The sequence below is a fragment of the Nilaparvata lugens genome, chromosome 6 (assembly GCF_014356525.2).
Source record: "Nilaparvata lugens isolate BPH chromosome 6, ASM1435652v1, whole genome shotgun sequence".
Taxonomy (NCBI): domain Eukaryota; kingdom Metazoa; phylum Arthropoda; class Insecta; order Hemiptera; family Delphacidae; genus Nilaparvata; species Nilaparvata lugens.
In genome coordinates, this window is record NC_052509.1 from 62,467,949 (window position 1) to 62,526,998 (window position 59,050).

The 59,050-nt window shown below is 34.1% G+C and overlaps 4 protein-coding genes and 1 long non-coding RNA gene across 8 annotated transcripts; 3 read left to right on the forward strand and 2 right to left on the reverse strand.

Annotated features, from left to right (window-relative positions):
* Positions 1-2,852: 2,852 nt before the first annotated feature.
* Positions 2,853-8,683, forward strand: LOC120352077. The gene is made up of 5 exons (XM_039431652.1): positions 2,853-3,125; positions 4,752-4,848; positions 5,694-5,795; positions 7,163-7,318; positions 8,490-8,683. The coding sequence occupies exons 1-5, from the start codon at positions 2,992-2,994 to the stop codon at positions 8,541-8,543; spliced, it is 543 nt and encodes a 180-aa protein (XP_039287586.1). The 5' UTR covers positions 2,853-2,991; the 3' UTR covers positions 8,544-8,683.
* A 741-nt stretch (positions 8,684-9,424) lies between these two features.
* On the forward strand, positions 9,425-10,492 carry LOC120352080. The gene is made up of 2 exons (XR_005571687.1): positions 9,425-9,596; positions 10,224-10,492. It is a non-coding gene; the product is annotated as an uncharacterized LOC120352080 (long non-coding RNA).
* A 3,793-nt stretch (positions 10,493-14,285) lies between these two features.
* Positions 14,286-26,034, reverse strand: LOC111057419 (mitochondrial carrier homolog 2). The gene is made up of 7 exons (XM_039431644.1): positions 25,540-26,034; positions 24,191-24,272; positions 20,548-20,752; positions 18,934-19,062; positions 16,700-16,886; positions 16,042-16,109; positions 14,286-14,938 (listed from the first exon to the last, which is right to left on the reverse strand). Exons 1-7 carry the CDS (start codon positions 25,627-25,629, stop codon positions 14,767-14,769), a joined length of 933 nt encoding a protein of 310 aa, XP_039287578.1. The 5' UTR covers positions 25,630-26,034; the 3' UTR covers positions 14,286-14,766.
* An 819-nt stretch (positions 26,035-26,853) lies between these two features.
* LOC111057421 (CLIP-associating protein 2) lies at positions 26,854-49,582 on the reverse strand. 3 transcript variants are annotated; one of them, XM_039431632.1, is made up of 5 exons: positions 49,138-49,582; positions 41,503-41,615; positions 38,946-39,142; positions 32,463-35,761; positions 26,854-32,293 (listed from the first exon to the last, which is right to left on the reverse strand). In XM_039431632.1, coding segments are annotated over exons 2-5 (3,594 nt in total). In that variant the 5' UTR covers positions 41,600-41,615; positions 49,138-49,582; the 3' UTR covers positions 26,854-32,292. The 3 variants fall into 3 exon arrangements, with proteins under 3 accessions (XP_039287566.1, XP_039287565.1, XP_039287567.1); XM_039431631.1 differs by having other exon boundaries at positions 32,450-35,761; XM_039431633.1 differs by lacking the exon at positions 26,854-32,293 and having other exon boundaries at positions 32,314-35,761; positions 41,503-41,591; positions 49,138-49,576.
* Positions 49,583-49,932: 350 nt separating this feature from the next.
* LOC111057418 (protein SREK1IP1-like) lies at positions 49,933-58,624 on the forward strand. 2 transcript variants are annotated; one of them, XM_039431653.1, is made up of 2 exons: positions 49,933-50,136; positions 56,546-58,624. In XM_039431653.1, exon 2 carries the CDS (start codon positions 56,551-56,553, stop codon positions 57,043-57,045), a length of 495 nt encoding a protein of 164 aa, XP_039287587.1. In that variant the 5' UTR covers positions 49,933-50,136; positions 56,546-56,550; the 3' UTR covers positions 57,046-58,624. The 2 variants fall into 2 exon arrangements, with proteins under 2 accessions (XP_039287587.1, XP_039287588.1); XM_039431654.1 differs by having other exon boundaries at positions 49,955-50,136; positions 56,549-58,624.
* The last annotated feature ends 426 nt before the right edge of the window (positions 58,625-59,050 follow it).

The following is a 59,050-nucleotide window of genomic DNA, read 5'->3' on the forward strand; positions in this document are numbered from 1 at the left end:
AGTCAATATACGTCATATAATCTTGTACTTTCAGTAGCCCTGTAAAGAAATGTAACTACAATATTGCACTAAGGAGAAGGACCTTCGCATTACCTGGTTTATTGTCACAATGAGGTAGAAAAAGAAGCACAGTTCACCCTTTCAAGTTTTCACTGATTATGCTGATAATCACACTCTGGTCTGTCATACTAAAAATCTAAAAATAATAACTAATCTGCCACAGAAAAAAATCACCCCACAATCTGTATAATTATTACAATCCAATCTCAATAAACACAGTAATTTCCCCCTGAGACTTATAATTATTGTGATTCTCCTACAAACTGATGGTTTTCAATCTTTTTCTTGTCTATTTAGGGGTGAAATTAGCTTGTCCTTCCTTCGAAATTAGCTGGTTTTCTCCAAAAATCGGTGGTTCTTTAAATTAACCTGTAGAACTATAAATGAGGTGTAATTAGGAGAAATAATTCTTATAATCTGCTGCTGCCAAATTGCATTGTAATCTTGTTTCTCGCCTATATTTATCAGTGTTTTGTTAACATGGTTGGAGAATCCTCTTTTATAAAAGTTAAGGGATTTGATAAGGTATGACACTTTTGATTTAGCTGTGTTCTAGTCTTGATTAGTGGAAGATATTCTGAGGCAACACATCGATCTGGAAGATCTTCTATTTTTTAAAGAATATCGTATTTGAGACTATATTTGAAGGTTCAGACAAAACGTTGATAGGATGCTGCTTTGAAAGCTTCTCATCTTGATATTTTTATAAACTTTTTGATGTAGCTTTAGATATAATCTTACAATCTGAAATATTCAGATGGAATAAATTGTTGACAAATATTTGGAAAAAACTTTTTTCATTCATTAGTACGTACAGGAAAGAATCATAATCATAAAATTGATTGGAGACTTGTTTCTTTGTGGTTGATCAATGGAAGGTGAGACAGAGGTAAGATTTAATATTCCAATAAAAATTTAATTAGTTTTATTGTCGAATAGTTTGAATAAGTATATAATACTACAATTCGACTAATGGCCAAATATTGACAATAAGATACGACGATCTAAAATCAGTCCTATCATTGTTTGATAATTTGAAAACAATGTTACAATTTTACAGTTGAACAAATTATAACACCCTCTATCATTTAAATATACTATAATATTCCTTGTCAACCAGAAATTCATACAAATTTTAAGAGAGATTTGTATGCATTTCTGGTTGACAAGCAGTATTATAGTGGTGTTGAAGAGTTTTTAAATGATAGGGTGCTATAATATTTGTTCAACTGTAAAATTACAGTTATTTGTATGTAGAGTGTAGAAGAATGTTATAATTTATGTGACGTGCTATATTTTTGTAAGCTTCTGTTACTCTATTTATTTATTTTATGTACTTTTCAATACCTGTTGACATGGCCAGTTGTAAAGTGTTGTGGCTTGATAAAATTGACAAAATTTGAATGAGTAAAATATTCTATTATTTTATATCCTTTTCAAAGAGTCAACAATCATTTGCTGAAACACCGCCGGTTTATGTATAAATCCATTATATCTTTTCATTTCTTTCAGGATAACAAACACCCTAATCACAATATAGTCACGACAATTTTCAAACATCTGGTTTTCCTACAACACTACCCCCCCGAATCAGCATCCACTAGAGGCAACTTCATCTATGCAACAATGCTTTTCATCGCTCTACAGCCTGCCATAGCCGTCTGCACAAACTGGCAACACTGGACTTTCAACTCTAGAGTTTCGGCAATTGATAATCTACTATTTTCATTAGGACTTCTATGTGTGTCAACTGATGTCTACATTCTGTCTGAAAAATTGCGTACACTCGTGAATTTGACGAACTCCAAGTACAAATTGTACAGTATAGGTTCGAGAAGGGGAGATTTTTGTGAAAAAATGCAGTCTAAAGACAATATTTGTGCTGGAATTTGTGTAAAAAAATTGTCTAGAGACAATTTCGGTGCAAAAAAGTTGTCTGGAGACAGTATTTGTGGAGACACAGTTGCAGAAAATAAGTTGAAAACCCCCCAAAAGTTTGAAATAGATGGTACAGAAGATATAGTTCAAGAAAAAGTACAAATTTTGGGAAAAACTACATCAGAAGAAACTAAAAATATTATAGAAATCTGTACTGATATGTATGAAGGAGACAATGAAATTGATTCAAAAACAGGAGAAAATGCTTTTGGGAGAGAAGATATTGTTCAAAAGAAAGTGGAGGGTTCTAAAAAGCACTACAGGAAAGAACTCTTTGTAAAAGAAAATCTTCAAAAGAAAGTGGAAGGTTTTTATGGTGAAAAACAATTTGGTCAGGTTAAATATGGTGATGAAGATGTGAGGATTTATGGAGAAGAAAAATTTGAAGATAGTCATGGAAGTGATGGGAAGGATCAGAATACTAATTATTTTGAAACAGGGAGGAATTTCAATGAAAATGGGGAAGAATCTGTATTTTTCAACAGTTTAAATAGAATAAAAACTACTGAAATGTACGGGAATATTAGCAGCAGTACTAATAATTCTAAGATGAGAGGTATTTTTGAAGAAAACCATTTAAATCTGGGGGAAGAAAACTTGAATGGTGTAGAATCTGGGGTAACCACAATCATGAATCATCATTTGAGCAGTAATTATTTTTTGAAGAAGAAACAAAAACTTGTAAGTGAAGCCTCCCTGGAAGGTCTCAAACAAGCTAGAACGTTTGCAAACATCATCACATATTTTTTCATGAGCTTCACTTTGATTCCCTTATCAGGTATTGTCTCCTACCTCCTTCGTCTCAAATCTATTGAGGACCTACCTCTCCCCTTCCTCATCTATTCTCCATTCTCTCTCACTCTAAACATCGCAAGTTTTTATGAGTATTTATTCCTGAATCTGGTGGAATTGTTCTATATATACTATACAGCTATACTTGTTGAGTGCGTTCATGTATTGCAATTGTTGTCAATTAATAATTTATTGGTGGAGATGAGATTGTTTCACCTGAATGCTCAGGAAATGGGAAGGAAATTTGAGAGTGTGCTAGATAGAGTACAGAATGATGACTTTGGTCTGCGTTTAGCCGTCAGAGAATTGGTGATACACCATCAAACTATATTCAGGTGAGTGTCTCCAATCATTATAGTGAGGTCCACGTTATAATGGCAATGTTTGATTAGAGATGGTATTGCTATCCTTGTCTATTAATCCACAAACCGGATAGCACTATCTCTTTCTCGCTTTGCTCTGTTGCTCGATCGTCTTTTAACAATGTAGAATTATAAACTAACAAAATATTTCAACTTAATTATGAAAATTCATTATGAAATTATTGGAAAATATAATTTCTTTTTAATAAAATATAATTGATTATTTTAAACTGGAATGAACAGTTGATATTACATCAATAAAACTGTATCAGCTAACGTCTTTTGAGGCATTGACAACACAACAGAGGTTCGACAACGTTTTTCTCCTATCTTTCTCAACTGCCATTATGACGTGGACCTCACTATAGTTACATGAACATTTTCACTAAATGAATAACTAAAGAAATATGCAGTTTTATACATTCTGAAACAAATGTTTCAATGAGTTTTCTCAATTATTTTTTTATTGAAATACAAATTCAATAGACTAAAATAAATGTATAAATTTTGAAACAACTGGATTTTTTTTATGGAAAACTGGAAGAGAGAGATAGAAAGGAAGCAAATCATAGGAGGAAGAATGATTGAGTTATGAAGGAAATGTGGAAAACTACATTATAGAAATACATATAATATTGAAACTTTAGTTTTATACACTTGTGTAGTAAAAAAAGCAGACTCATAGTCTGATGACACCAGGTAGAAAGGATCGACTAATAATGAGTGTATTTTTCACTACATGAGTGTTTTAAATTTAAGTTTGAGATTTATAGTGGAAAAGAATGAATATACGGTACAACACAAATAATATTATAATTTATTATTATTAATCGAAAATCACAATTAAATGCTGTAAATCACCCCGAAGACTTCTGCTAGCTACTGCAAATATTAACTACAGGGTAAATATTTGCAGTAGCAGAAGTCTTCGGGGTAATTTACAGCATTCAATTGGGATTTTCGTTTAATAATAATTATTTATTAATTAGCATTTGAACAAATGCAACTTCCAATTTATATCCATCAAAAATATTATATTAAATATGATGGTTTCTTGATCCGTTCAAAACTGTGATGTGTTAGCACACTATTTTGATGTTTTAAACAACGACATGCAGTAGCCTATTAAATACTGCATATTCTCCTAGTTAATTAAAATATTATAAATGACTGTTTGGCGTTGTTTAGAACATTAAATTAGTTTGTAGTAACATATTTTTTCTACAACAGTAGACTACACTTTCTACTGATGAGTTTATGACTCTTCTTCAAGTCTTAATTGAAAAATTGAAGGTTTATTGAATTTTCTATTTGGAACAGATTGTTTTTCCTATGCGTGGCTTCAGAAGATCATAAATACAGTAGTATAATTTCAATTTCCATGTATTTATATTCAATAAAGACTCCTCAATAAATCCCAATGATTTTCATCCCTTCCTCTAGAAAAATGCATACAAATTTTGAGGAATAGTGTGCAATATTTCTGTTTTCATTCAATTGATACGATATTCATGAATATAGATAAATTATCTGATTGATATCAATGAATAGGCCTAAATATTGTGACGTTCTTAATTTTATTCTTTATTTCTCTAACAGGAAAGTACGAGAATTGAACAATGGCTCCAATTTTCGAATATTCTATGTCAACTCTTACATATGCTTGCAAATTGTGTTTGGCATTTTCATCTCCATTGTAAGTTCATTGGAACTTTATATTATTTATGGAAGGTTTGCTCCTATCCACTGATATATTACTAATATTGTTCAATAATATATGAGTTATAGGTAGTGTTTAATGATATATAAAGTTATTGTTTAGCTTCAACAAAGTGAAGAAATCATTACAGTAATAAGTACTTGCAATACAACAGTACCTACAACAGTACCTACAACAGTACCTACAACAGTACCTACAACAGTACCTACAACAGTACCTACAACAGTACCTACAACAGTACCTACAACAGTACCTACAACAGTACCTACAACAGTACCTACAACAGTACCTACAACAGTACCTACAACAGTACCTACAACAGTAGCCTACATGCAATAAAACATAACCATCAAGGAAAGATATCGTTTATTAAATTTATTCATTTATTTATTTATTTACAAAGGCAACTCCCCTTTATGATGATATGATAATACAGTACAAACGTTTCTATTTTTGATGATTTCAGCTGAAATCAAGGTTAGAATACATTTTATTTTACCTATATCATACATTGTATTCTAGGTACATTGACTGAAATGAAGCTTGAGTAGCTTAATATAAAATGTATAAAATGAGAGAGAAATGAAACCTGAATTACCTGTTAAATCTATACTAAAAACCTACTTGATACTTATTATTGTCTTGTCAAAATGTATTTTTATCAGTTATAGATAGGCTACTTGTATTATTATTTGTCTCTGATATAACTTTATTGAACAAAATCTGACTCATTTTGTACTTTCTATTGTGTTTACATGCTACTGTATCGCTATCACTTACTTTATTGAATTTATTGTTCAATTATATTTTTTATCTTACAGAAAGGTGAATTAATATTAAAAATCAAATATGGTCTAATGGTGATCACAATTGCACTGTGCGAATTTATTTTTAGCGAGAACGGCCAGAGGCTACAGGATGAGGTGAGTAGTTGATGATCTATACTATAATAAAGGAAAGAATTGGCTTATACACGTACGGGATAGGAAATTCACGAATAACGCATCATCACGTCTCAACTACTCAACTGATCAACTAGAAATTTTGAATATTGATTCTTAATTTACCGATGATGGTTATATAGGCCCAACGTTAGTAGACAGTCTACTAACTTTGATATAGGCCTACTAACTCTAAATTCTTCTAGATTTCAGTTGGTCATGTTTTTAATAAGACCCTTGCAGAGCACGGGTTACCCGCTAGTAAGAGAATGAACCAATTATTAACTGTTGATAATTCGTTCTAAGTTCACAAATAAATTTAGAACTTATTCTCAATTTTTTAATCACTTTCCATTGATGTAAGACTTTCAGTTTTAAGGATGAACAATATTGATCATTATTTCAACACTGTTGATTACTGTTGATGATACTGTTGTCTGTTGATGAATCATCTTGAAAATGTATTGCTATTATCTGTTGAAATATCTCTAGTTGAAATTTGATTGAACAATATTGATGTGACGACTTTATGTAATTTTTGCTGTAGTTACAAGGTTTTTAATTCAAAGACTAAGAAATTGTCTTTCAGAGTGCCGGTTGCACAGCAGCCGGTTATATTTTAACCGTGATTAATTCCTCGAGAACCAATCAGAGAAGCCGTCTTATCAGAAAGGCCTTCTATGATTGGTTCTCGTGGAATTAATCACGGTTAAAATTTAACCGGCTGCTGTGCAACCGGGCCTTAGTCTTTTTCATTCAATTCAATTAACTGATATTTTTTGTTCTTGAATAAGAATGTTTTTCTTTCGAATTCTATTCTTTAATTCGAATGTAACATTTCAAATAAAGATGAATATGATGTTCACATATTACAAATATTTCAGTATTGAACACTAGGCTATTTTCAGAGATGTTCTATAATTTATCTATTTATCCATAAGTAAAAAATGAGAATCATGAAAAATGTATTGGAAGAGAAAGGAGAAAACCCTTCAATATGTTTCTCCCAAATTCAGATTATCATCACTTGAGTCACCTTCTCCTTTCACTCCACATCACAATTTTCTATTATGAGAATATTGCTCCATGATTAAATAAAAACACAACATTATAGGGTGGGCACACACCGGTTATTCAAGACAAGACTAGTCACGATTAGTCACAATACTTCACATAGTTGCTTATGAAGCAACACACACCGATCAGTCATTGCAATTAGACATGTCTTCATAAGCAACTAAGTGAAGTATTGTGACTAAACGTGACTAGTCTTATCTTGCCTAACTAGTGTGTGCCCACCCTAATGCTTCAATTCAACAGTTGTTTTTTTTTTTAATCTTGTTTCACAGGGCGAAGAGCTGAGATTAGCACTATACGAGTGCAACTGGATAGGAAAACCAGCTTGGTTTACAAAAGTCATTCAGATTTTGATGATACGTAACAATAATTTGCCAAAAGTTGGTCTTCTAAACTTGTTTACCCTCAACAGAAATAATGTGACAGTGGTAAGTCTCAGAGCTTTATACTCTCAAATATTTCAAGAAATTTATCATGAAGTCTATTACTATATAGTGAGGTCCACGTTATAATGGCAGTTTTTGATTAGCAATGGTATTGCTATCCTTGTCCTCTTCCTCTCCACCTTTTTCTCATTCTTTTCATCCCTCTTCTTATTTTTGCTCTCTTCTCACACACTGTTCTATTTCTCCTTCCCCTTACTTTTCTATAGTGGGGTCCACGTTATAATAGTAGTGTTTAATGAGCAATGGTTTTGCTATCCCTGTTTATCATTCAACAAAGCGGATAGCGCTATCTCTTTCTCGCTTTGCTCTGTTGCCAGATCGTCTTTTAACAATGTAGAATTATTAATTAATTAAGATAATATTTCATATTAGTTTTTCAAATTCATCATGAAGTTATTGAAAAATATAATGTTTTACTTAATAAAATATAATATTAATTATTCAAACGAGAATGAACAGTTAATATTACATCAATAAACCTGTATCATCTACCGTCTATACAAGACAGAGGATCGGCAACGTTTTTATCCTATCTTTATCCACTGCCATTATAACGTGGACCTCACTATAGTTAAGTTTGTAGCGTGAATATTGATATAGTGGAACTTTTCCATTATTCAAGAGACTTTTAAGCATGACCCTGTAAAATAAAAATTTTCATAAAAATAAAGTGGATTTTTTGACATTTCGTTTACTATAGTAGTATATATAGTTTACTATAGTAGTGAAGGTACCTGTTGGTCCTTCTGTATTCTTGTATGTTGCATTCTTGTATGTTACTGGTTTCTTATATTATGATAGTTCAGTTTCTTATATGATATGATTAGTTTCGTTAAATTTGGAAAAAAGATGTAGAATTAGATTACCAGTAATGAAATATAACAACTTGAGATTAGACAGTTCAAAATTTTTCAATTGACAGCCGTCCTTACAAAATAAATGATTCGATAATGTAATGTACAATTTGACCTGTGATATATTGATCCTGTTAAATTTTTTATCGCCTGTATATTCTTCGACGATGCATTACATTAATTTGTTTTCAATGTTCTGACAATAAAAGAATCTTGATAACTTCCAAGTTTGAAGTCATGACCAATTTTCTGTGAAGAATAACAATCATAATATAATTGGGTTCAATGTTTGCTTTCAGGTGATCAGAGGTGCCTATTCTTATTTTAGTCTACTGAACAATATTTCTTCATGAAATAATATTCATCTTGAATGAGATATGTCGTATTGGAACATGCTGGAGTATCTTATTATTTATAATGTCACTAATTTGTATAATGTGTCACGATTAAAATTGTATTAACTGGATTTTAATTTAAAATCGTTTTAATTCAAGATCGCTCATATTATTCATTTGTTACATCACAATATTTCTGCTTAGTCTTTTCTTTTCAATATTATTATAATTTTTCATAAATATCTGACAAAACTACGGGACATAGTAAAGTAGTAGAGCCTCCAGAATTTTTATAAAAGTTTATTTTATAAATAATAGTGCCAAGACCAGCAATATTTTATTAAAGTTTCATAGTTGAGGAGAAGGAGAAAGTTCTAAGTTCAAACCAATTATTGTTACTATTGAGAGAATATTTTAACAAAGATAAAACTCCAATCCAATAAAAGTCATGGAATTATTTTGCCATTTTTGAATGATTGCCTTGAATCTACCGGCATTTCAAAATGAGCGGTTGCTCTATTTAGTTCAATACTTGTCCGCCAGGCGCTATTCTGATAAATACAATCAGCTGATGAGCATCTAACAAACATAACCTTTTGTTTTGTGTCGTCTGTTATGAAATTTTCCAATGCTTGTTCTTATGTGCTTTCAAATACACTTTTGAATGATCCAAAAAGCCGTTTATCTCAACCTATAATAAAGTAATAAAACAATATTATTGCCAAAATGGCAACACTTATCAATTTATTGGGTGGCTCGCCAAAAATGTTGGATTCAACCAACTTAATTCAGTTGTACAGAGTTGGAATAGATTTTCAATTTCAGTTCAATGACTGGCATTAAATAATAATTAGAGCTACTGTCATCTCGACGAAGACCTTCAATAATTCATGCAAGTCTCTTTTATTACCTCTAATAACTAGTATTTACTCAGTCACTGCTTGGTAGCTTGTACTCGAGTTGATTTTGTGCGCATTTTTAGGTTAGTTTTTTGAGTGTTAGTGGTGTAGAACTTTGAAAACTAATTGCTTGATGCTATATTATTTTTGATAATACAAGGATACTGGTAAGGTAAGCTACAGTAACTGGCAAAATTTCATTTAAATTTATTTAATACAATTGTTTCAGTTATGGAAATAATTGGCAAAATTCACTTATTAAAACATCATTTATTCTTATCACTGAAACAATTTTTTTTCATTTCAAATACTATGAATTATATCAATTAATTACTAGATTGTTGATAGTTAATTCTATTACCGGTATTGTATACATTGTAGACTACCATAAATATATAATAGAACGTTGAAATGTATTCAATAAATGCTTGTATAACATGCCAGAATAGTTTTGTCATTGATTGCCAAATGGTAGTGAATCACTCACAAAAAAATAATAGAAATATTCCTTTGATGGGTATATAAATTCAACAATCAATAGATTGCCAGTATATATTGTGTTATAAATAGTTTTTTACATTGTAGAAAGAAAGAGAAACATTCATACATAGATCACTTGAAAAATAAAATTATTCTAGGCTACGGTATATATTATTATAATATAGTAGAATTTTGTATAAATATTCTCAGATTCATATAACAAACATGACTCTACCGTACGTGTCAATATATTTAAATGGTATTATCTTCTTTCTCTTGTACGCATTTTTTATTCAATTTTTATTTTCTTTTTTTTTAGTTATGATGACCATAGAAAAAACAGAAGACATTCAATTTAGGGTAGATAATGTGGTGAGAGAAGAAACAAATGGATTGAAACCGAACTCAAGCCGATGAAGCAATAAAAACTAAAGTTGTACAAACTTACATCCACATATTTATTATTTTCCTTATTCAGCTTCTTGCATTGTATATTTGCATTATTCTTAAAATATTTATTTTGTATTGCTGTTTCTGTGCAGTAGGCCTTTTCAGACCTAGCATAGCAAATAAACGTACAATCTTCTTTACTTCCCCTCTTTTTTTCTCTTTATCATTCTTCTCTTCATCCTTCTCCTTCTCATTTCTTCTCTTATTTTGCTTTTTTACTCCTCACTTTATGCTTCTTTTTTCCTCCTTCTTCTCTTCCTCTCCTCCCGTTTTTCTTTTTCTCCTTCTTTTCATCACTCTTCTTATTTTTCTTTTCTTCTCCTTCTCATTCACTCTTTTATTTCTCCTTCTTCTTCTATAGTGTGGTCCACGTTATAATGGCAGTAAATAAAGATAGAAGAATAGCGATGCCGATTCTCTGCATCAACTAATTATATTTCTACACTGTCAAAAACATAATTGTCATAGTTTTGGATCTAGAAAAGGATAGTACCACCGTCCTTGTCGAATGATAGACAAGGATAGCAAGACCAAAGTTGATCAAATACTGTCATTATAACGTGGACCTCACTTTAGTTATTGTACTCCACGTCGCCTTTCTGTGAATAGTAACAGAAAACAAATTAATTAAAAAATTGCAAACAATAGAAATATTCTGATGAAGTTATTTTGAATTTTTTGAAAATCAGTGTACTTTATCTTGTTGTAGATGACTGTACTGTACAATACAAGAAAATACTCAACAGATTTTCATTTTTTTCTATTCAAGAGTAGCCCTAGCAAAAAAAAAGGAAAATACACATATCAACAAATTGCCCAGATCAGATTAGATCAGAAAATAAATTAATAAATAACGGATTAATAATGTGCAACAATATTCAGAACAATTATATTATTAAACGAAAATCCCAATTAAAAAAAATCCATCCAGCGGTTTACCCTGTTGTCAATACGGTATTTGCAGTAGCAGAAGTCTTCGGGGTGATTTACAGTATTTAATTGGGATTTTCGTTTAGTAACAATTATTCCTTAATTAGCATTTGAAGAAATGCAACTTTCAATTTATTTCCATCAATATTCAGAGCATTTGGCACAAGTGTTCTTATTTTGGCACAAGATTTTCAACTTTTGGCGAGTTTTCATTAAGATTGTATTTATGAACAATGAGACACATAGTCTGCCATGTCAAAAATTGATGTTGAGAAAAATTGATGTTGTCAAAAATTGATTGTTGCTTTGTGCTTTATTTATGAATCAATCAATAGAAATTTTTATTTGTTATCGAATTTATTGTGTTTTTTATAGTTTATTTGTTCGATTGTGCTCTAATTTTGTTCTATTTTTACTCTCCAGCTCTTTTTATTTACAAAATGTGCGCCTCATTTATTACTATTGCAACAAGAGTGTAGAGTGTAGGGACCGGTTTTGGATGACAATTGTTGAGCAATTGTCACGATTGGCATTGCTTTGATTACTCTATTCATTCTCCATCTTCCTCTTCCTTATCCATACTCCTTCTTTCTGTTTCATTCTCTCATTCCTTCTCTATTATTCTTATCTTCTTCTACTCATCCTCCTCTTAGTCTTGTCTTTCATTCTTATCCCTTTTCTGTCTTCTTTTATGTTTCACTCTCTCACTCCTCACACTCTATAGTGAGGTTCTCGTTATAATGGCAGTGTTTGATTAGCAATGGTATTGCCATCCTTGTCTATCATTCAACAAAGCGGATAGCGCTATCTCTTTCTCGCTTTACTCTGTTGCCAGATCGTCTTTTAACAATGTAGATATATAATTAATTAACACAATATTTCATCTTGATTATGAAAATTCTGTATGGAATCATTGAAAAATATAATTACTTCCTTGATAAAATATAATTGATTATTTCAAAAGAGAATGAACAGTTAATATTACATCAATAAACCGGTATCAGCTACCGTCTATAGAAGGCATTGACAAGACAGAGGATCGACAACGTTGTTCTCCTATCTTTCTCCACTGCCATTATAACGTGGACCTCACTGTATACTCCATGCTCTTCTCTTATATTTCATTGTCATTCTTTTCCTCTTCTTCTCCCAATTCTCTTCCTCTCTGTCAATTACTCTTGTCTTTCATTTATATTCTTCTACATTCTTCTTTTATGTTTCATTCTCATTCCTTTTGATTTCAATCTTTCATTTCATCACTTCTCTCTTTCTCTCTCTCTCTTTCGCCTAACCACTTGAAGAGGTCCATTCTCGGGACCTTTGCATTGATTAGGTAGTCTTGCATTGGAAGCTGAATTGAACTTTTGTGATTGAATTATAGTATCTGACATGTGAGTATAATTTTGTGCTGTGTGTGTAGCTGTTGATAATCGTATGCATTGTAGTGGTAATTTTGATGGTAGAAACATCTTGTAGTATGTAGTCATGAATTTCTTGCATGTAGGAAATCAATTATGCAACTAATAGTTTATCTTGAATACTAAACTGAAAGTAAAAATATTCAACATTTTAAAATCGTTGTATGTTTTAATTTTTACATCATGCTCAAATTTCTTCTAAAACTTCCACCCTTCATATACAGTATGTAGTATCATCAAAGGAAATCGTATAATCTATAACAATGGTCGCCAAACTTATGAGCCTGTAAGCTAGAATAGCATTTATAAAACTTCTAGTGAACTATCAAGAAATATTAGACTGTAGAAAGTACAGTCCGCAAAATGAAATGTTTCACACTTTTATTTTATAGAGATACATTTCTAGTGTTGAAATCTACTTAGCTCATAGCAAAAATTATCGTGGAATAAACGGTCATTAATTATTATTAATCGATAAACTCTCATTTAATTGGTCACTTGGTAAACTTAAATAATGAGTAAACAAGGGACAGCGCGAGATTGTGATAGTCAGATATTACAAAAGAGCTTTCTCAGGCGAGTTCAACTATTATACTCACTCACTTACTGCCATGGCCAAATACATAATTATCTAAGTTTCTTTATCTAAGTTACATTATCTAAGTAGATATTTAGCCGCACCAACAAAGCCCCTCCACCTCTCTCGATTCTCCGCGTCCTCCTCGGTTGCTCCAATTCTCTCCATATCGGCCTTCACTTGACTCCACCATTTCCGTCGTGGTCCTCCTCTCGGTCGTCGTCCTTCAATATTTTAAACATTATTTATTTATTTTCAACATTTGATTGAGATTGCAGTCTTCTTTTCTTCTCAAAACATGCCCAGCCCATGTGATCATTCTACACTTGAACTCGCATACTACATCTGGCTCCCTATAAGTTCTATAAGTCTCTAAGTTCTCTGTTGTGTCTCCTCCTCCACTCTCCTCCCTCATAAGAGGGAGGAAAGGAGGTCTTGGCGTGGCTGAGGGAGGGCGATCGGGGCATAGGATGAGGAGGTGTGTATGCGTGGTGTGTTTGCTTGTGTGAAAGGTGTGTGTTTGCGTGAAATTTTCTTGTTTCTTGCTTAAAAATTAATTTTTTTCCTATAACTCTATTTTCTAACTTATTTTTTTAATATTCTCTTTCAGTCTAAAATATATTCGACTAAATTGAATGAAATTGTTTTTTTTTCAATTATTGATTTATATATATATATTTTTTTCTATCATATTATATTTAAGAGATTATTTCCTTATGTTGTGATGTAGATGCATTAGAATTGTATAGGATTAAGTGGGAGAGAGGGCCGGCTGCGCCCTAACTTCGCCCTCCAGGTTAAAATAAAGGCAGCCTATCTATCTATCTATCTATCTATCTATCTATCTATCTATCTATCTATCTCATATAACCTACATATAACACTGATGGAAAGAACAACATAAAAGTGTGTGATGGAATTGGTTCAACTATACCATCGAAAAAAGGATTAATTTGATCAAGTAAAAATTACAGTAGGCTATAGTGAAGAAAGGAGACTCATTATTGATTTAAAACATCACTTTATGTACGTAAAAACATTTTATAAAAAAGTGTATTAAAAATAAAATAGCTTTTCTAAAATCATAAAAAACATAACTTTATGTACATAAAAACATTTTATCAAAAAGTGTATTAAAAATAAAATAGCTTTTCTAAAATCATATAGGTACTTGTCAAGTTAAATAAAATTCGTTTGATAAAAAAGTGCTGTAGGTACCGGTTTGCCTGTTTCAAGTGGTCTTCATATTTTTCAAAAAACGTTTCATTACAATCTTAACTCCTTTCTCACGATCCATGGCTTCTCAGACATTTTTCTTTGGCTTCAAACTCAAATCATTATCTAAACATCATTAACTTTGGCTTATCTAAAATCATTGAAATATAATATTAGTTTGATGAGACATGTATTGCATCGCTTCCATGTCGCCTAGTCACCTGCATGCTGTTCTTAAAATATTTTTCGGGTTTCGGTAGGTTCATATTTTTTCAATCCAACTCATCAATGGAAATCTTGATTGATTTGGCTGGCATTGTGTGGGAGTAACGTCGGAATGGGAACCAGGCCCTCTTCAATTGGCCCGTTTTGCTCATGTAATTCCAGCACTCTGTCCAATCGCCATTGAAATCTGGCATCAGTGGTGGGGAAACTGCTCTCAGGCTACGAAAAAACATCAATAATTATGTAATTCTCCTGTTGTCTACCAAGTTACAAAGATTTATCAGAAAGGTTTATCAGAGATTGACAATGGTGTAATAACCGAAACCGGTCTTTCTAATTATCAATAAATCAGTGGTTTTTTGACAATTTCTTAGTCTTTTTTCATTCAAGTTACAAAGAATATCAGATATGATAGTTTTCTCAGCCCTCACAAAGCTACAAAGCCTATATTGTATAATATTATAATACATAGTTTTCTATTGTCTACCACAAAAAATATCAGATATGTTAGTTTTCTCAGCCCTCACACAGTGACAAAACCTATATTATATAATATTATGTACTTTTATTGGTCAATAAAGATTCTTATTCTTATTCTGTGAGAATTGAAAAGTAAAAATGTGAAAGAGTAGCCTATATTTCTGGTGGAAAGAGTGCAGCATTTTATAGAGAGATTTTAATCAAATCAAATGTTTTTATTGTCGTTCACAATTATGGTTTTCTATAGTAAGGTTCATGTTAAAGTGTGTAATTAAAACCTTCTTCATGGAAACATGTCATAAAACCTACTTTAAGGTCATAAAAACCTTACAAACACCAGGTTGCACTAAAGTCTGTTAATCTCTAATACTGATTAAATGCCAGGAGAATCAATCAGTGAAGCCTTCTTCTTAGAAAAACCTTCCCTGATTGATTCTCGTGGTAATTAATCAAGATTAAAATTCAACAGGCTTTTGTGCAACTGGCACCAATAAAGTCAGGAAGAGACTATAGGAAAACGGTACACCGATTTAATTGTTTTAAGAAAGATATAATTCTTATTCAAGTTCTCAATCATCGATATTCTTAATAAAATTGAAATGTTCTATTGCAAATATCTGTACAAACTGTTTAAATTATTGTTCAGAGTGTATGACCAAAATTATGATTTATCAAATTTATAAAAAGCAATACAACACCACATTGTGAAAAAATTCACCTTCTGCACTATCAAAACTCAAGATTCATCTATATTCTATTCTTAAAATAATATCTTAAATTAATTATAAGCTACTTTTTATATGCAAAAACAATAGAATCTAGCAGTATAAATAATAACTCACTCAAAATCGTTAGCTGCTGTAAATACAGACACAATATGCAGAGGGTATGTCAAATTTCTTATTGCCACCTGAAAAAAAATAGAAGAATCTTTAAAAATTCAAACACTTGTGAAGATTAAACAGGGATCGAGTAGGGAAAATATTATAGTAGTCTACAGCAAGATTTGGAAAATAAATTTGAAATAATACTGATGAAATGAATGTGTTTTATTAGGTCATAATAAATTATAATTCTGTGATAATATATATAGGCCTACGGTATTCAAAATACAAATATTTTTGTCTGTTTTACAGTCGGGGTTTAGATTGTGATGATAATAATGTGTAGAAACTAGAAATTTGAGTAAAAGAGCTAAGAATAATACACTTGCTTTGATGAAACTCCACTACGAATTTTCTTGCGACCAAAACAGAAAATTTGAGGGAAGATTTGAGATAGAGTTTGGGGTAAGCACGAGACCTATGAAACCATCTTTCAATATAATGGCATGAAATATTTTATCAATATAATTTATAGTAATATTTATTCATAGTTATGTGAGAAACATTCTCATTTGAAATACTAATCCTGTGGATAATTTTAAATTATCAAAATTAGACAAGTATTACAAATATAATGAGAAAATCTGAAGAAAAACGTTTTCATTAGCATACTTACATCAGCAAGGTTGGATGAGAAATCGCAGAGAGCAGGTTTACTTCTCGTATATTTCTCTAGAATGAACAATACCGCAGACAAGGATACAAAAGATATAATCTGTCTCATCAATTGTGGAGCCAGTCCAACAAAAAACCCACAGATGCCCTGTTCTTCATAAATGGTACATAGGGAACTGCAGACTCCTCTGGAATAAGAAAAGATATTTTTTCAAAATCATTTCAGTTGTATTAGGTTACCCAGCACAGAAACAATATACAGTGAATGGCCTAATTTGTTAGATTTAGGCCTACATCAGTTATTATTTATTTAGCGTATGGCAGATACACAACAAATATATAGCTAATGAGTCTCAAATGCCTAGATATACACTGTATATTTCCAAATTCTTTGAGATGTTGTGTGGTTTTTGGTCAGGAAAACTTAAGTTTGTCTGACCGACATTATTTGCTAGTACATCAGTATTCTAATTTGTTAGATTTAGGCCATTTTACATCAGTATTTTAATGAACCACTAGTCATAAAACCAGTTTCTGTAATCTACAGATGGAAATTACTGAGATATTGCAATTTTTCAAATGAAATAAACATGAAATTATTATGAAATAAACATAAACATAACTTATTAAATTATAGCATTTAATTTGGATTTTCATTTGATAATAATTATTAGTTTTTGTAATATTAAACATGTTTGAAACTTGACTAGTGGTTGACAACGATCGTTTTGTGTTTATTTCTCTGATGTATATTATCTTCTTCTATTTGAAAACTGCATACTTATCAAAATCGAATATATTTGCAATTTTTCCAAACCATTCCACTGTGTCAAGCCATGAAATCAGGTTCTGTTTTATTATATAAGTTTAATATTTGAATAGTGGTTGAAAATATTCACTACTTAGTGTTTATTTATTCCACTGATGTTCATCTTCATTCTGTGATACAGCAATTATCATTTTGTGATAATAATATAGCCTATTATCAAAATCGACCAAACAACACATTTTTGCTATTCTTCAAAGCCATTTATCACTGTGTCAAGTCATAAAACCAGGTTCTACCTTCTGTATTATATAGGTTTAATATTTGAATAGTGGTTGACAATATTCACTCAGTGTTTATTTATTCCACTGACGATGTTTTTTCATTTTGTGATATAGGTAGCATATATTATCAAACTCGACCAAACAACACATTTTTATCATTAAATTGGTTACATACATGCTTCCAAGCCCCATAACAATATAAATAATATGACTTGTAATAATTGTATCCACAAATAAACAAATTATAATTTTTATAACAATTATTAATAATTGAATAATTATTAATCAAATAATAGAATGATTAATAATTAATTATTAAGTTTTCAGATAAAGTTTCTCATTAAACACTTCAAAAACCCTCTATAAAGCAGTGAGGAGATTCTCTTTAAACTGTTATTTTTTATATAAATACTGAGGTTCAGTTGCACAAACGCCTGTTAATTTTATACGTGATTAATTTCCACGAGAACCAATCAGGCTTCTTTTCTTATAAGCATTCTCTGATTGCTTCTTATGGCATTTTGTGATATAGGTAGCATATATTATCAAACTCTACCAAACAACACATTTTTATCATTCAATTGGTTTCATACATGCTTCTAAGCCACAAAAGAATATAAATAATATGACTTGTAATTGTATCCACGAATAAACAAATTGAACAATAATTATCAAGTTTCTCATTAAACACTTCAAAAACCCCCCTATTAGGCTGGTTACACACCGATTAGTCAAGACAAGACTATAGTCACGTTTAGTCACAATACTTCACATAGTTGCTTATGTTGCAACACACACTGATTAGTCATTGCAATTAGACATGACTCCATAAGCAACTGTGTGAAGTATTGTGAATAAACGTGACTAGTCTTGTCTTGACTAATCGGTGTGTGACCAGCCTGAAGCAGTGAGGAGATTCACTTCAAACTGTAATTTCATACATAAATACTGAGGTTCGGTTGCACAAAGCCTGTTAATTTTAAACGTGATTAATTTCCACGAGAACCAATCAGGCTTCTTTTCTTATAAGCATTCTCTGATTGCTTCTTATGGCATTTATTAATGATTAAAATTTATAACAGCCTTTACTGCAACAAGGCCTGAGGCTACCAGTTCAATCAATGTTTACATTTGAAAGTGGATCTATAAAAGATTTTTTTTTAATTTGCTGGAAATATGACTCACGTGTATTTTTGTTCTCGGCCAACAAACTGAGCCATCATACGATAAGTGACAATTGTCAATGGATGCGAAATTGTTATTGCCGTTAATTGTGACAGTAGATCAATGGCCCCTTGTAAACAGACAGGTCTCCTGAAAAATATTATCAAATTCGGTATAAAAACTGGATATAGAGATCATTTTCCAGTTATTTCAGGTCTTTGAAATGTAGCCTATTCATAGTGCGAGATTCACGTTTTCAAGTTAGTGAATTTCATAGTAGAGCATTGTCAACTTTTCTCTTACATCGCCTTTTATAATAGGTACGGTAGGGAAAAAAATTACCAATTTTCGACTAGCTAAAACTCGCTTCCTATTAGAGATAGAAAAACGTTCAGGGGATAAAAACTGTTGAGAATTTAATGCTCTTCAAAAAAGTATAGAGTAAAAGTATTGATTAAACAATTGGTTTTTGAGATATCGTGGAAAAACTGAAAAATTACGAAAATCTCGTGGTTTTCAGGCTGCCATAAGTTATGCCTTCAGAAATTTTGGTGGGAAACCATGGATTACTCTTACTAGTACCCAAATAGACCGATTAAAACAATAAAATCAATCACCTACATTTTTGTTTGGTCCGATGTAGCTACTATTTGATTGGGCTATTAGTTTTTACAAGCTCTTTCTTTTGTAATAGTGAGGTCCACGTTACAATGACAGTAGCCTATTTGATTAACGTTGGTGTTGATATCCTTGTTTATAATTCAACAAAGCAGAAAGCGCTATCCTTAGCACTAGCTCCGCAATGTTGCCAGGTCGTTTTTTAACAATGTAGTTCAAAATATAATTGATTAACCAAATATTTGATCTCAACTTTTATTATTTAATCATTGCAAAATATATTTTCTTGGCGAATAAAATATAATACTGAGGGTGATGCCCACATAAGCTCTTAGGCTTGTGCATGGTGGAAAATGTTTGATTATATGCCTTTATTAGGGCAGAGTTAGGACTCCTGGTCCTCTCTGCCACACAACCCTTGAGTAAGAGGGATGATGATGAGAGATTACGACTATTTTTAGGTAGACGGGACCGACGACTTATCGTCTCCTCCGATATAATTTATTGTTTTAAACAAGAACGAATCGTTAATATTACATTAGATATACCAGTATCAGATATCCTCTATAAAAGGCGGTGGCCAGACAGATAATCAGCAACGATGTTGTCCTATCTTTTTCCACTGCCTTCTATAGAGGATAACAGATATAATTTTGGTTATCTTTGATTTTTAATTTTATTGTCAATTCTAAACTCTAAATTCTTGTTTATTTCATTGTTGTCATGGAGGTGAAATGGATCATCGGTCTGTTGCTTCCACACATTAGTATGAAATGAATAAATATCCGATTTGATATCAATTCAATTTTGTTTGAAACGATGAATTTATTATATTTTATTCGTCAAGGAAATATATTTTCAATAATAAATTATGATTTATGGATAATATCTGCTTTGTCGAATGATAGACAATAAGGTTAGCAGCATAAATGCTAATCGAAAACTCACATTATAACGTCAACCTCATTATAGCACTAGATTAACTCATTATTTTATTAGATATTTTCGAAATGTTACCATTCAACTGCAGTTTGTCTAGTGGAGGAATCATCTTCGTAGACAGAGGATGGTGAAATAGTATCGATTTTCCTCCACCTTCCATGTGGCGGAAATTTGTCAGAGTAAAGCTGAATAATCGCTTTCGATATGAATTGAGAGCAAATGTACGGTCTCATTCCATTGTAACAGCCTATCAGACCGTCTGTCTTGTAGATATGCCCAACTGAAAAAAACCAACATGATATTTTAATGAATATCATAAATAATACGATTAAAGAAAGAGATCAGAGATGATTTACTTACAAAGGATGGGTTGAGAGGCTGGAGAAGATTGATTAATAATAATAATATCGAGTGACCTGGCTGGTTCAGGTCTGGTGTCAGAGTTTTCAGGTCGCAGCTGATCAATTTCAGGGCCTCTGACATGACCTAACGACTGCTTTTTAGGCAGCCGGGACCGACGGCATAACGTGTCCATCCGAAACATTGATTGAAAATAAAGAGGCATGGAGGAATGTTGTGCTGCTGACCTGGTAGTATTTTTTGTTGGTTTCAGTTCACCACTAATGAATTCAGTACCTCGGGCATGTTTCTGCTGCGCTGCCCTGATGGCAGATTCAGTGGCGGTTTTAATGGTTTCAGCAGAAACATGCTGGAGGTAGTAGGTACTGAATTTTGTCAGTGAAATTAAACTGACTGAATCTGCTACCAGGGCAGCAGAAACATGCCATTCATCAGTGGTGAACTGAAAGCAACAGAAAATACTACCCAGGGCAGCAGAAACATGCAAGAGGTACCTACTGATGAATTACCCTTCAGTTCTCTTTCAACACTGACAAAATTCAGTAGGCTACTTTTGACGAGAGGAACAATAAAATGTCATCACATTATAAGTAGTAGTTCTGTGAACAGTAGACCTCACGCAGTATTCTCATCCCTAGGTACCTGATTGGAACTATAATAGACCTTATGGAAATACAGCAATAGCCTGGCCTCTCCACAAATCTGTGTAATCACTTGTCAGCTGATTTATGATGAATAATATTCTATAGTCTGATTTTTACTCTAATATTGGCGTATGAAGGAGGCTCCTTTTTCCTTTAATATTATCCTTGAAATGCAAAAATTCCAAAAAACTTGTATAGCCTATACGTCGACGCGCAATTGAAAAACGAACATATTACCTGTCAAATTTCATGAAAATCTATTACCGCGCTTCGCCGTAAATGCGCAACATATAAACATTTAAACATTCAGACAAGCATTTGAACATTTAAAAATTAAGAGAAATGCCAAACCACCGACTTGAAACTTAGACCTCACTTCGCTCGGTCAATAATTCACTCCTATTCTTTAGTTATGAGCATTTGAAGATAAGTGATTTCTCTGATCTGAGAGTGGAGGTAAGATTTTATGTTTCAGTGAATAACTCACTCTGTATTGTAGCGAAACGTTTCATATTATAAATATAATATTTTTTATTTTTCATGGATTTTTGCAAAAATGATCAAAATTACAAATAGCACAAACTCTCAGGAATGATAGTAATTGACGATAGGAACAACAATATGTCATCACATTAAAAAATGTGTGAAGAAAAATATTGAAGAATGTGACGACATTTTATTTTTCCTTTCGTCAAGTACTAAAATTCCTAAGAGTTTGAGCTATTTTAAATTCTGACTATTTTTGCAAAAATCCATGATTTTATTCATGGATTTTATGAAGAATGCAAATCTCCCAGATTTGGTTGGAATTCGGGCTATGGAGAGAGGTGGGCCTAACAAGTGCTTATGAGACGTTTCGCTACAATACAGGGTGAGTTATTCACTGAAACATAAAATCTTCCATCCACTCACAGATCAGAGAAATCACTCATCTTCAAATGAATAGCCTATAACTCAAGAATATGAGTGAATTAATAAAAATCTGGTGTGGCGCACTCACACAACTTTCCTTGCCGTTATGAAAATTCATCACCTGACGCTAGTGTTCCCGCGCATCTACTATTCAAAGATTTGAGCCAGCTGGTGACAGGGCAATAACGCTGGAGACACACATGAGGTCTGCTATATCTTCATAGTGAATGATTTAATAGAATCAACAATAATTTGCAATTGAATAATCACATTTTCTCGAATTTAAAGCTTATTTTCAATTTTAGGTGATATAATGTTACTGAACATTAATTGTAGAGATTTTCATGCTCAATCTACTCCACTTGATTTTTTTCGTTTCAATTGTATCTGAAGCCTGATAATTGGGAATCTATCTGCATTGATGGGGTGGAGCTCCTGAAATTTTTACAGATATGGGACTTGTGGCAGTTGATAGAGCTTATCGATGACTATTTTAGGTATGAATTTGATCAAAATCGTTGGAGCCGTTTCCGAGAAAATCACGAAAACCCCTGTTTTTGACAACATTCTCGCCATTTTAGCCGCCATTTTGAATTGCATTCGATCGAAATTGTTCGTGTCGGATCCTTATAGTGAAAGGACCTTAAATTCCAAATTTCAAGTCATTCCGTTAATTGGGAGATGAGATATCGTGTACACAGACGCACATACACTCATACACACACACACACACACACACACACACACACATACAGACCAATACCCAAAAACCAGTTTTTTGGATTCAGGGGACCTTGAAACGTATAGAAATTTAGAAATTGGGGTAGCTTAATTTTTTTCGGAAAGCAATACTTTCCTTACCTATGGTAATAGGGCAAGGAAAGTAAAATGTGATGACATTGTTCCAACCATTTTTTTTTTAAGATGAGTGATTTTCTAATCTTATTTTTCTTCGCTCAAACTCTCTCAGGAATGATAGTAGGCTACTCCACGAGATGAACAATCATATGTCATCACATTGATGAAATTCATTCCTATTCTTGAGTTATAATGCATTTGAAGATGAGTGATTTCTCTGATCTGAGAGTGGAGGAAAGATTTTATGTTTCATTAGTGAATAACAACTCGACACTCTGTATTGTAGCGAAACGTCTCATATTAGCACAACACTTGTTTGGTCAACGCTCTATCTATAGCCCGAATATCAACCAAATCTGAGAGATTTTCATTTTTCATGAAATCCATCATGGATTTTCGCAAAAATGGTCAAAAATCAAAATCACTCAGACTCTCAGGAATAATATAGTAGGCTACTTGACAAGAGGAACAATGTCATCACTTGGCGAAATTGACTCCTATTCTTGAGATATAAGAATTTGAAGATTCTTTGTTGATTCTTTATCACAAATGACAATATATTGCCAGGTCTTGCAAGACCCATTGCAAACTAACACTACATTATAATGGAAACAAATGAAAATTTAATCAGAACAGATAATAGAAATTGAACTTGCTTTCCATGACGAAACACTATATAATAACTTTGTTGAAGTTCTTGAGTGAAATGCATTCCTCAAGACTCCAATCAAAAGTAAGTGTTTTTTCAAATATTTACTAGTAACACAGTGTCAGAACTTCAACAAAGTTAGATAATAGAAGATGAGTGACTCCTCTGATCTGAGATTGGAGGAAAGATTTTATGTTTTAGCGAATAACTCACCCTGTATTGTAGCTCTTTTTGTTACAGTATTCCATTTAAGCTCACCTTTTACAATTGTTTAAATATTAAATAGGCCACTTACCAGTGCTTGTAACACTTGAAACCCCGAAGCTTCTCCTAAAGAGATTGCTACTAACAATATCATTTTCCGGTCTGTATCCAATCTGAGGAAAAATGAATTATACAATTAAATTAAATAGATTACTAGAACAGTTTGAAATATACAAACACAACAAACAACAGCCAAACAATATTCTAAATGACCAAATCAACTTTTCCTCCCACACCCTGTTTGACAAACTCATTTAAATACTCCTCCAATAACCACCAAAACTCCCCTCCGCCCCAACCAAATTTCACCCTCATAACCTTATTACCTTAAACACTTCAGTTCCTGTTTGGCTTGAAAATGTGGGATACCAGCATGAAACGGACGTCGCCACATCAAATAATGTGAGTGCTTTTTCACTTAAAAGTTTTATTAAATTTAATAGTGAAAATTAAAAGAGTTTAATAAACGTTTTCAAAATTTTTTCTTTCAGATTTTTATTAGAAATCAAATTTGTAATGTAATTTGTTTATAGGTAGGTAGGTACTTTGATAAATCCTACTTATTTTATTAACTTATAGAATTTTAATAGCCTACTCAATAATAGTGTACCTACTAGGATGGCAAAGAAAATAAAAGATTTTATGAAATAACATTAATGTCATCCAACCATCTCAGACAATAAGTTTTACTATTGGTGCGTTATTTCTAAATATAAAATGTTAATTTCAATACTCTATTTTAGAAAGTTTAATAATAATATTGATAATTGATCTCCACTTTTAAATTGTGCTACATACTTGATCAAAGTGCCGGTTGCACAGAAGCCGGTTAAATTTTAACCGTGCTGATTAATTCCACGAGAACCAGTCAGAAAACTTCTCAGATCGGTTCTTGTAAATTTAATCACAGTAAATGTAATCACATTTAATGTAATTTGTTTATAGGTAGGAACTTTGATAAATTCTACTTATTTTATTAACTTATAGAGTTTTAACTAGTGTTCTAGGATTGCAGAGAAAATAAAAGATTTTATGAGAAATAACATACGGTATATGAATGTCATTCAACCATCTAAAACAATAAGTTTTACACTATTGGTAAGTTATTTCTTAATATAGAATGTTAATTTCAATACTCTATTTTAGATAGTTTAATAATAATATTGATAATTGATCTCCACTTTTATGTTTTGCTACATACTTGATCAAAGTGCCGGTTGCACAAAAGCCGGTTAAATTTTAACCGTGATTAATTCCACGAGAACCAATCAGAGAAGCCTTCTCTGATTGTTTCTTGTAAATTTAAACGGCTTTTGTGTGAACAGGCCACAAAGTTTAAGTTTGAAAAATAATATGAAAAAAATTATCAGTTAAACTTACCTGAACAAGAAAACTGGCATACTCAAGAGGATATGTAACAATATCCCAGATCAAAGTATCTTTAAAAATTATCAAATAAGATGAAACCATTGTGTTAAAAAGTATTGTTTCAAAGTAAGTTTTAAAAACTTTTGCTAAAATAAACTTGTTTAGATGATTCTGTAATACTGGGTCCTTTTTCAGAAACTTTTAAATACAGAAACAGCTGACCTTACAGCATAGGCACCTGATCATGAGGGTGTTTTTTTTGTAGTAAACAATTTTCAACAGATTAACCAGTTTTTGAAAGTTCTTTCGCATTTTTCTCTTGAGCCAAAACATAGCAGAGCGATTATAAGTAGCGACATAGTATATACGACTTCAAGCTTGAAAATAATGGTTGTAGGCTATAAGTGGGCCAATAAATAAAAGGTATATTGTTTTTTCATAATCTTTGTAAGTTCCTCAAATTAGATTTATTACAGTACCTAGCCATAAATTTACAATTCATAATTTATTATGGTACTACCTGTTACTTTCTTCCATGCTCACGGCACAGCACCTTTCATGACTTTACATTTAGGTACTAATTTAATAGTAAAACTTGAAATCAGAAATTCTTTTGTTTCTAATACATTTTTGAGTCATATTTATATTTCTGAGTTATCAGATACTTTAGTATTGAAACAGCCTATACTCCGTACGAAATTACTTTTGACTTTGAGGAATATGCGGCGAAGAGAAATGGAGGGAGATCACAGTCCTCCAGTGATGGATAGGGACCTAGAAAGCAACGCAGTAGCCAATTTGTCAATTACAGTCATTCGACTCAATGCTTTCAGAGAGGAAACTTAGTAAGTTTAACATGAGTGCTTAAATACTCACTATAGAAATTAGAGAACGCTGGCCGGTTCAGAACGGTGCCATCGTCGTCGTTGTATCCCTACCACTGTATGCCTTCTCTGCTGCACATGTCCCTCCCAAGTCAAAAGTAATTTTTTGTAAAGAGTATAGTGTTTCTCTTGCTGTTCCACTACACAGGTTATTTTTTTGTTTCAATAAAAACATTTGAATTAATTCGAGTAAAAGTTGATAAACGAGTTCATAATCTTTGGACTGATTGTGCAGTGTAAAATCAACCAAAATATGAAAATATGAACAGCTAAGAAGTCAAGTAGAGCTAAGATAAACAGTGTTAAGATTCCTGTATGAATTGCTAAATTCTACTTTGATTCAAGTATTTTACAACCTTTGGTTGGACAAATTTTTTTACAGCTTACACTGGTCTCAATAAAATGGTAATATCAGTAAAAAATAAAAAGTCAAATACAATTGTTTGCATAAGAAAGCTTTCTGGTTTTAATTGAAATATTAATTTACAATGTTTTTTATGTTTAATAATAATTACATTTTAAAGATGCAAGTTTCAACTACAGACATTAGCAGAACAAATTAAAATAGTGATGATAGAAATTAGAAATTATTAACGATGCGACAATATCGAAAATGAGAAAAATGTTATGCGAATTAATAGCAAAATGTAGAAAAATTATCGCTTACACAGCCATTGGTGGATTTTTCTCATCTTGAAAAATATCTTGGCACAAAATATAAATTTATTGACTGCTTACAATGTAAATATTCATGTTACGAGACATTTTGCTACACAGAATGGTGATGATAATATTATAGAACCGAGATTTAAAGCTATTTTACAATAGTGCAATTAGAAGACACAATAACACTGAGTACAATGTGCATTTCTCGCATTATGATTAGCATATTTTTATAACACGGGTTATTTTTCAAATTTAATTTGATAGTTAAATATATTTTACATCACTATACATTGCCAAATCTTACAATCAAAATTTGATTGTTTCCAACATCACATCACTTCAAGGGTTTCAACCATTAAAAATTGGATTGAAAATCCAGTTACAATTTTATAAATAGTTAATAGGCTAGTAGTAATCAAGTTATACAATCTGAAGGTATAGGACAATAAGACTGACAGTATAGATAAGTGGAAAGTAACAAAAGTGTTGAGAACTAAACTGAAGAGTTCAGAATAAATCTCAAAAATCAAGGTAAATAAAATACATTATTGTATTAGATAAAAGAAAGGTAATAACAATAATTTTAAAGTACAGTATTGTATCTACCTTGAGATGGAGACTATCGGACTTCCCTTATTATCAGATAAGTTCTTCAAAATTTAATTTCAAGTTTTGTTGACATTTAAAAAAGATTATAATTTTATTTTATTTTAGTGACATGTTTCAGAAAATCAATTCAATTATTTTTTACATTTCATTAGTGTACAAAATCAATTTCACAAGGTTTACTAACAATAACATTAGTTCACAAGCAATAAATTGCTGGAATGACTAAAATAATTAAAGTCTCGATTAATAACAGTCTACTAAAAATTAGGAATTTATAATACACATTAAGTTTCTGCTACAAAACAAAATCCACTATTACGAATTATTGTGGATTATTGTAGTTGAAATTTACCGCATATTTGATTTGTTTTTTACGGTGAGTTTTATGAATTAAATTATCAATTATTATTATTCAAGAACTTTGTCAAATATCATAGGATTACAAAATCCACATGCAAAATGGTATTTTTTCTACACAGAAAAAATCCCATGATTTTTTTAATGTATTAAAAACTAGTATTTCCTTGTGATTGGTTACAAATAATTTTCAATCGACATGCAGTGACTCAATATCAAAATTCGTTATTGATTAATATTTACAACAATAATAATTCTTAACAAGTACATTCAACGGAAGTTAGATGTTTTTCAATGGAAATAAAATTACAAACTTTAAATTTGGAATGAAACTTAATTAAAATTTCATGAATATCGAAGTTAAAATTATGAATATAAATTTCAAACATTATTTTTATGGCTTGATAACCAACAAAAATTAAGTAGTAACATTCCGTAATAAAATTATATTTTTTTGTTTTGAGATTACGTACTGAATAAAATTACCTTTTTAATGTGTAGTCAAAAGCAGTAGCTATTTGCAAGGAATGTTTACTAAAATATTACTCATTGTGAAGAAAAATTTTGACAGTGAAAAGATTTTTGAAAACATAATAATTTTGTGCTTGTAAAGTTCAAATTTCAGATCATTTAAATTGAAATTACCAGTTACAACTAAATCTATTTATTTGAAGTATTTTTATATTCAAATAAAGCTTTAACGCCAGTGTCACAATAATTTAGAGTTTTTACAACTTATATATCTAAAACAGTAACTACCTATAAGGAAAGATTATTAAAAATTCATACAATCAATTGTGTAATACAATTTCAAGTGAAATCTGTGGAGTGCACCAATAGTGATAAATTAAATGGCAATTTTCGAAGAAATATTTGATTTTAAATCTGGGGTTAAAACTATCAGTCAAAAAAATTTACAAAATTCAACCCATGGAGTCGATGATGAATAGATATATCACAAAATTAATATTACTAAAAATATATTCTAAAATTAAATCTACAAGGGATTAAAATCGTGTTCTAAGTGAATTCAAATATTGATAAATAGGAAAAGACTATTTAAAATCATTGAAAACTAATATTTTTAGGCATATTATGTGAAATCGATTTAATGAAAGGATTATATTGGGTGTATTTATTCAAATTAGATATAATACTCAAACATCACATACATGCAGCACTTTTATAGCAATAACTAATAGAGACTGGGAAGAAATATTCCACCTAAAATGATGTTTGAAATTTATGAAAATCAACTACTTCTTTCGTTGAAAATTAATAAAAAAAACATTAGTGAGGAACAGCATTTTTCATCGCATACATTGTATTAGAGAGAACTCCTGTAATGACAGTTGCTTTGATAATAATTTTATAGTAGTCAATTATGATAGTTGTTAGTTTTGAGCTGATGAAATCATTATTATTTGCATTAGATTAATATTTTTGATATTTAGATCTAGAACTGTCACCGAGCAGAAACGTCTATAGATTCTATAATAATTCATGACTTCTATAATAATCAAAGAGTTCTAATTTTTTGAGTCTAAACAAAAATATACAAGTCATCCTAATCAGTACGTTAGTATTCTTAGTAGTTTGTGATTTCGACCTAATTATCAAAGCATTAACTCATCAATTCAATAACTGTATCAAAAGTCGTTGTTGAAATGATCCAAAAATAAGTTATTATTTTGTTAATATGTGATATTGACATTTAATAATTACATAACAATGGGAGTAATGATTAACATTATACATTTAAACAATAATTATACAATGAAACAACTAAATTACAGTACAAGAAGGGTGCGTGGGTGTGGTTAAGAAAAATTAACAGTTAACGGTCGGTGCAAAAGTATCCAATCACATTTAACTGCCGTTAAAATAATGTAATATAACGGATGCAATCATTTTACGGCGGTTAAATTGAATTGGAATGAAATTTTGTGCAACCGACCTTAAGAGTGTATTATAACTTGAGTGTATAATCGCTGATTGGATTTAGTTTCAACAAGCTAGTTGAGTTTTTAACAGTTTAGTCTAAAGCTTCTAATAGATTAGAGATTTTGTGGTTGTTATTGGAACAAAATACAGGTGAGTATAGGAGTTAATGAGTACTAATTAGTTGCTTGAAAGAGCTTACAGAATGGCACGGCACACACCTCTAAAAATATTTCCACGATAAATACACATTTCCAGCCATTCAACAATATTACAATTACATTAGCATCAAGACACCATTATCGACAATACAAAAACTGTTCAAATCAATTGCTATGCACTGATACCTAAGCAATACAAGAAGCACCTATATATTTATTTGTTTTTCGCGTTCTTTTTTTTGTGAAATTCAACTACAAAAGAGAGTAAAACGCCTGAGATATTTGGAAATGAGAGCTCAAAGTACTCAATTCGTTCAAAAACCAAGTGCGAGTTATTAGTGTTTACTACAAATATGTAAATGGTATTACCTTAACAATAAAGCTATAGTTATTATCTCACCAATAAAGTTATAGTTCAACTTTGAAAACATTCAAAAACTTTCACAAATCCACCTTCAACAAGAAACTATTCTGTCTCATCTTTTGATATCAAAATATTTTCTTCAAACATGATCAAGATGAAAAGCTGATCGAAGACATGCAAAATTTTATCAGTTATTAGTTTAATAATTTTAGTATTTTTATAAATATTATCACAAATCGATAAACAGCAACAGTAACCAATATCATAGAGATACAATAGCGTAAGTAGATATCCCATGGTATAGGGCGTTTATTTCGCAACTTTTACTGTTATCTCAAGCCGATAGTCCACGTAGTTCTTTCCCGTGAAGCTGTGTGACGCTTGTGGTCTCTCATATTGTGACGTTCAAACACTCTCACCCGGCCAAAACAGTAAAAATCTACAATGATCGACAGTAATCGGCTTGAGTTAACAGTAAAAGTTGCGACATAAACACCCTATACCATGGGATATCTACTTATGCTATCGTTTCTCTATGCCAATATTTAACAATCGAATATCGTCTTTTGAATTCATACATCCCTTACTTCATTTTCTTCAAACCAGACCGTAGTTCTAGAGTTGACAATAGCATGTTATAATCACAAACGTTTCAACATTATTTCACAGCTCGTATATTTTGTGTAACTTGTTTAAAGCTTCATAACTAAGTAGTACAAGTGTAATAAATTATTCTTCTACAATGCTGAACTATGACGATATGTTTACTTTGTCAAAATTTCAAATACATTTTTTAACTCGAACTACAGATTTCATTTTCATGATGTTGTATCTTAAAAGTGATGTATAGATATTGAATAGAAACTACTGGAGATTGTTACAACCACTGATTTTTTAGCTATAACTTGACTCTGTTGTTATCAGAAATCAACGAGTGAAACAATTATAAATAGTATTTATTCAATAAAGCGTTACTGTTTATCACTACAAACTTCACAACATAAAATTATCTAAAACCTATTAGTTTCCTCACTACATGACTTTAGTTCATTTGCTCCAAGTATAATAGGTACCCTAATAGTAAAAAGTAATAATTTTTTCATTTTGTTGAACTATAGCTTTATTGTTATCAACAAAAATTCAAATTCAAACGCACACAACAACAGACAAACGTATGCAGGCAGACGGAGAGAAAAATGAAACGTCTGCATGCAGACATTAACAGACATATGCACACAACATTCAAGATTTTCCCCCGTCTGGCTGCATACGTCCATCTGTTACTGTGTGCGTTTACCTTTAAACTCTTATCTACAGCTTCATAAATCTGTTTCTTCCCCACCATGATATTAGTTGATTTGCTTCAAACATAATATTATCTTAGTAGTTTGTGTACAAATTTGTGATATTGTTGAACTATAGCTTTATTGTTATTACCACAACTTCTCAACGTCTATTTCATCAACAGATTCTTCATATTTCTGTGTTGTTGTTGAGAAGAAACACGTCTCCTTCAAAAGCGCCTTGTGTTCCTTCACCTGCAGTATCAAGAGACACAATCTGACACATGATGAAGAGACACATGATACAGTAGCTTCATGAGTTTCCTTAACACATAACATATTTGCTAATGAGTTTCCTCAACACAAGATCTTAGTCTGCGATTAGAAGATACAAGTTTGCTATTAGCTTAGCTTCAGTATCAAGTAACACATGACACAGTTTCTTCATGAGCTTCCTCAACACAAAACACCGTTTCTCCACGAGTTTCCTCAACACAAGATCTTAGTTTGCGATTAGAAGATCTAAGTTTGCGATTAGAAGATCTAAGTTTGCTATTAGCTGAACTTCAGTATCAAGTAACAACACATGACACAGTTTCTTCATGAGCTTCCTCAACACAGAACAACGTTTCTCCACGAGTTTCCTCAACACAAGATCTAAGTTAGCGATTAGCTGGACGACTGTATCTTTGGCGATGTGGGCACAGAAGAGCCCTGTTGCGCCCTCCTAATGTACAAGTGCAGCAGCTTGAGCTTACTGTTGCTCAGCGCACTCAGGTAAGGCTTCAACTCCTCCTCTCCCACATGGGTGTGCAGCGCCACCATACAGAAAACAGCTGATTTCCTCACGGAGCTCTCCTCGCTGTCATACGCCTGAATCAAGCCTGGCATGAGGTCGTTCAGGTAAGAGTGAACCGGGTCTTTGCCATGAGTCTCCACAAGTTTCGTGAGCGCTTTCACAGCTGCGAGGTTCACAGGGTAGTCGCCCGTTGTGATTAGGGGCACAAGAACCCTGATAACTAACCCTGGATCCAATAAGGTTGCGATAGTTGTAGCGCACACTTCAGCTGTGCGTTGGACGTCTTTAGTGATGTCTTTCGAGGCTTGAAGTACCTTGAGTACTAACAGTTCTACATAGTTGTTGAACGAGCTGGCTAGCGATTCTTTCTTCATCATCTCTGTCAACGAGGCGAGCACAAGCGTCTTGATAGCCGATTCACCGTTACCTAGCTGACTCAGCAACACTCGCAAAAGCGACTTGAAATGATCCATGATGGCCGTGCAACTGCTGTCTCGTATCAGTCGCTTCAACTGTTCCAGCGCCGCCTTACGTTCCGCCTCGGTGAGCGCTGAACAGCAGTTCTCGTCATCCCCACCACCTGAAACGGGAGACTTCAGAGAGTCTATCACTTTTCTAATCGCCTCGCTTTCACTAGTGCTGTGAACGCCGTTAGGTTGCACCTCTCCATCCACCAGGTCGACTCCGTTGCAGTCGCGAGCCGTCAACACTCGCACCGTTCTCACAGAGCTACTACTGCTACTCCTCAATGACAAATCCTCCATCCTTTCCTCCAGACCCTCCGTGCCTCCAGTCGACATCTGGCTAATCCCTGAGTCATGTGACGCGGTATCTCTATCCAGCTTATTGTTCCCTCCCCCGTAACTGTAGTTCTGTATCTCCGCTGTAGTCTGTCTCAACGATCTGTAGACTTCATCCGGGTTTAGATTCTCGGTTTCAGTGTGGGCCAACTTCGAAGCACCGCTACTGAATCTCGGTAGGGGAGGTCGCTGGTTAGGGGTGGGGGAGGGCGATTTCGGCGAGGGGGACATGAGAGGGGAGCTGAGGGTTTCCTCTCCACTACTGCTGCGTCTCACACGGCCCTTGATGAGACTAGCAGCTGCGTCCTGGTACTCTTTCGGTAACTGTGCCAGGCGTAATGTGACCTGGGGTGTGTTGAGGTTGAAGAGGGCTAGAATCGCCTCCTGTGCAGCCCTCCGTAGATCAGCGCCCTGTTTGATGCTATCCCCCATCGTCCAGCCAATCATTTTGGTGAGGGCTGCGGTCGCAGTGTCTTTGACTCTCCCGGGAGACGGGGGTGGAAACGCTAACCCAGGATCAGTCATCACAGCCAACTTCGTGATGTAGTCACAGGTGGCTATCTTCACTTTAGCGTTGGGAGTTTGTGTAGCATCACACAAGAATCTGAGCACGGTCGACATCTGAACTTCACTAGGGAACGACGAGCGTACGACATCGAGAGACTTGTGTATCTTCGTCTGTATGGAGCCCAACAGATCTCCTCCCAGCTTGTTCAACAGCCGGGTCAACAGGACGTACAACCAAGAGTTGAGGTCTGAGCGGTGACTCAGTATGACATCGTTGAGTGTGTCCAGGAACAGACTGAACACCTTGGTGTGCGAGTCCATGAACATCTTGGTGAAGTTGTCGGTGATTCGTTTCAGTTCGGGTGGTGTGAGCAGATTGCCAGACTGCAGATACAGCTGCAGACCGACGAGGCCCTCCTTGCGGTCGCTCCAGTGGGTGCTCTCACAGCTGGTGATGATGTCGCCGATGTCCTTGAGGGTGGGCTCGTAGAGGCGGTTCTGGGATCCGTTCCACGAGTAGGTGTCCGAGTGTCTGCGGTAGGAGTCGAACGACCTCTCCGAACAGATACTCGACGTCTCACTGTCGTCACTGTGATCCTCGAACGGTCGGTACGATGTTTTCCGAGGGGACACTCTAGCACCAGGCTCCGGTGTTTTAGAAGCATCCAGGTTCAACGCATCCGCCAACGCTGATTCTGCTTCCAACGACTTTAACAACATCTTATGCGCCATGACAGGTCGGTTGGAAGGTAGAATCGGCGGCCGATCCGACATGCTAGGTCGCCCCCGCTTCGTGGACCGGTCGTAGCTGTAGTAACGAGTGAGACTGTTCTCTCGACTGGTGCCTGTGGACCTCGGGATACCAGTGCTGCCTCTCCGGGACCTGTCGAAGATGGAGCTGGTCTGGTTGTTGTCACTGAAGTGTCCCGAGTAATACTGGCTCCCAAACCCCGATCTGGACGAGGGAGACCCCGACCGGGAGCTCGGTTGAGACTGGGAGACTCCCATCACTCGACTCCTGGTCCTCCCCACCCTCTCTGTGGTGGATGGAGCACCCAGGGACGTGGGACCAGAATCGGACAGCTTCCTACTGGGAACCGTCTTTCGTGGTAGGGACTTCTGAGCCGACATTGTTCGACTAACCGGCAAACTGGCCAAACTACTCGAACTGGACGCTGAAAAATGATCGTTAACTGCTCTCTTGTGAGCGTTATCGAGCGAATTCAACAACGACTCAGCCTGGTCGGGGAAGTGTTGTTTGAAACCCCAGTACGCCTTCCTCGCACAGAACCTGGCTTCACTGTCCGCATCAGCTATCCCCTTTTTGATCGCCGCTTGCAGTGTGGCTATGTGCTTCTCCATAGGAGGCGTCGGCCACGAATGGACAATCAAATCCAAAAACTCACAACACGCTCTCCTAATCTCTTTAGACTTCGATTTCGAAAGATGGTCACAAATAATCGGAATCAACCTGTTGTTGTGTACATACTGTAGAATAAACCTAATACACACCAACCCTGACGACGCCATGATTTTCGCAGAGTTCAACAGCAACCCAATCAGATGCGCCAGTAGGTTCTCGGCAAACCGATCCACACGATTCCCGAGGGTGCGACAGAGATAGGCAATGGTGAGACACGCCTCCCTGACAACCTGGGAACGCAGGTCTTTGAGGGAGAGCTGGAACGGGGGAACAAAGAGGCGAATCTGCGCATGGAACTCGTCAAAGTTGGCGCCCCCGGCAACCACCACAGAGCGCATGCGCTTCAGGGCGTCCACACGCTTCTCCCAATCCTGATTGGCGTCGGAAATCGTGTCGCGGATCTTCGTCATGTGGTCGTCCACCTCACGGGCACTGAATACCTACGGCACAATTAACAATAATTAATTAGTAAAGTGATAGTTTGAAATGAATCACTCTGATATAATGAAGAGTGAAGATGAAAAATTTGAATATGAGATTGAAAAAAAACGAGGAGTTAAAATACAAAGAGAGAACGGATAGAAATATACAAAAATATACATTTGCCTCCACATTTTTCCAGAATACAAGAAGAATATTTTCATTTTAAATACTTTTTCTCAAGCAACTCAATCACAGGACCAGTTCCAACTCTTAATCAGTAAACTAAGATTTATTCTTTTGCACCACTAGGACGATATTAATTCTTCCGGTTTGTTGAGTTCTCAATGTATTATAATTTTAGATGAAGAAAAACTGTTTGTTGATCTTGGATTAGCTAGCCAACTTAACGGAAGACATTTAGTTGAACCTTTATATGTTTTGGGGGACTGGAAGAATTCATTTGAACACAAACTTAAAAATGCAGAAAAAGCACTTCAGATTTTGGGGGGAGTGGGTCCATCTTTCTCCTGTAGGACCATATTCAAGGCACTCCGACTACTTACAGTTCCAGCGATATACTTCCTTGAAGTTCTTTCGTTTGTGTTCAAAAACAAAAATATTTTTAATGCTAACCGAATTTGTCATACTTATGAAACACGAGGTAAAAATACAGGATTATTCTAGTTCCCCTATCCATAGACTGACTCTTCTCGAAAAGGGACCGTATTATTCAGGACTCAAGTGTTTTAATTGCATTCCTGAGGATATAAGGCTGTGTAGCAGCTATAAGTTATTTGTTTCAAAGATAATTAGGACACTGGTAGAGGCTTGTCCTTATACCATTGAGGAGTGTTTTAGAGCATTCATGTGACTCCATTCTAAAAATGACATGTTGTATGCCACTTGAGCACCGCTCAGAATTTTTGGCTTCACACAACAAAAATATAATAATAATAATATAATTTTCAAGTGAATCTCACTTTTTTATAGAAATGGAGATAGATCAATCAATCAATCAATCATTTATTTCTTTCCAAAACATACATGAAAATGTACATGAGAAAGTCAAAAAACTAAAAACTAACTTAAAGCTAAAGAGAAATTAGTGACTGTATAAAATTCATTTTTTTACAGTAAACTCGTTTATACTGTAGCATGCTAAATCCATCAAATATGCTCTCAGCAATTCCTTAAATTTTGATCTATCAGGTTCATGTCTTATGCAACCTGGGAGACAACCAATAAATTTTATTCCCATGTACGTTGGACTTTGTTTATATTTTTCCTTATCGTGTTTCTTTATTGTAAAATTATTTTTATTTCTTGTGTTGTAATTATGTATATCTACTTGCCGTGGGAATCTAGATTCGTTAGCTTTTATATATATAATATTGTCCTATAAATGTACAGGCTGTACACCGTCATGAACTTTAACTTACTGAAGAATGGCTTGCATGATTGCTCTCTATCAAGATTTAGAATTATTCTTATTGCTTCTTTTTGTAATAGGAGTATTTTATTTAAGTTTGAGATGCTTGTTCCTCCATATATTTCAACTCCATATGAAATGTGGGAGTGGATCATTGCAAAGTACACTACTTTTAACGTTTCTAAGTTCGAAGTATTTGCTAGTCGTCTCAGCGCGAAAATTCCTGAGCTTAATTTTTTACATATTTTTTGAATGTGAACGGACCAACTAAGTGTGTTTTCAAGATATAAACCTAAAAATTTGATTTCTTCCTTATTATTTACGATGGGATGGGATGGGATGAAAATATGATTATCTATTCCGATAGAGCTATTTGCTAGTTCTTCGATTTATGTATTCCATACTGTACAGTTATCATTTGAATCAATCATCCTTCCGAAATGGCACAACAGGTTTTTGCCCAAAACTGTTCCTATTGTAATTTATACAAAATGAATGAATGCAATCTATTAGGGTGTGTAGTGTACAAAGATATCGGTCTGAGGAGGATGAATATAAATATATACTGTTCCTATTGTAATTTATACAAAATGAATGAATGCATTAGGGTGTGTAGTGTACAAAGATATCGGTCTGAGGAGGATGAATATAAATATATATGAATAAGTTATATCTATATCCTCTCAAGACCGCTGAGCTCAGAACGCCTGACTGCTCTCTATGTGAACTCACCCTTAAGGCCATGGCCAATCTATAGATTACACTATAGTTACTATAGTGTTCGATCTATAGTTACACTATAGATGGCCAGCCATGTCAAGGAGACTCCGACATTATCAGTATCAGTGTAACCGGTACAGTTCAAATATTACTACCATGGATTCTAATGAGGTTATTCATTCTCGATCGGCCGGGCTAATCCAATCAGAGCTTATGGGAATTATATGTTTTCTGTATCGGACACGTTCACTGATTCTAAAAAGTTTAAATCCTCCTTAACTGCTCTATGTGTTTGAAATAATACAGAATACTATCATTAATATTGAGCTGGATTTCCACACACCAGTAACACCAACCGGCACAGTGAAAATATGATTTCAATGTGTTCTGATTGCATTGTTTCCACTCAGCACAGCCTAGCGAGTATGAATAATCCAATTTGAACTAATGAGAATAATATTTTCCTACAGTTACGTTGAAAAGTGGCCATTGCTGCACTGATTACAGAACGCAAAGAATCACTTTTCCGCTCTAGTGCGGGAAAAATTTTTCTGCACTCCAGATTTGCAACATGGCAACGCAAAATACTTAGTAGGTTATATGGAGCAACAGTGCAGCAAAATCAAAATGAAGTTGGTAACAGTGACTGGGCTGCTATAGTGAGCAGAGGTGCAACCAAGCACAACGCGCTAATTATTATTCATTATATATTATAACCAAGGACAACGAGGACTTTAGGATTTTAGGATTAAGGTTTTTATCAATAATAAAATTACACAGAAAAACATTTGATGCATTTCAGGCAATTTTACCCATAATTACTCACTTTTCATATTCAATGTTAACTGTAGGAAAAACTTAATGTGAAATACGTGCGCAAAGTTCCTCTGCTGCAATCAAGAAACCATTCCGCCCTCGCCTTTCGGTGCAGCAAACTGTCACTTTGCGCACTAGTTGCACAAATAACTATCTCAGTGTGGGAAACCAACTAAAAAGGACATGATTTAATATGTGTGACTACTACTGCACCTCCTTGACTAATTGTAATTCACCTGTAACTGTGGCACATTCTCGAACGCCCTGATGAATGCCTCCTCATCGATGGCTCCGGCCGGCGTGGGGGTGCTCGGCACACCCCGCTTCGACGCCGACGGAATGCGTCGAATGCTGCTTGTTCCTGGCTTCTTCATCTTCTCCTTCTTCTCAGCCTCGGCATCGCACACGTCTTCCCCTCCATTTCCCGCTTGACCTAAACAATAACAACATCACAACATTATGTGTGCAAAAAATATATATGCTTCTGCATAAAAACAATGTTGGTAGCATTGCTACAAACTGGTTACATCCCCTCATTACATGTTGGCTGTCTAACCTGGACCATAGAGAAAAGATATCATAAGAAGATATTCCATGGTTGGTTTCTACTTGTAACCTCTAGAGTTTTCAAATAATTCAATAAATATATACACATGGTTGTTGTGTCTAGACATAGAGAAAAGATAGCATAAGAAGATATCCCACGGTATCGTTCGTTTGTGTTCCAAATATCATGTCAATTTTTTTGTCGAATTTAAGACGATTACTGTTGACTACTGTATATGATTACTGCTTTGCTCAGGTGAGAGCGTAAGAACGGCACAGTATAAGAGACAACCAGCGTCACATAGCTTCACGAAAAAGAACTACTAGGATTATCGGTTTGAGTTAACAGTGAAATTTTGAACATCAACGCCCTATACCATAGCAACCCTGTTGGTTGGGGGAGCTCTAAGTCTATCATCGTACTCAAGAATGTGTTGAAAACCAGAATTTACCCACAGTATCCATGCTTGTCGTAGGAGGCAACTAAAATGGACCTCAAGGCAACTCCAGAAGTTGCCTTGCCTTCAAACCCACGGGATCTGCCCCACCAGGGCAGTTTCGGAGGGGCAAAAAGAAACACCCAAGAGACCAGAGATGGGCGAAACTCCAAGCACAAATGTGGGTCAAGAGGCTGAGTCAAGGGTGGCCGGGCGCCGGGCGCCCTAGAGGCAGTTTGGCGTCCCCTCTCTTAAGGGAAGGACCTACAAAAAGGCCACGAGTAGAACTCACGTAGGTCACGAGTTTGTGGGTGGAGAGGCCAAAACTCACCACTGCTCAAAGAAGGGCGGCCATTCAGGCAAAACTTCTTGGGAGAGGTGAGGCTTTTGACCCTGCGAAGTTTCGGAGGGGCAAAAAGAAAAAACCCAAGAGACCAGTGATGGGTGAAAAACCAGGCACAAATGTGGGTCAAGAGGCTGAGTCAAGGGTGGCCGGGCGCCCTAGAGGCAACTTGGCCGCCCCTTCCTCAGCGGAAGGACCTACAAAGAAGGCCAGGAGTGGAACTCACATAGGTCACGAGGACTAATCGGTCTGAAGAGACTGCCAAGAATATCACACTGGACTGTAACAAGCAACTGGGTGATTAATAGGATAGTATAGGGAAAACTCCTGGTTCTTGTAAAGAACACAGGTATTGGTTTGCCTAATTAACATACTGCTTGGGAACACAATAAGCTTCGGTTGACGTGTGGGGTTCTTTGAACCTTTGGATCCTTGAATCCATCCCTTCAAAAACAATAAACAATACCATAGCATATCTTCTTATTCTATCTTTTCTCTATGCCTAGGCACAGCAAAAATATGTTCATTTATTAATTTACTTACAAACTCTTCAGATGTCACATGGTAAAAACCCACATCAACATCTTTAATATAGATTAACAGTATTTTCTTATTATTTTTCTTCTTCTTCTTCTTCTTCTTCTCCTGTATTCTTTTTCTACTTCTCCTTTTCCTTCTTTCTTTTTCTTCTTCTACTGTATTTTTCTTCTTTCCTTCTCCTGTCGTCTTTTTCTTCATTTTAAAAATAACAATTTCTATAATTCGAATTTTGAATAAAAAAGATAAAATTTATCTTTCCATTCGAGGCAAGAGGCATGAAAATTGTGTAACGTTATATTATAAAAAACTAGATGTGAGAAATTATTAATTAATTTTAGATACACCATTTTTCCAATTCAATTTTTACAGCAATCTAACACTTGTCCAATGAACAGTTCAGTTCTAAGTTAATTTAGTAAGGAATGGATACACTGTGAATCATAATAAAGTAACTCCAACCTGGTATTCAGCCTCGTATGAAATTTATTCAAGGTGTTTCGTTTCGATTCATTGAAAATTAAACTAGACCAATTAGCAATCAGATTCCAATTGATTCTTAGATTTATATTGTTCCTTCTATACAAATGGCACAATGCATAATCTATTTACAATCAAGGAGTATCCTTAGTTTTTCTCTCCCAATCAGTGCTTCTTTGTGAAAAATAAAAATAAATAAATCATAGATTAATTACTAATATCTAAGTTACTGAAACTAAACTCCTTCTACGTTGTCTCTGTTACATTGTTGCATGTGCAACTTACTGCATCTCAACAATCTCTTCTATAATCTATTTTCTATAGATTTATCTACACTCCATCATCTATTTTACTCTCCAAACAATTCAAGAGCACAGAAGAGGATACTTTGAACTTGAAAGAATAAGCTAGCACTCAAGTCTGTACGGAAATAACATGTGATGCACTGACCAGACATTGGTGCTTTGGACCCGTGATCAGCGGCTCCGTTCAAATTGATTCCACGACTAGATCGTGGCCAACTTCCTCCCCATAATCCACTTTCCATTTCATAAGTTTAGAACCTGCAATAACAAATTATACAATATATTAAATCGGTATTACAAAACAGTAACATGTAATTGTACAGATGAATCTACTTTCCGTTTTATAAGTTTAGAACCTTAATTCACGTTGTGAAAATAATTAAGAGCTGAAAATTTGTGAAGTGGAAAACTACAAGACTTAACCTATTTCGGACTATGAGTAACAATATCTAAATTTGGGAGAGGAATAGCACAAGGTGCTACCGGTACCTTATTTTTTTCCTTCCCTATCATGTACTTATTGCCTAAATCAATGAAGAATAAATGAAGAAACAGCATTGATCAAACAAACAAATTTCACACAGTAAAACAATTCTCTCTTAAACAAAAATTGCCTAGAATAAGATATAGAACACTAAAATGTAATAGAAAGAAGTGGGTGGATAAGTCCATGTACATACTGAAAAAGTTAGCATTGGTACTATTGTAAGTATAGTTACTATCAATGTTGAGAAAAATATTCTTTATTCATTCATTCATACAATAAGTACATCAAAATGATAGGGAGAAAAATAAGGTAACCTTGTATTATTCCTCTCCCAAATTTAGATGACATATAGTCCGAAATGAGTTAAGTCTTGTAGTTCTTCACTCCATGTTCATTCTATTACTAATTTATTGTTATTGATGTATATAATTAAAGTCTCAGAAATCGGCGTGCTCGATAATAGAAAAATGAAGTATTGTACTTGAGAAATCCATTAAAATTTGAGGAGCGGTACATAGATAAACAATAATTATTTTTTAACGTTATTTTACTGATTTAGCCTTGGAGAAAATTACTCGATAATGATTATTATCTCAATTACACAATTCCTGTCAATTACAAATTTTCAATTAAGATAATAATAGGCGTACTTTGTGTGTAATAGTGAAGATAATATTGTTGTATCTTATTATATTAAAGCTTCAAAGAAAAAAAAGTCACAGCCAATACGGCTGATTGTCATGGAGAATATGAATACAGTCGAACCTCTGTATAACGAAGTCGATTATCCCGACAAAAAATTCGCTGCAGAGAGGTATTCGTTATTGAGAGGTTGTTCTGTCAAGAAAAATTCCAAGATCTGATGGATCGTGTAAATCGTATCACGGCGGTAAATAAATGAATATGGGACATACATTTATTTCCAGAAAGCTTGATTTGTACTATTAGTTGAGTATAATCAAAGTAACTCAGTAGAAAAATTTTTCAATATCATTCACCAAAGTTATTTTACTAATTTTTACACTACTATTAGATTGAACACAAAATACGGTAATTTTGTCAATAACTTCACTATAAATACTATAATAACTCAACTCTCCTATTCTTAATGTTTTATTTGAGAAAATGTGTAATTTTCGGTTGAATTCTGCATTTGAATACAACATCATGATCAATAAACGACTCACATTTATTCAAACAGTTGAACATGTTGTCTGGTACACTATTTTTCAGTTTTAATCCTTGTCTGATAATTTTGAAAGCTTCTAGAACTTCTTGATCTGACGGATTCTTCTCCTCAGGTTCGTCACAGCCATCATCATCATAGTCATTAGTCAGTTGAAAGAGTTGAAATGTGTGACAAAATCAAGAATGGGAAAGTCCAGTCGTTCACCTGCCTGGTCTACAAATTGCAAGTTCTTGGAATTCAATTTCCGACATGTGTTTCAACCTCTATTGACTGTCTATCACCCTATCTTCTTCCTACCTGAATTGTCATTATTTTCAGTCTATTGACCTTTCTGCTGAAACTAAACAATTCCTTGAAAATGACCGTCTGCTTCCTATACACACTACATTTTGTATGTTGGAGTTTAGAGAAAACTTTGTTGTTGAGAGGTCCGAAATTCGTTAAATAGAGGTAAATAAGCAACCAGAGCTCTAAAATGTCATGGGACGAGGTAAAAATTCGTTGTGTAGAGGATTTCGTTAAGTGGAGGTTTGTTATAGAGAGGTTCGACTGTATATTGGTAAGAACTTCAACTTTTCGAAACCACTTATTCATTGCACATATCTAGTTAAGTTAATAGAGGTGTTGTGACAACTGAAAGCATTTTCAAAAATCTTAATTTTTTATTGCGGATAATGCCCACATGAGCGTTTTTGCTTGTGCGTGGGTAATGGGAAGTGCGAGGGTGATTTATGAAATGACCAAACGTCCATGCCTATTCGGCGGGATTCGAGCCCACGACCAGGTAGCACTAGCAGACTGAAGGGTGCAATGCCTTAAGCTGGGTTTTCGTTTGTACGTAAATGCCGTCGTCGACCACGACAGGATGAGGACCTCAGATTGGGTAGATTTCAATTTCTCTAAATAACATGAAAGATTATGTTTCATTAAGTTTTAATGGGGGAGGTTGAGTTTATACTTTTAAATAGCAATATGTTGATATTATTAGAAATGTTTTGATTCTTGAATAATAATAACAAATAATGAAAATTTATTTGATCAGCTGTTTTAGCACACTTGAAATTTGGAAAAAATGAATGTCAACAATGCTTGTAGTCGTCGACTGCGGGAGTTTACGCACAAACGAAAATGTACCTTTAGTCGACCCACCTATCCTGGCTCATTATATTAAACGACTTTCATTTTTCACAACTACTAATCAATTATCGAAACTATTTTAAATTGCTAGGCCTACAACCAGTTATCAATCTTTAGTAAACCCAGAAGTTTTTTGAAGGTGTAGCAACCAAAATTAGTTACTTCAAACATGTTTAATAAACACAGTGAAACAAAGTCATTTAATCAATACCACAACTTTACTTCCATTACAAAACAGAAATTTACTAATCTTCAATCACAAAACGATTTAAAAAATGGAATAACTTTCAGACGTTTAGTGTATAATATTATTTATCAATTTATAGATAATAAATTTGAATAAATTATTAGGTATAGTGAAAAATTAATTCTATCTAGACTAATTTTAATAGAATTTATATAACATATATATCTGCAGGAGACTGAGGAAGACTATCTGCAGATTCAGGTTTCTGAGGACACTCCTTGTCGACAAGGGATGTCTAAGAGTTATCTACTTCTCTCTAGCACAGTCCCTCATGCTGTATGGGATTGTGGGATGGGGGGGTGCAAGCTTCTTGCACATCGAACCGCTCCTCAGGGTACAGAAGCTGATCATGAGGGTCATCAACCAGAAGCCTCCACGCTATTCAATGAGTTTGACGTGATATATCCAAGACAGCTTTACTCCAAGGAGATACTATGCAGATTACACAAGAACCCAACAACATTTCAAACCAGAAACCACAACCACAACACCAGATACAGGAATCTTCTCATCACCAGTGTTTGCAAGGAAGGCACTAAACCAGAGACATTTCAATCATTTAGCACCAAAATTATATAATCTACTTCCTGCAAACTTTAAACAGATTAATCATCCTAGAAAGTTCAGAACAATAGTACACAATTGGTTGATGAGCAAAGGAAGTCAGAACATAGAAAACATTATTTCAAATAACAACTAACCACCTAATGACTTACTAAAAACTAACTAATTAATAATACGCACAAAAAACTAACAAAACCTACTCTAGAACATAGTACGCCATAGTGGAAAAGGTCAATTTCCACACAGAAAAAACTAAACAAGTAGAGGACACATAAGATTTTATGTAACTAACTATTGTATGTAATATTGTAATTTATCTAATATTTTGTGTAATTGATGTTGTAGTTTTAGTTTTTTTTTGGGAAATAAACATTTATTTATTTATTTTTTTTATAACATTAATTATTGAAATGTTTTTCTAATAATTATTAATATAAAGTGACAAGATTTAAAAGGACTGTATTGGGTTTCCTAGCTTGCACACTGCAACTTTGAAAAAATAATGACCATATAATTTGTTTCATGGTTGTTGATAGAGGCAATTACGTGGGATCCGCTCATTTTCTAGTTTACTTTTACAACTGACTGACAGCATTAGCTGAACGGGAAGCATTGATGCTATTAATAAAGAATACTGACAATTTGAAGTGAATCTCACTCTAGTTTAAGTTTACGATTGACCGTAATAACGCGTGTGATTTCAAAGCGTATATAGTAAGCAACTTTCAGCATTGGTGGAATGGGAAGCATTGACAAAATTTGAATGGAATGCTGACAGTTTAATGCGAATTATGGCCCTTCCCACACAATGTTTACTTGGTGACTGCAATCATAACAGTTCTGTGCAATTTAAAAAATGAGGAAGTGCTTCACTTTAAACGCAGTCGATCATTCTATACAAAAATACACGAATATTTGCTGACTCTTCCTTCAAGATTACAATAGTTAAAGCAACTAAAGCCGTGTCTACACTGAGCAAATGTTCGACAAACATGTTTGTTGAAACAGTTTGGGCAAATTTTATTATGTTTGACAAACAATGTTTGCCCGTGGCCAGTGTGGACGCGTCACCAAACAAAATATTTGTAAGTGAGGAGAACAGAATTTATGTTTTACAGCTGTCAACACTAAAAAACTGGTGTGGCGCACTCACACAACTTTCCTTGCCGTTATGAAAATTGATCACCTGACGCTAGTGTTCCCGCGCATCACAAGTCTACTACTATTCAAAGATCTGAGCCAGCTGGTGACAGGACAATAACGCTATAGACACACGAGCTCTGCTATCTCTTCATAGTGAATGATTTAATAGAATCAACAGTTTGCAATTAAAATAATCACATCATCCCGAATTTCGAGCTTATTTTCAATTTTAGGTGAAAATGTTACTGAACTTTAATTGTAGAGATTTTCATGCTCAATCTTTCCCACTTGAAATGTTTTGTTTAAATTGTATCTGAAGCCTGATAATTGGGAATCTAAAATCAAACTTTGCCTAGATGGGGCGGAGCTCCTGAAATTTTTACAGATATGGGACTTATGGCAGTTGATAGAACTTATCAATGACTAATTGAGGTATGAATTTGATAAAAATCGTTGGAGCCGTTTTCGAGAAAATCGCGAAAAACCTTGTTTTTGACAACATTTTCGCCGCCATCTTTAATTGAATTTGAGCTCCTGAAATTTTTACAGATATGGGACTTATGGCAGTTGATAGAACTTATCAATGACTAATTGAGGTATGAATTTGATAAAAATCGTTGGAGCCGTTTTCGAGAAAATCGCGAAAAACCTTGTTTTTGACAACATTTTCGCCGCCATCTTTAATTGAATTTGAGCTCCTGAAATTTTTACAGATATGGGACTTATGGCAGTTGATAGAACTTATCAATGACTAATTGAGGTATGAATTTGATAAAAATCGTTGGAGCCGTTTTCGAGAAAATCACGAAAAACCTTGTTTTTGACAACATTTTCGCCGCCATCTTTAATTGAATTTGAGCTCCTGAAATTTTTACAGATATGGGACTTATGGCAGTTGATAGAACTTATCAATGACTAATTGAGGTATGAATTTGATAAAAATCGTTGGAGCCGTTTTCGAGAAAATCGCGAAAAACCTTGTTTTTGACAACATTTTCGCCGCCATCTTTAATTGAATTTGAGCTCCTGAAATTTTTACAGATATGGGACTTATGGCAGTTGATAGAACTTATCAATGACTAATTGAGGTATGAATTTGATAAAAATCGTTGGAGCCGTTTTCGAGAAAATCGCGAAAAACCTTGTTTTTGACAACATTTTCGCCGCCATCTTTAATTGAATTTGAGCTCCTGAAATTTTTACAGATATGGGACTTATGGCAGTTGATAGAACTTATCAATGACTAATTGAGGTATGAATTTGATAAAAATCGTTGGAGCCGTTTTCGAGAAAATCACGAAAAACCTTGTTTTTGACAACATTTTCGCCGCCATCTTTAATTGAATTTGATCAAAATTGTTCGTGTCGGATCCTTATATTGTAAGGACTTTAAGTTCCAAATTTCAAGTCATTCCTTTAATTGGGAGATAAGATATCTTGTACACAGACGCGCACATACACTCATACACACACACACACACACACACACACACACACACATACAGACCAATACCCAAAAAAGTAGGCTATTAACTACTAATAAAAGAAGTCTGCTCTGAATTTATGAATTTCTGCGCTAATTTTGCTGAAGATGATGATGAAGATAACTAACTGATATGTTTTATAATAGCCTATTATTGTTTATTGTATGTATTGTACCTGTGCAATATATTGTATGTTTCTTCAATGTGAATTGTGACTTGGCTATATGTAACTTCTATGTTCAAGTGGCCCAATAAAAACTTTAAACTTGCCCTCATATGCGCTAGGCTTGTGTCCGGAAAACGGGAAGAATTATGTTTAGAAATGAGAGATCTATAGCTTTAGCTGATTGTATTGATTTAGTTATTTCTGCCAGCCCATTATTGCAAATATTCTGAAATTGATTACCATCTGTTTACGAATCCTATATGCATGAAAGAGTAATCTTTCTGCAATATGACATACCGGTACAATATAATTCATAGAGGTTCTGACAACCTATTTTCAATTTTTCAAGCTATTAACATACTATTCCAAAGTTAATAGTTTTTTATTGATCAGTTTTAGCTGTTACAGTTTATATGAATATCATATTAACAAAGTATAATTGCAAAACTCATTTATACTTACGTCATCATAGAAGCCATGTCAAGTTAGCATGGAAGCAAAGGAAAATATTTACGTGAGAAGTAGCCTAGTAAAAAGGTATATAAATTGAAAAAAAGGAAGGATTAATAAACACTAAAGGCATTCAAAATCGTGTAGGCTAGGTTCAAGAGCAAACTATAAACCATTAAATAGGCATGATAGTAATAGCATATTTCTATAATTTCTGTACCATTATTATAAAAATTAGCAACCATGAAATGTTATTGACAGCTTACAGTAGGCTATAAAACAGGATGGGCCTACTTAAATTTGCAGTATAAATTAATAATAATTTCAGTGATAATATGCAGTGATTAAACAAAAATATTATTTTTAATCAAGAAATTGAAACCGGTTGACATAAAATTCATTTTTGCCAACAAGAAATTTTGTTTTTGTGAACTGGGTCTACCTTAAATTCTGGGTGTCATCAGAAGATCTAAATATAAAATTATAGGTTTATCATAAAACAATCACATCTCAAATTGGTTTTGTGATGCAAACTGAATTCAAAGTGTTGAGTTTTGAATTTGATGGTTGAATCACTGAATTAAAATCCATAGGCATAGATGTACCTAGGCTACATAGAAGAAAATATATTTAGAAAACTCTTTTATACCATAGAGAGGAAGCTGGTCTTAGTTTATTTTTTATTTATGTTTTTAAATAATTAGTAGCTTTTAGCTTATAATAAAGAATTAACTGTCCCCACCCAAATAACAACAACAACTTTCATAAGGAAGTCAACCTAATTTAGAAAAATCAGGTCAATAAGTAGCTAAATGACACCAATAAAACTATAAATTTTATATGAATGGTCTAATTAAAAACATTAGACTTAAAAATAAAAATCCTTGGAATAATAGCCATGATAATGCTTTACCTTCATCTATTCAAGTAGCAACTGGAGTGGGTTGTCGGTTGTCGTAAGTCGAGGACGATTGGGATGTAGAAGAATTTTAGTCAAAAGATACAAAATTGCATCAAATAACTAAACTCACTGCAATTTATCGCACATTTGAGAACAAGAAACAGGGCTTTTATTACGAGCAATGATGATCCAAAGAGAGATTACTAAAAAACTTTCTGGCGATCCAAATACGGTACTCCGTTGATGGACAAACGAGCATTTAAAAGCATCGTTCTAACACATAATCAAACAATAATATCCTGTACAATGAATCATGAAATATATTCACAGATAATATAATCACAAATACTATCCAAAGACGTGAATTACAACCAGAAAATAAGTGATTTCTTTGATTACTTTAGAAGAAACTAGCACAGAACTGGAATTGACTGTCAATAATGGCTGCCATCAGCTGATCGATCAACAAATTTCAATTTATTTCAGGGACGAATGTGCATTCTGTAGAAAAAGAGATTTACCTTATAAGTTTTTTTTCATATATTTGAAAAAAAAATAAATTTCAATTTTTTTCCACTCATATTTCAAAAAATGGATAGTTTAGTAACGTATTGAATGTGAATGCTATTCTAAGATCAACTTTGGAAGAATCAACTGCAAACTGACCATCAATAAATTTTTTTCTGATTAAACTTGTAATTATCCAATTTTCTGATAATATCAAACCTTCACAATAGAATAAATTTATTGAATGTTTCAATTGTGAAATTGTTCGCCAAATTTATCCACCATATGGTTGGCAGCAGTGTTTTTGCATGAACGCACGCATCTCATGTCAACGAAACTGAACGTTTGTCACCGTAAATTAGGTTAGAAAAATTAAAAACATAGTATTCTGACTTTTGAGAAACTACGGTCAATAATGTTATAATTACTTAATTTTGTAGCTAATATTGCATTAAGTGAATTGCTTAACACTGTAGCAAGTTAACCAAAATTTTAGATCAAGAGGTGAGTTATATGTTTGCACAAACTTTTCAAATTTAAGATGAGAGATTAACTTGAAAATGTTCATGTTTATTACACAATAGATCTTTGCAAGCTAAGGAAATAAGTGATTATATCAAATTAGACGACAGTTTACAGTACAATCTCTGGTATTTTAATATTCATTCAGTTAGGCTAACAGTAGTATCTTAGTACCTATTTCATTAAAAGGCCTATGTTTTGATTTATTAATATGAAACTTTCATCAGCTGTTGAGAAATAAATACGGTAATAAATAATATCGAGTGACCTGGCTGGCTTAGGTCTGGTGTCAGTTTTCAGGTCGCAGCTGATCAATTTCAGGGCCTCTGACATAACCTAACGACTGCTTTTTAGGCAGCCGGGACCGACGGTTTAAATACGGTAAATAGGTACCTCACATTTACAGACACACAGACCTTGCCTCCCACAAACCAATTTCCAACACATGAAACCGGGGCCACTATTATGACTATTATGGCGCGGTTAGATCTGACACGGATGACAACAGCTTTAAATTCTGCATGCCACACATGTCCGTCATGTGATGTAGCCACTAACAATAGGACAAGTATGATAAACATGTGTGTACACACAAGTAAACAACATTTTTTGTGATGGGTTTTTGTATCTTAGATTCTTTTTTTTCCTCGCTGTTCTATTCAAGGTATCAATATAATTATTGAACCCCAATTATTAAACAAACAAATTATTTATTCATTTTCTTGTAAAACTGTTGTATCGTAAATTGATGGATAAAATTTGATTTGATTTGTAATTTCCTAGTTGACCGAGCGAAGTGAGGTCTAAGATTCAAGTCGACGGTTTGGCATTTCTCTTAATGTTTAACCCTGAAATCCTACACTTACTTTCTAGAAACACGAACCCTACTCTGGGGTACTGGGTTCCCCAAAAACAAAAACTCAACATTTTGTTTTAAAAACTTAAATTTTATTAAAAAACCTCAACTAACAATTTGTTTGGTTTATGTTTATTTCCTTAATAACAATTTAAAGACATATCTGACATTTATTTTACTCATAAAAAAAGAAAATTGAAAAACTTACATTTTCTTGGATACTTTTGTATGGTTTTAGTTTTAAGTCATGTTCACACACTTTATTCCCTGCAATTAGCACAGATAGATAGGGAATGACTTTTACATACAAACATTTTGCACTCAATACACTTTATAGTGGTTTTGACATCTCTGGAACGGGGGCAGATGCAACACCTTCCGGCACGTCGGTTGTCGTTCTCTGCGTGTCTGGGCTCATCGATACCAAGTTGTTCGGCAATCGCAAGGCGAATTCCTCTACGCAGTGTTGGTGTTTGTAGTCTTTCCTCTAACCAAGGCTTCATCAGACCTTCTGCCAGGGTAAATAAAAACTCTACTCTTGGTTGTGGAGTTTGCTTGTTCAGAAAAGTGTTCTCCTTGTAGATGATGTAAGAATTAACACAGGCACTATTCAAGATGCCATAAAAGAGACACACAGGCCATCTTCTTGTTTTCCTACTACAGGAATACTGAGCAGACATTTGATCCAACAAATCCACTCCGCCTTTGGTATTGTTATAAAAGTGAATTATTTCTGGCAGCTTTGAGTTCTGTTGCATGGAGTATCCCTGGTGCATGTTTGATAGTAGAAGTACATTCTTATTTTTTTTTTGGTGTAAAGGACACCAATGTCAACTCTCTGTCAAAAGCAAACATTATTGTTCCTTCTGGTCTGCGCTGCAACACTTCTTGAGGTATGTGAGGCTTATTTTTGCGCAGCGTTCCCACCATGGTCAAGTTGTATTTACTCAGCATGTCGTTGAATAGAGGGACTGAACTGAACCAATTATCAACAGTAATATTTCTATTACTGCCTTGAATGGTTTCTGATAATTTTTCCACAAAAAATGCAGCTTGTGGTTGTCCTCCTGTATTCATTTTTTTCCCAGTGTATGGGATGGCATTGATCAAATAACCATTAGAGTTGCAGAGCATGACCAACTTCAAACCATATTTTGCTGGTTTATTTGGGATATACATACGGAACCGTGAATTCCCTCGAAAAGCCAGGAGCTGTTCATCAATACAACAGTACGGTCCAGGGATGTAATACTCCTTACAATGTTCAATAAACTTATCCCATACCTCTCGAATTGGTGCAAGGGCGTCAATTTCCTTTCGAGCGTCTCGCGTTAACTTGTCATCAAATCGTAATGTGTTGATTAAAAACTCAAATCTTGCTAAGGGCATTACAGTTCTGGTGATGCGAAGGCCCCTACTTTCGTGCCAAAGAACTTTTGTAGACGTGTGGTTGTGATTTAATGCTCCAAAATAAATCAAGAGTCCGAGTAAGGCTCTAACTTCTTTATTAGTAGTCTCTTTGGTAAAAGTTGAATCATTGTAGTTTACTTTTTGAATTAAAATCTCTTGATTTGTGTACTTTACAATTGCATCGATTATGGTTTCATTTACAAATAAGGAAAACAGATTTTCAGCATTCGTAACACCCCGAGCAGCTCCAGCAGGTCGGGATTTCATGAAAATTATGTTTCGTCGAGGGGTTCGACCAGCTCTTTTTGGAGGTTTGGTTGACCATCTATACTTATTTTTGCCTACCAGTTGTTTTTTTTTAGGCCTAATAATATAATCAGGTAAGTTTTGCATTGTATCCTCACCTTGACTACCTTCTTCTTTTCTTTCATTTTCTTCACTTTCTTTCTCCTCTTCTTCACCTTGTTCTGCAGTAGAAGTTCCAGGTTGTAAGTCTGCCTCATTTATTCTTTGTTTTTTACTTGGTCTTTGGGTTTCATCATCTGTATCTTCTTCACTAGAAGGAGGTATATATTCGTCTTCAGATGCATCAGGGGAAAAAACATCCGGAAGGACATCATCGTCTTCAACAACATCAGTTCCCCCCTCACCATCAGATACATCTTCAAAGTTATCAGTGATATTTGTTTCATTATAAATTAAATCTGACTCAGACCTAAATAACTCTGCTAAAATTTCATCGTCTGTGAGTTTTTTATCCATAGCTACCAAAACGAACACAAATAACACAAGTAATAAAAAAATTAAGCCACAATTGAAAATGTAAACACACCACAAAAAACTTGCATTAACCCTACACTGGGGTACTGGGTGCCCCAAAACCAGTTTACAGCTCAAGCCTGATACACTACGTGTGCGACAACAACAGCCACTGATTGACTGTCAAGGCCAATGAAAAGTCATGGCAGGTGAGCGCCGTCAGGGTTGCCAACACCGAGTTACAGCAAAAACAAAATTCCCTGGGGCACTCAGTACCCCAGTGTAGGGTTCCAGGGTTAAATGTTTATATGTTGCGCATTTACGGCGAAACGCGGTAATAGATTTTCATGAAATTTGACAGGTACCTATGTTCCTTTTTTAATTGCGCGTCGACTTATATACAAGGTTATAGGAAATTTTTCATTTCAAGGATAATAAAAAAGGAAAAAGCAGCCTCCTTCATACGCCAATATTAAAGTGAAAATCAGACTATAGAATTATTCATCATAAATCAGCTGACAAGTGATTACACAAACGTGTGGAGAAGCCAGTCTATTGCTGTATTTCCATAAGGTACTTGTGGATGAGAATACTGCGTCAGGTCTACTGTTCACAGAACTACTAGTAGTTTATTCATTTTATGTTAGAAGCTGATGTCAAACAGCTGTTTTTTGTTCAAAGTCTCTCACTGATGTCACATCATGCACGACCAGCATGTGTGTACACACATGTTCACACTTGTCTTGAGAGTGGTCACTTTGATCATAAACATGTGTGTACATGCATGTTCATCATACACACACACATCAAGCATTTTTTGTCATCAGCGGGAGGCTTCTAACATGGAATAAACAACAAATAACAATAAATAAACCAATGAAAACTACAAATTATAATATTAGAAAAATAATTCAATCGAGAAAACAAACAAAAAATCGGTGATAAAAAAACCAATTTTCTGGTAGCCTTTTGCTGTGATGACGCCATGTGTATCTACCATTAGTGCTTAGCCTGAGGCGAGATATAGTGATACCTAAGGAAGATATCCCATGGTATAGGTCGTTCATGTTCAATTTTAACTCAAGCCGATTGCATTCGACTACTGTCTATTATTACTGGTGTAAAGGTGCGTACATATATACGCGCCGCGAACATGAGCAATTCACTTTTAATCAGCTGATTATATCTGTATTTTTACAGAAACGGTAAGATACAGATATAAAAAGCTTGACATCAGATGATTAAAAGTGAATTGCTCGTGTTCGCGGTGCGTAAATCTATACGCATATTTAGATCGGCACAGCAGAGAAACTACCAGCGTCACATAGCTTCACCAAAATCAACTAATAAGACTATAGGCTTGAGTTAACTGTGAAATTTGGAACATAAACTACCTGGGATATCTTCTTATGATATCTTTTCTCTATGGTGATTCAAATTCTTGATTCTGCCTGAATTTTTTTACAATGTATAAGCTCGTCAAAATTAAAAAAAAATACAGTGTACATAATAAGATACATAACACAATATGAAGAATAACAATAGCTCAGAGTATGTATATACAAGTAGGTTAACAGGGAGATTGACAAGAATAGTAACAGCATTCACATAGATGAACCACCTTACAGTACACAACTTAGTCCAAAATCAGGAGCAGCCCTTTTATTGAACACTCAAAGTATTTAGTCAATGAATTGTTCTCTTCATCAATTTATTCTTCACAAATTTCTTGAATTTCATTTTGGCAGCTCTTCAACAGCTGAGGAAAGATTATTGTAAATTTTTATCAGCTGAAATAGGTGACTGCCCCTTGTTTTAGAAAGCCTTACCTGTTGGATTGAAATATCATTTCTATGCCGGGTTGTGTATTCATGTTTGTTTCCCTGACATGAGTGAGATTCTAAATTAGTTTTGACATGCAGCAAGCTACTCATTATGAAAATTGAAGGGAATGTCAATATACTGTCTTCGAAAGCTTTCTCTGCATATGACTCTCTGTTTCTCAAGTTGTATAACACTCTCATTGCCTTTTTTTCCATATGAACACTTTTGAAGCATGACAAGAATTACCCCATAGGCGAATACCATAGGATATGAGGGAATGAAAAAGTCCATAGTATGCAAGTACCAAAGAATCAGAGTTCAATGACTTGAGTCTTCTAAGTAAAAAGACAACACGAGAGAGTCTCTTACACAATCCTATGATGTGAGGCTCGCAACTCAAACTTCTCTCCAAAGTGAAACCCAACATTCTGACCTGATGCTTAATATTATTGGGCCATATGAATAAAGTTGAGCATTTGCTCATACTTCTAAGATATGGAGCATTTGCTTCATTTTCAATGAATAAACATGAGCAAAACCTTTTGCTCATGCTCATAAAGAAAATAGTTTGAGCATTTGCTCAAAAGTAAAAGCGTTTGCTCAAAATTGTATGAATAAACTAGAGCATTTGCTCAAATTTTGAAGCAAATGCTACAAAAAAGGTGAGTCTAGTCTAGAGCAGCTTATCACTTTTTGCTCATAGTAAAATGGCTCAACTAATTCGTATGAGAAAGAAAAAACTATACCAGATACGATCACAACCAATAGTTGAAAACTATAAAACTTTTTAGATTCATCCATGATATATATCACTATTATCCCTACAGAAGAATAAATACAAAAAATAGTTAGCTACCTTATATAAAGATAGTCATCACAAAATAGGAAATAGGTATTTAAGAAGATGAGAGTGTAGACGATTATAAGGAGGCTATTTTGGAGGCTAAAAATAGCAATCACAAAATAGGAAATAGGTATTTAAGAAGATGAGAGTGTAGACGATTATAAGGAGGCTATTGATATTATAAGAATATGCTGATGATTATTATAGATGACATTTTTTCACGCTATTATTTCAAAATTCTAAACTCAACTAACCTAAAACTCTATTCATAAATAGAAAACAGAGAAGACGACGCAAACACAAGCGGTGCTCCCTACTTGCATATTTAGCGCTTCCGTGAGCTATGAAAAAAAGTAAGGCTACAAAAGCGAATCAGCTGATTAAAAATCTTTAAATTACGTGAGCATTTGCTCCAGAGTTCAGGAGCATAAGGTAAGAGTATACGGTAAAGCTTATTCATATAAAAAGGAGCAAATGCTTTTGCTTCTACCTTTTGCTCATGAGCAAAACCTTATCCTCCATGCTCTTGCTCATGAGCATTTGCTCTGGTTTTATTCATATGGGCCAATGTCTTCTGGAATATTCCTTAAAGAGAAGCAGATACATTCAGTTTTGCTATCATTGATGATTAGATTATTAGACTCAAACCATGATTTAGCATGGTTTATCCGTATTCTTATGTTTTTATAATGTTGCAGGAGCGATGGACCCCGAAATGCTGGCCAGACTGATACCGCAGGGCAAGGAGACAGTGCGACCGGCCTGCAAGAAGTGCGGCTACTCGGGTCACCTCACCTACCAGTGCCGCAACTTCATCAAGGTCGACCCCAACAAGGACATAGTGCTGGATGTCAGCAGCACCAGCAGTGACACCGAGGAAGAGTACACCACCCCGCTCACCACGCTCAGGGACCAGGAGCTGCGAGCCAAACTCAAGGAAGCTAGGAAGAAAGCGAAGCTCAAGAAGAAAAAAGCCAAGAAAAAGAAGAGGTTGAAGGAGAAAATCAAGAAGAAGCACAAGGAGCGACGACGGTCGACTTCGTCGTCTGGGTCGACAGCCGAATCCGAGGACGACAGTTCGTCGGGTAGCAGTGACGAACGTGAGAAACGTCGCAAAAAGTCGTCGAAAAAACGGAAAAAGTCGAAGAAGAAACGGTCGAAACGTAGGAGTTCCGATAGTGGAAGTGATTCAGATTGATGTCGAAATGCGCAAAATGTTTAAGAAAAACGGTCGAAACGTAGGAGTTGAATCTGTGCAAAGGCTAAAAATAAACTATCTACTGGTGATATTTTACAAAGTTTTTCTATTTGTATATCATCAAGCTATCAAAATGAAAAAGTTTTCTCAGGTAAACATTTTTTTTCCGACCATTACTTTTTGATATATGAGCGCCTAAAGTTTAAATTTTTGGGACAGGGCATTTCAAATTCGGTAAGAGATAAATCAATGAGATTCAGAGGATAAATGTATTCAGAGGATAGAGTTACTTATGGTAGATTGAATAACTTTCTCAAAATTTGATATTTTTAGAAAATTTTTGTTCAACCAATCAACAAGACCATGAAGAATTCATCCTCTGAATATCATGGATTTATCTCTTACCGAATTTGAAATGTCCCGTCCCAAAAATTCAAACTTGAGGCGCTCATATCTTAAAAAGTAATGATCGGGAAAAAATGTATTCCTGAGAAAACTTTTTTATTTTGATAGCTTGATGATATACAAATCGAAAAACTTTGAAAAATATCACCAGTAGAAAGTTCATTTTTAGCCTTTGCACAGCCTTAAGATGTGAAAATTATTCAGATTGATATCAGTGCACACTTTGTAAAGCATTCCTGGCTTTACCATGTTCAAATGTGAAGCTTGGTGAAACCGGGCATGAGGGTTTTAATTTGACTGGTATTGAGTGTAAGAATCAATAATTTGAACGCTTTTCAAAGTGGATGAAAAACTGTCAAAACGTAGGAGATTCAGATTGACGTTCAATGACTGACGAACGTTCCAACAAGCAACACGCTTCCCAGAATGTCCCCGATTGGCTAATTCTCACCAACAGCTGTTTCTCAGCCAATCGGAGGAAATTCTGGGTGGCTTGTTGGCTTTCTGGAACAATCAATCATCAGTGACCAGTCCAAAGATCAAAGAATAGAATTACCTTTTACTTGGATTTTATAATTTTGACAAACCTGCGTAGCCCTAACTAAAGTAGACTATTTGGACTGAACAGTTTGTGCGGAGAAAGTAAGAACCTACGAGAAAACTGTTTAGGAGATAAGTTTATATAAAATGTGGTACTGACTGATATTAGGAAATACTCAAACTTTAACTTTATAAAAATACTCAAAGGACCAATGAAAGTATGGTCCTAAACTTGTTAGTCAATATTATGATATTCATCGATCAACGTAACTTGTACATTTTGTGAATCAGCTAATGTTAAGCTGCGTTTATACCAAAGTTAATAACAAAATGTTAATAACTTAATCCTTATAGATTCTTTTAGATTGAACATATTTTATCATTCACATGATGAACATTTGTGTTTGTCAAGTTCCGTTTAATATAATAGAATCTATAAAGAATTATGTTATTAACATCTTGTTTATAACTTTGGTTTAAACCCAGCCTTTAGTGTGTGTGAGTGTGACAGTCCAGTAGATTTTAATCAATGAACAATTTTATATTTGACTGATTCTCGATTGATATTATTCGAAATAAACCTATTTATTTTTAGCTCATACGTACATTTGATAATAAATATCAACTTCAGGAATTTCTTGTTGTTTTCATTATCTAACCACCTTCATATTATTTACATTTATAAGACATTCTAAAGCTGAGTTTACACCAAAGTTATTAACAAAATTTTAATAACTTAATACTTATAGATTCTATTAGATTGAACAGAACTTGACAAACACATAAATATCAATATTATAACACCTTATTGATTCATTATATGTTCATTGATATGTCCATATGTGTATGATAAGTTATGTTCAATCTAATAGAATTTATAAAGATGACTGAAAGAATGAATGAATCTATAATCTAAAGGATGAATTTATATAGCTAGGTTTACACTATATAGCAGAGCTACATGTAACTCAGCTATATAGCTCTGCTACAAGTTCTAAAAGTGACACTGGGGATCTGCTATATAGCAGTTTTAAGCCCATTTTCTAAGCTATATAGCAGA

Excerpts from the sequence above, each read along its gene's own strand:
- LOC111057418 (XM_039431653.1), top strand. The coding sequence starts at position 56,551 with ATGGACCCCGAAATGCTGGCCAGACTGATACCGCAGGGCAAGGAGACA.
- LOC111057419 (XM_039431644.1), bottom strand. The coding sequence starts at position 25,629 with ATGGTTTCATCTTATTTGATAATTTTTAAAGATACTTTGATCTGGGAT. Across the intron at positions 24,273-25,539 it reads ATGCCAGTTTTCTTGTTCAG|ATTGGATACAGACCGGAAAA; the intron begins GTAAGTTTAACT and ends ATTTTTCCTCAG. Across the intron at positions 19,063-20,547 it reads AGACAAACTGCAGTTGAATG|GAGACCTGTCTGTTTACAAG; the intron begins GTAACATTTCGA and ends AATATTTTTCAG.
- LOC111057421 (XM_039431632.1), bottom strand. The coding sequence starts at position 41,599 with ATGGAAAGTGGATTATGGGGAGGAAGTTGGCCACGATCTAGTCGTGGA. Across the intron at positions 39,143-41,502 it reads GTCCAAAGCACCAATGTCTG|GTCAAGCGGGAAATGGAGGG; the intron begins GTCAGTGCATCA and ends GTTATTGTTTAG. Across the intron at positions 35,762-38,945 it reads AGAATGTGCCACAGTTACAG|GTATTCAGTGCCCGTGAGGT; the intron begins GTGAATTACAAT and ends ATTGTGCCGTAG.
- LOC120352077 (XM_039431652.1), top strand. The coding sequence starts at position 2,992 with ATGAGATTGTTTCACCTGAATGCTCAGGAAATGGGAAGGAAATTTGAG. Across the intron at positions 3,126-4,751 it reads CACCATCAAACTATATTCAG|GAAAGTACGAGAATTGAACA; the intron begins GTGAGTGTCTCC and ends TTTCTCTAACAG. Across the intron at positions 4,849-5,693 it reads TTGGCATTTTCATCTCCATT|AAAGGTGAATTAATATTAAA; the intron begins GTAAGTTCATTG and ends TTTATCTTACAG.